The 72,089-nt window shown below is 38.0% G+C and overlaps 1 long non-coding RNA gene across 1 annotated transcript; it reads left to right on the forward strand.

Annotated features, from left to right (window-relative positions):
- The first annotated feature begins 10,877 nt into the window (after positions 1-10,877).
- On the forward strand, positions 10,878-53,127 carry LOC107651156 (uncharacterized). Its single transcript, XR_008916068.1, has 5 exons — positions 10,878-11,024; positions 11,119-11,177; positions 11,261-11,450; positions 36,440-36,615; positions 52,403-53,127. It is a non-coding gene; the product is annotated as an uncharacterized LOC107651156 (long non-coding RNA).
- Positions 53,128-72,089: the final 18,962 nt, after the last annotated feature.

Genomic DNA, 72,089 nt, shown 5'->3' on the forward strand with positions numbered 1-72,089 from the left:
AAGAGACGAGGAAAGAAAGAGATGTTATAGCTCGACTATATTTTGCCAGAGCAGTTTTCTGGCTGGGGGCTCAGAACTATAGAAAGAGAATTATTGATTTTTTTATACTTTCACAAAGAAGAGAGAGAACTTATTCTTGGAATTCTCTCTAGGCTAAGGGTTCATAATATGACATCTATGAACCCCCAAGAGATCTATGAATATATTTTAGGGAATCTGTGAACTTGGAAGGGGAAAATAATCTAATTTTCATTAACCTCTAATTGAAATTTATTTTTTTTCTTTAAATTATTTTTGAACATCTAAAGAAGACTCCATGAGCTTTTTCAAGCTCCTAAAAAGGCCCATGACACTGAAAAGGTAAAGAATCCTTGATCTAGGCAATGGCTGCTTTTGCACTTTGGCTAGAGGGGAAGACCTAGGATCAACTGGTTTTGGTTAGCCTTGGGAGGCAGGACTATTAACACTTTCCTTCCCTTGTTTCCCATGCCTGGATTACCTCCTGGTGGTGGAGTAAGGGAGTACCTGGGGAGAAAGTCATGACTGACAGGAGGAATGGAAGAAGTGATTGGAAGGTGGAGTCATGTAAAAGGATGTGATTACCCTGCTTAGTATCATGGCATGATGAGATTCATAAACAATGGCCTCTAACACATGGTCTTTGTTTTGTTTGTATTTGTTTCCACAGTGGTTAAATACCTGTTACCCACTTACCTACCAGAGGAGTGCAGTAAGCAAATAAACCGGAATCAGGAAAACATGAATTCAAATCCTGCCACAGATATTTCTTTGACTGTGTGACATTGGGCGAGTCATCTAACTTCACTGAGCCTTTGTTTCTTCATTTATAAAGTAAGAATCATGATGGAATATACCATATGAGGTTGACATGAGGATCATATGAAATAATGAGAGTAAAACATCTTGGAAACCTCAAATACTACACAAATGTGAGCTATTATGATAAGTGCAGAGAGTCCCAGATCTCATTAATATTTTGAGCTAAAATTCACAGATGGCTGCCTCCAGAAAGTCAAGTTCTAGACATGAGATACATCTCCATCTTAAACATCCGTAGATCTTTCCAATTAAATGCCAGATTAGAATCTAAACTAAGCCACCATGTCACCTGGGCTTCCCCCTCCCTGTTTCCCCCCAGAAATTTTTCTAGTTGATTTTCTTAGCTTCATTCTTTCTCTTTATTCCTCTTCACTCCAACAGAAAAATCTCTTTCTTTGGAATAGCTCCAGATGAATGTAATTTTCAGTTCGTGTTGGGTACATCATTGATGCTTAATGCTTGCTGACTATTAATCTTCTCTTTCCACAAGGTTATCTACTTCTTGAAAATAGTTTACCCTTTGTCAGGAGCCCTAATAGTTCCTAAACCAGGGGTTAGTCATATAGTAGGTGCACAATAGATGTTTGAGTGATTGGTCAGAAATTTTGCTGACCTCATTTAATGGAAATCGCAGTTGTACCCAAAGACTTTGAGTTGGGGGCTGCTTAAAAGTGCTTTGAGTTCTTTAGAGAAAATACATATAGAAAAATTAGAAAGGGGTTGCTATCATAATTGCCTATGTAGCCAAGAAGAGATTATAATTGTAGGTATTTATAGAAGGATTCTGGTATGGCATAGTAGATAGAGTGCTGGACTCGTCAAGAGAATTAAGATTCAAATTCCAGCCCCATCACTGGCTGTGTGACCCTAGACAAGTAGATTAACTTTCCTGAGCCTCTCAGCTTCATCTGTAAAGTGGGGATAATGACAGTGCTTAACTCTCAGGGTTACTGTCAGGATCAAAGAAGATGATGGATGTAAAAGCCTTTTCAAGGCTTAAAGTATTGTATGTTTCAGTTGTTATGATTTTCCTGAAATTCAGTGGGCGTCCTCAAATCTGTTTATTTACTGATCAGAAGTTAATTAAAAACAAAACAAAATCAGAAACCATGGCAAGCTCAGCTTGTGGGGAATTTAAAATTTCAGAACTGGGCAACAAGATGTAAGGATGTTCTCATCCTCTGTTTTTCTGCTTTCTGTGACCACTTGCCCTGGGGAAATGACATTAACTTGAAGATGGCATATTTCAAGGGGTTTCTGCAAATCAGTAATTTTTCTTTTTCTTTTTCAGTTGTTAATTTTCTAATAGAGCAACCGGTAACATAAAATCAGCTTAGTTCATGTTACAGTTGCCTAGATCAGGCATATCTTATTGTTATTTAAAATGCTTGCAAGGATATGTTTTAAAATGCTTAAAGTCTGGTTGGTTGCTGTGGTAACCAAGCCAAGCTCCAGAAGATAACCCTCCCTGGCTGCAGATTTACAGAAGAGGGAGAAGGTAATTAGTCCCAGGCTCCACTTTTTAAAGTTGTTCATAAGCAACTAGACCAACTGCAGAAGGTGATGACTGTTTTCATTTAAAGGAGCCTCAGAAGTCATTGTCATTTTCTACATTTTCTATAGGCTGCTTCTGCTGATAATGAGTGGCATTGTAGTTTTTAATAGTAATTATCAATTAATCAACAAATCCTAATGAAGCACTCATTGGTGCAAGGGATGCATTCCAGTGGAAGAGACAACATGCATAACATGAAGCACACAGAAGGAATAGATTCACTTAGCTTTCTGCTTCACGGTGTCATTTAGAGCTAGAAGGGATCTAGGAGGCTATTTAGTTCTTTCCCCTCATTTTCTGGATGGGAAACTGAGGTCTAAAGAAGGAAATGATTGGATCTAGGTTACAATGGTGGTAAGTAGACAAACCTGGATTAGAAGCTGGGTTTTCTCACTCTAAAACCAATAGGCTTTCCATTGGACTGCCAAGCTGGGTCACTTAGATCAGTCTTGTATTCACTTGGCTCCCAAAGTCAAGAATAATTTTATCATTCAATTAAAAATTCTCCAGAGGAGTCCAACCAGGAATTTAACCAACACGAGACCATGTCATACAGGGGACAGATAAAAGTTCAGAAGGAGCATGATAGATATCTCCAAGGCTGTCAGGTATAAGAGAAGGTGGTTACCATGGGAGAGAACAGTTTTCTTTGGCCTCAGTGGGCAGAACTAGAGGAGTGAATGGAGATTTCATAGTGGCAAATTTTGACTTGATATCAGGACAAAATTTCCTTTATTATTATAGCTGTTTTAGAGTAGAATAGGGTACCTGGAGAGGTAGCAAGTTTCTACTCTTTAGAGCCCTGGATAGCCCCTATCCATGTATGCTATAGTTGTTGCTCAGTTATTTTCAGTCATGTCTGACGTTTCGGGATCCCATTTAGAGTTTTCTTGGCAAAGTTACTGAAGTGGTTTTCCATTTTCTTCTCCAGCTCATTTTCCAGATGAGGAAACTGAGACAAATGGGATTAAATGACTTGCCTTGGCTGACACAGCTATTAAATATCTGAGGTCAGATTTGAACTCAGGAAGGCTTATCTTTCTGATTCCAACACTATCCATGGCACTGCTATGTTATGTAGTAGAAATTGGATAATAGGATCATAGTTAGAACTTGAAAGAATCTCAAAAGTGATTTAGCCCAACACCTCCATTTTATAAGTAAGGAAACTGAGACCCAAGGTGATTAAAGTCATGTAAGGTCACACAGTTTTTAAGTTTGCAAGATGAGATTTGAATCACTTCTTCCTCCTTACCCCTTTCTAATATCTGGTAGCTATGGGGGATGCTCACATTTTCAGTGAATACATTGGATGGGATCTCAAGGCCATGATAACTATTTTCTTTTGCTTTCTTTCCCTTTCTGAGGTTAGTAGACCAAATAGGTTTCATGAGAGATGAACTTTTTGAATTTGATGCCTCTCTTGGGAGTTTATAAATTTTGGGGTTCCTTAGTTAGTGATGTTTCAGAAGCAAGAGTTTTCTACAATACATTTGTAAGACTAGAAGATGATCATTGCAAGAATTTGCATCCAAGCCATTTCCAAGCTAGAAGTCATGGACTTCAGGAAAATACTCAGAAAATGCAGAGCAAAGGCAAAGCTGAAAATATTTGTTCACCATTATCACAAAGTGTTTCATGTTTTCATGTTTTAAGTATCAACCTTTCCCTGGAGAGTATGATAGGAGTTATGTGTTGTTGTGTCATATAAGTCTTTGTCAATGTATGCTCATGAGTCTTTTGTGTTTTAAGCATTTCCTTTGTGTGGAGGAAATAAATAGCTGTCCTATATTGATTTACCTTCTAGAAGGGACTCTGTTGATCCCATTTGGGGAGACCCTAGACATAAACCATATTTAATTTTTAAGTGATTTTCCCTGGGACTCCAGGGTGAGTTGTAAACAGCCAGTGACAACAAGAAAAGCCTGATCTCTCTTGTTAGAGGCGAAGTTCTCTCTGGAACTGAATTTTGTCTTCACGAGTCTGGAGTTGCTGGTGCCCCTTAGTGAGAGAGGTCTAGCAGTTTCCATTACATGGATTAAAAAACAACAACAAGGTAGTGCAATAAACCTTTGCATTAATCTACAAGGTTGATTTAGCTAGTCTGGATGCTGCAGCTGGAATACATTTGAGACTATCTGATAAGTCGTCTTTATTAAAAAAAATGTATTGTTATATTTGAGGAACTATGAATGGCTACTAATGGCCTGTAGCTGTTTATAGACATTGGAAATTCAATGAACTCCTTATGGTTCATTTACACCAAGGGCCTTGAATGGGAACATGCCATTTAAAAAACATTAGTTTAAGCAAATATGATGGGAACAACCAGGAAGCTTCAGAATGGTTACTTGTATATGCATTGGAAGGACAAAACATTAGAATTTCAATAGGCATGGTGGTATTCTCCTGCAATTGGGGAAATCAAATCTGGTGGATTGTCTGATTTGGGGAATTCTGAACTGCAATAGGGCTAAAATTTGGCATCAAGAGCTCTCAAGAGTTGTGGGGCAGGCCACCAGGCTGCCTAAAGAGTAGTGCACTGGTCCAGTTCAGAAATGGAGCAGTCACATTTTCCATACTAATCAGAAGTGGGCTCATACCCATGAGTGGCTGTTGTACATCCTGCCTGGGAGTCAAGATGGGGGAAAGTTGTGCCTCAGAAAAAAAAGGAAATCATATTGCAGTGTATTGAGAGTGATATAGAAGAGGACCTTCTAAGGATCCTAAAGAGATAGAATTTCATTATATTTCCTTGGAAAGTTCCTCATTCATAGTTCTCAAGAACCTTGGTTCTGGGTACAATTGTGAGCTTTAGCGATGACTTGAAGTGCACAGGTCAAACATTAGTACTTCAAAGAACTATGATTTAATTGGTGTGCACGTTGTCTACTGGCATTAAATTCAAACCTTCCATGGCTTGTTATATGGTCTTTAATGTTCAATGTGGGCAAAAATAATAACTCTCCTATGGCCAACCTGGTGATGAACCTTTCTGAACTTAGTGAAGTTAGACAATGGAAATACAGTCCATTGTTGAACCTGAAGCAGTTCTGAGTTGACCTTAGGTAATCACTGCACATCCCTTACTGATCTTCTGCCTTGGAACTCATACTTGTATCAATTCTAAAACAGAAGGGTTTGGAAAAATGGAAATAAAAAAATTAATTCCAATGTCACTTCTCCTCCTCCCATTACCAGACCCTGCTCTATAAGTGCCAATGGTTCCCCAATATCTCTAAGATCACCTAAAAAACTTTATTTGACATTTCACAATTTGGCTATAGCCTACTTTTCCAACCTGATTAGACATCATTCCTTTTATGACCTCAATGGTCTGGTCAAATTAGCCTTGTTCTTTAGATACAACTCTTCATCTCTTATCCCTGTGTCTTCACATGGGCTACTATTCCCCCAAACTGGAATATGCTTATTCCTCATCTCTACTCCTTAGAATACCTGAATTTGTTCAAAGTTCAGTTGAAATCTGGAATCTTTTATGTGAAGCCTTTCCTGATTCTTCCTGCTGCCATGACCTCCTGGCCCAAATGTCCTATATTCATATTACATTGATGTATATTTATTGATTACCTAATTATATATTTATTATGTGTTTTTGTCTATGTGTAATATAAATTATATGTTTAACTTGTAATTATCAATTCTATTTATTATTTAATATTAGATTAATTTATATATGCTTTATATATACACATATTTCTATAATATTAGACATGGGAAGACAATTGGACATGGATTGACAAAAACCTTCTCCTTTTCAGAAGTCATGGTCTTTGACAACAATGGCATATTGCACTGATCTGGATCCATCTGGCTGATGCATCAAATAGGAAGAGTGACAAAGAGTTAGCAAAGTCAGGTGTGCCAAATCTAAGGGCATTATTTTCAAGGGAGCTGACAATGACAGTAGAGAAGTTTTGTGTTATTCTGAACCATGTATCCTGGCCATTGCATGTTACTGAGACCATTCCAAAGCTTGTCAAATCTAATGATTGCTGTCTACTCTCAGTTATTCATATGGGCACAAATGAAGCTGGAAGAAGAAATCTGGAAAGCATTGCTAAGGATTATGACATTTTGGACAAGAAACTGAACACCTTAGAAGCATTGGTGATGTTTCCATCACTGCTTTGCCATTGAAGGTAAGAACTCTGAAAAAGAAAGAGAGATTGGAGAAGTGAATGGTTAAGAATATGGTCTCTGAAAAGGAGGTTTGATAATATGGGGGAAATGTGGTTGGGCATAGACTCATCTGGAAATATCTTATGCCATAATAAGAATAAACTAGCTGTGTGTTGCTGGACAAGTCATTTAACCCCAATTACCTAGCACTGCTGCTCTTCTGTTTTGGAACTGATATTTGTGTCAATGCTATGACAGAAGATAAAAGGTTAAAAAGAAGAAAAGAAAAAAGAAATATGATATGGCAGCCAAAAATACCAATGCAATTTTTGTCTACATCAAAGAAATATTTTTCCACAACTAAGTGCAGAACCTGGCACATAGTAGGTGCTTAATAGATATCTATTTACTACTAGCTTACTATGGAGATGATATTGTGTTCTTTTCAGACCCCATATAAAATATTATGTTCTTTTATTGGGGTCATATTGGTTGGAGAACACAAAAAGAGAGGGTGAAAAAATGATGAAGGACTTGTCATTAGAAGATCAACTGAAGCTCTGAGAGATGCTTGGGCACTAGAATAAAAGACTTCAGGAGGACAAGAGAGCTTTCTTGTCGCTGCCAAAAAGTAGAAGAGGGATGATGATAGTAATTAATATCTATGATAATAGCGCTTTCAATGCTTAACAATCTCCTATTAATTCATTTTTTTCATTCATTTTGAAAAAATACTTAACATAATATTGTTAAATTCACAACAACCAAGTGATGTCATAATGGTTAATATTTATACAGTCGTTTACAGTTTTTGTGACAAGCTTGTGACATAAGTACTAGTTTTACTTTATGGATGAGAAAACTGAAGGTAGGAGAGGTTACATGAATTGGTTAGAGTAACATAACATAGATAACAAGTGGTTAAAGAAGGATTTGAACTCAGGTATTCCTGCCTCCAAGATTAGGACTTTTATTCACTGTGCAGCTTTGGGTACTCTGATATTTTGTGGATATGGTATCTCACTGATGTGAGGACTCCCTCAATGAGGCATATTGAAACTCATCCAGGCCTTCTTATTTAGGGTGACTAGTATACATGTTTTATCATAAAGGTCCTATAGGAGATCTATTTATTGGTAGGTGGGGAGGTAACTTGTATTTTCTGTTTAATTTCAGACCCAAATTCATTGTTTCTTTGCAGTGTTGTCTAGGGTATATAGACTTATATATATATATATATATATATATATATATATATATATATATTCACTCTGTGGGTTGTTCATCTACCTATATATCATAGTCATCATAGTCTGTACAGTAGACATTCTTCATCCCGTTCTCTTCTCAGATGGATAGCATTTTATGTTATAAGTCCTTTGGAATTGTGATGGATCACTGTATTGAAGAAAGTCAACAAGTCTTTCACAATTGATTTTCTCTACAATATTGCCATGTAGATTGTTCTGTGTGGATGGTTCTGCTCACTTCACTTTGTATCAGTTCATATAAGTCCTTCAGGCTTTCTGAAACTCTCTCCATTTTTTTATAGACCAATAATATTCTTCACATTTGTATAATGCAACTTGTTCAGTTATTTTCTAATTGATGGGTATCCCTTCAGTTTCTAGTTCTTTGCCACCACAAAAAGAGCTGCTATAAATAGTTTTGCATATGTGGATCCTTTTCCTTTTTCTTTAATCTTCTTAGAATAATGTTTCTAAATAAATAAAATAAAGTCATCAGCAAGTAGTTATTAGTGGTAGGCACTGGGGATACTAAGAAATGCAAAAACAATCCTTGCCTTTAAGGAAATCATAATCTGATGGTGGTGTGAGGAAGAGAAAACTCAAAAATGATTGGTACAAACAATAGATATGATCAAATGAATAGGATTACAATCAGAAATTGACTTGCCCAAGGTCACACAGCTAAGAAGTGAGGCTCATGAATCCATTTGAGGCTTTTCTGGCAAAGATACTGGAATGGTTTGCCATTTCCTTCTCCAGCTCATTTTACAGATGAGGACACTGAGACAAACAGGTGTGATTTGTCAAGGGTCACACAGGTAATAAATAACTGAGGCTACATTTGAACTCAGGTCTTCCTGACTTTAGGCCTGGTTCTCCATTCTTTACATCACCTAATTGCCCTATGGATGGTCTAAATCCTGTCCAATTATAGCCTTTTGAGTCTGAAGATCTCCTGGCTGGACTGCCAGTTCTCTTGTGGCTGAAAATGTGGGACTTGTGTGGAATAAAGAAAGACTATAGGGCCCTGTAAAGTCAGGTCTTGCCTTCACAGATCCCATCATCATGATGGGAAGCTTCTTGGTTTGGGGAGATGAAGGGATGAATTGGTGGCATAGTAGATAGAATCCTGGACTTGGAGTCAGGGAGACCTTGACTTGATTCCTGTCGTAGATACTTACTGGTATATGACTCTGGCAAATCATATTACCTTCCAATTACTCAGTTTCTTCATCTATAAAATGAGTGTCTCTTCTATCTCAAAATTTGATTCTATGAAGAGTAGGGACTGAACCTGTGATTTCATTGCTGTCTCAAAGTCTGAGATGCAAGCGTGCTTCTACCAGTACAGGTTGGTGTCTTTGCAAGTTTATAGCCTTGAAAAGTTTCTAACAGCACTTAATGGGTAAGTAACTTGCCCGTGGTCACCCAACTATTATGTGTCAGAGGCAAATCTTGACCCCGGGTCTTCCTGGCTCCAATGCCAGCTCTCTGCCCATTAAACCTATATAGATACAGGGCAAAACTGTCATGCAGCCAAGCTATGTGAGTCTTGGAGCCCAATGACCTCAGGGTAGAAGAAGGATCAAAATACTCAATCACTCGAACTCCCAATGGGATGGCAAGAGGTGAGCTCTGATGTTGAGCTGTTGAGCCTGACAAAGAGCTCTTGTTTTGTCACTTTCTGATTTCTTGAGTGTTTTTCTACCTGTGTGCTGCCAACCTTCACCTTCAACTTCCTCTGAATTTTCTTCCATTTGAAATCTCTCATTTAGAATATAAGGTTCTTGTGGACAGGGACTACTTCACTCTTGTTGTTCTGCCCCAGTTTTCCATACTAATGGCTCCCTCTAATTCATGGTGGACAGCACTTTAAGCTTTGCTTTGCGTTTGAGACTCGCATCTCCCTGTCTAGCTCAGACTGAATGTGCCAGTGGTCATGGACAAGCCAATCCCACAGCTAATGGGCATGGCAACTTTGCCCTGCTGTTTCCTACCTAATGCAGTTAGTTGACCTCTCTTTGGACATCTCGGTAGCATTCTTTCCCTGGGCTCTCATGCTAATTATGCCAGTGGACATAGCCAACTTTTGTCCTGCTACAGCTCAAAACTCCTGAGTCCCAGCAATCCACCAGTCTCAGTCTCCCCAGTAGCAGGGATTATAATAGGCACATGGTACAAGCTGGACAAACTTGCTTCAAGTTTAACAAAACCCTTTACATATCTCATTTGGCCTTCCCAACAATCCTGTGAGGGGAAGCTTTTTGGTTTGGGGAGCTGAAGGGATGGATTGGTGGCATAGTAGATAGAACTCAGGACTTGGAGTTAATCCCATTTTATATTTGTGTAAACTGAGGCTGAGAAACAGTAAAAAGTGACATGCCCAGAGTCACAAAGCTAGCAGTCTATGAGCTAAAGTCTATGAGGTGGAGAGCTCTGTTTAAAAATTGGCTTTCACTTGTTGATATATTCCTTGCATGGCTTCAATAAAAATGTAAACCAGGGACTTTTTGTTGATTCTAAGGCTATTTAGTGGGTATTACACAGTGACTTGCTAGTACTGAAAAATCCAAGTGTCTGGTAAATGTCCAGAGCTTTGGTACAGATCCTAAATGAAGCCAGTAAAAGGAGAAAGAGCTGCAGTTTCTCTAGAGGAAACACGAGACTTTCCAGGACTTTGTACAAATCTACTTCCTTGACTCCTGTCTAGGTAGGTATATGAAATTCACACTTCATTTCCACACCTATACAGAAATGTGCATCTCTGATTTCTTTCCCCTCTGCCTTTGTCATGGAAAATATTCTCTCCCTCTGCAAAACACATGCAAGTCTATATGCACACACACAGTCTTATGCAGTCATATAGATTATATATATAATTTTTACAGCTGTTCTCTGGTTGCTAATATATTTCGGCAGAATATGTGTAAATAGACATGAGCAAACTGTCTAAGAGTTATTCAGCTAGTCAGTGAACCATGTAATCTGTTGGTTCAGAGACAACAGTTAATAGAGTGAGATATTTGCTCTCCGATCAGCACGGTCTGTGTAGCATCTAGGCTCCAAAAGTCAATTTGTGTCCTGTCGGGGCATGCCGCATCACACTATATTATCACATTGAGGATGGGAAATTTGGATAATGAATATATGATTTTGAGGAGAAAAAAAAAGACTATTTAGTGAAGCTGATATCCATGAAATGGAGCTCTTCAACTAGGGTTTGACTTCATCCTTGGGTAATTTGGTACTTTTTATGCACTTCATTACTGTTTTCTTCTCTTTTAGCAATGTAAGTTTGAAATAACCTTGCTAATTAACTTCTATTTTTAGCCTGATGGCATGATACAGCGCAGATAGATACAGAACGTTCCGCCACTTCCAAAACACGAGTAAGTTACTTTTCTTCTCTCTGAAGGGAAGGCAAAGAGTTGAAATGAAAGTGCACGATATTTATTCTTTTTACACTATGCAGATAGAAAGTACCAAGTTTATACCTACAGAGAAGGATCGATTCTGCTTGGGACGGGATGCGTTTGGTCGAAGATCAGATGGTAACATAGTAGAAGCCTGTGACTGCTGAATGGGACAGGCATGACTCTTCCCCAAATGAGCTCTCCTTCTCCTCTTCAGTCTTCCATGCTTGCAAAGGACAACTGGAGGTGGTGAGTCAACTTGGTATTTTGGGAGGGGAAAGGTATCTATTAAATAAGGCCACTGTTAGCTTTGGGAATAATAGAACTGTCCCTGGTCCCTCTCCACTCTCTTTCCTGATTGCTGATCATTCAGTTAAGAGGAAGCATAAGAATGGAGCATTCTCTAAGAGCTAGGGATCCTGAAGTTTGGCTAGAGAACTTGAGGGGCAAAGGTCTGGTAGCCTATTTGTCAAATGGAAATAAATAGGACTAGGGAGGGTCATGAAAAGCAGACAGTCTTCATTTCAGCAGATCTGAAGGATAAGGGAAGTGTTTCAGAGACTTTCAGGATTTATGCTATGTTTGTGCTCGTGCTGAAGGTAAGCACATATGCATGGAGTGGAAGGTAGGTTTCTTTATTTTGGAGATGTTAAAAAATAGCTAGAAGAGCTCTTTTCTGATCTTCTGTCAATCAAAGAGAAAAAAAAAACTTTCCACTTACCCCTCCCACAAAGGAAGATGAAGGACAAAATTCCAAATGTACAAAGGACACTAGCCACATGAGGATTCTGAATTTAGATAAGGAGGAGAATAGGTTAGAGAAGTGAATATCTTAGAAAGGGTTGGCGAGGGTCTTTTGAGAAGGAAATAATTTCTTATTGTCCATTTTGGATAAGGGGTGGGATGAGGAGGTCCATCATTAGCATTTTTAAGTGCTTAGTAGGCACTGTGCTAAGTTTTGAAGGTATACAAAGAAAGTCAAAAACAATCTCAGTCCTTAAAAAAACTTTCATTCTGAAGAAGGAAATAACCTGTAAATAAATAACTAAAGATGCATGCAGACTCGATGGAAGTAATTTGAAAAGGGAAGGCATTAGTGAGTAGGGGGATTGCAAAAGTCCCCCTTGAAGATGGACAAGGCTTAAAAGGAAGTCAAGAGATAGAGATTAGGGGCAGTATGTTCTAGTCCCCAGGAATCAGCCAGTGCCAAGGCATAAAGATGTGGTTTCAAGGAAGTGAAAAGAGATCAGTACTAGTGTCAAAGAAGCAGAGTGTTGAATCTGGACCCAGGAAGACCTGAGTTCAAATTCACCCTCAGACACTTATTGTGTAATACCAGGCATGTTCTTTACCCTCCAGACTTCAGTTTCCTCATCTGTAAAATGGGAGGGGGGGAATAGCATCTGCTTCATAGGGTTGTTCAGAGGATGAAAGGATATGACATATGTAAGCAATTTGCAAGCCTTGCAGGGTTAGCAATTATTTTTGTGACAGAGGGAGTAGAGTGTAAGAAATCTGAAAAGGCAGGGCCCAGGACATGAGGAACCTTGAATTCTACATCTAAGACTGTATATTTGATCCTTAAGGTGAGAGGCAACCACTGGAGATCATTCAGCCATGGGTTGACCTGGTCAAACCTAAACCTGGAAGCTGAGTGGAGAATGGATTGAGTTAGGACAAGGCAAGATTGGGAGATAGGCTAGAAGTCTATTGCAGTAATCCAGGCAAGAGATGACAAGGGTCTGAATTAGGATTGTGCCTTTAGGAGTGGGAGTCATAGATCCCACCAAGTTATTGACCTCAGGAAGAAGAGATTTGACATGATGGGAAGGATATCCTTTTATGAAAGAGACTTGATCTTAATAATAATATATAATAATAGCACAATAAATAATAACATATAATAATATATAATAACAATAATGACTAACATTTATAGAACACATTCAGATTTATAAAGTACTCAACACAGATCAAAGTGTTTTACAAGCATTTTACAAATATTATTTCATTTTATCTTCACAACATTCCTGGGAGATAAGGACTATTATTATCATCATTTTACAGATGAGGAAATTAAGGAAAACAGAGTTTAAGAGACTTGTCCAGCTATTAAGTACCTGAGGCTGGATTTGAGCTCAAGTCTTCCTGTCTCCAGATCCAGCATTCTAAGTATAAGATGACATGAATAATTAGAAAGTTTCCCCTCTTCCTGGGCTCACATTCAGAATGTGATGGAGAGCCTCCTTAGCCTTGTCAAACCTAAGGACTACTTCTTAGGTGAATCCTGTGGGAACAAATTTTGCTTCCATAAGGAGCCTTGAAACAATCTCTGGAGTTAATGAAGATCTGAGCCAGAAGAGTAGCTGTAGACGTGTTCAGTATTTCAGAGAAAATTACAGGAAAGGGAGGAAGAGATGATACTCATGGGACCAAATATTTATATACCAATAGCTGGCTTATACATAATAAGTAAAGTGGTCTAGAGCTCCTAATTTAAGGTGGTAAATATGATCTTGCTGTTACCACTGAGATGGGATGCAATATATGGCTAGAAGATGATAACTGGAAGGCATATATCTTACTCTAGAGTAACAGAACAGATAGAAAAGGAAAAGTACGGTGTCATGTATCAAACAAGTATCCACCTATATGAAAATTTACCAATGTGATGGGGAAAGCACCAGGGTAACAACTAAAGGAGGAAGAAGAGGAAGTGAAATCCTGGGAGGAGTATACCACAGGTGTCCAGGAGGAACTGCATCATGAATTCTTGGTTTAACTCACAAAGTTGACATGGAGGAAGGATATGGTTATAATCATCTGGGTACTTTAGTTCTTCAAATGTCTTCTGGAATTATATCTTCTGAAAGCAATTACTATTGTTCAGTCATTTTTCAATTGTTTCTGATTCTTTGTGACCCTGTTTGGAGTTTGTTTCTTTTGATTAAAAAAAAAACTACTGGAGTGGTTTGCCATTCCCTTCTCCAGCTCATTTTACAGATGAGGATACAGAGACAAACAGGGTTAAGTGACTTGCCCAGGGTCACACTGCTAGCATTGGAGGCCAGATTTGAACACAGGAAGATGAATCTTCCTGACTTCACACCCAGCACCCTATGCACTGCCTCACCTAGCTGTCCTGAAAGCAGAGCAATTGGTAAATTCTTCACTTGTCTTGATAATACTTTCATTTTCAGAAGATGGGGGAATTGTCAATGGTAACTGCTATTTTCTCTCTGATCATAACAAAGAAACTGGTTGAGAAAGTGAAAATAATGAGGAGCTTGTGACATTGTGACAATGACATCTACTATCTCCTGATAATGAAGGGCCCATCTTATCACAAGTCTGAACCAGAAAAGGAGGGGGATGTCAGGCATAGTCTGGTATATAAGCTAGCTTGTAGAAGAGGGGTTGGCAAAACTATGGCCTGAGAGCCAAACCCCGACTTCAACCTGTTTCTGTACAACGAGTGAGCTAATAATGATTTTCTATTCTTTAGGCCAGATTTGGCCCTAAGGTGGTAGTTTGCTGGACCCCTGCTTTAGAAAATCAGTTTTCAGAGTTTAAGGAAAGGGCAGATATGATCAATTGGCCCAATATTCCACAGGGGCAACTTGTTATATTAGATTTGGAGTCAGAAGATTTCAGTTCTACTACTGACCTACCTTTTGTAACCTTGGCCAAATCTCTACCTTTTTTGGTCTGTTTGTTTATCTATAAGATGAGGCAATTGCATTTTTCTCCAAGTGTCTCTGAACTTCTTTTCTAGTTTTAAATCTAATTATATCCTCCTATGGAAAAGGAGGGTGGATTTAGAGGGATGGACACCTCACAATGACACAACTCTGGCAACATGTCTTGATTGAATCCAAGTCTCAAAAGGATACAGTATTGCTATCCAGGGTGCTGATTTCCCAAATCAGATGTGAAAAGGATGTGTACAAGTGATGGAAATGAAGGCAGATAGCAAAGTAATGATATAAAAATGTGCTACAGTCCTGGAAGCATGTGCTGCTTGAGTCTTTTCTTCCCAGGCTAAATATTCCCATTTACTTCAACTTCATAGACCATTATCTTGAGGCTCTGCGTCAATTATCTTGCTTGTCTTCTTCTGGATAGAGACATTAGCCTTTTAATTTTTTCCTAAAATGTGGCACTCATACAGGAATTTACATTATTACAGGTGTGGTCTGATGAGGGAAGAATTCAATGGGGCATTCATTCATGAAAAAAATGATACCATAATACAGTAATTTCTCCTTTTAATAGTGTTATTAGCACATTTTGAATAAATACTTGTACTTGTTGATTGACACATGAAAAGAATGCCTTGGACAGGGTCCATTTTAAACTCAATTCAGCAAATATTTGTAATGAAAGTGTCTCCTACTCTTCCACTCTAATTAATACAACAAGACCTTCTGTGCCCAGATACCTTTATTAGTTAAGATTATGTTACTCAATCCAAGGGGCATTCTCACCTGATAAAGGTATCAGGCATAGAGCATCTTGTTATTTACGCCAATTGGGGTGGAGAGATGTGGGACACCTTTATTGAACATTATATATTACTAGAGCAGGGCATTCTCTTAGGTACCTGGGATGTAAAGATAAAATCAAGCCCCCAAGGGACTACATTCTTTTTTTTTAAGCCCTTACCTTCCATCTTGGTATTGGTTCCAAGGCAAGAGTGGTAAGGGCTAGGCAATGGGGGTCAAGTGACTTGCTCAGAGTAACACAGCTGGGAAGTGTCTGAGGCCAAATTTGAGCCTAGGACCTCCCATCTAGTTACCCTCCAAGGGATTACATTCTAATGAAGAGGATATGACATGTAGACAAATAAGGATAAGCAGTAGAGAAAGAGAGAAATGCTTTTAGGTTAGCAGTTCTTAACCTAGGATCTATGAACTTTTCTTTTCAAATTTTGATAATTATATTTCAATATCATGATTTCTTTTGTAATCCCAAGAATTCTGACTGTGCAATGTTAAACATTGTCACCCAACTGCCAAAGGAGTCCACTGCACAAGAAATGTTAAGAGCTCCAATCTTAGGATATTTAAGGAGAGACAACTGATAGTTATGGGAGCAAGGGAGACTTTATAGTGAGTTGGCACTTAATCTGAATTATGCCTGAAACAACTTCCTTGTTTTCAACTCCTGACTTCCCTGGCTTACTTAAGTCCCAGAAAAAAATCCCATCTTCTACAAGAAAACATTCCTATTTCCTTTCAATTCTAGAACCTTTTTTTTGGTTAATTATTTCCTACTTATCACATATATAGCTTTTTTGTACAAATTTGTTTATGTAATGTCATCCCCATTAGATCTTAAGATCACTGGGGGCAGGGGCTGTCTTATATCTCATTTTGAATCACCTATGCTTAGATAATATTTGTGAAGTGCTTTGCAAACCTGAAAGGACTGTATGAATACTAGCTATGTATTTTTAGATGTATATGTCATTTTTTATCATTTGAATATAATAAAGGCAGAAATTTGTTTTGCCTCTGTATTCCTAGTGCCTAGCACAAAGAGGCAGCTAATGCAGTTAGTAGTACTGAATTTGGAGTTAGGAAGACTTCTGTTCGAATCTTTTTCAAAAATGTACTAGCTATATGACTTTGGTCAAGTCTCCTAACCTCAGTGTCTTCATGTATAAATTGGGGATGACAATAGTACCCACCTCACAAGGATATTGTGAATGTGAACGACAATATATGCAAAATCTTTTGCAAACATTAAAGTGCCATAGTTATTATTAGATGCTGAATGAGTGTTTGTTGATTTTTTCTGTCCCATCATTATTCATTTCCTACACCAGATATTATATCCTGGAAGAACTTCCACCATCTTGATTAGTGTATCGATGAGAGTACTATTTCAGGAAAGCCAACTCAAAGAACTGCATATATTACTCCATTTTGTCTTATTCTTTTCCCTCTAGTTCTGGAAACCATAAACCCTAATCAATGCATCCCTTTAATTTTCTAGACCAAAGTGAACCTCCATGGCTACTACTCAACTTTCAGTGTTGTTTCCCTCATTATAATATAAACTCCTTGTGGGCAGGGACTATTTTTGTGTCTATATCTTTATGACTAGTATTTAGAGCAATGGTTTGCCCCAAGAGGCCAGTTTCTTTCCATCAAACATATTTAATAAGTGCTTGCATAGGCATCAAGCAAAATAGTAATCAATTATGGAGCATTACTGAGTACTTCCCATATTCCCTGCACTACACTGTATGCTTGTGGGGGAAAGGACAGCTATAACAAGATTTCTAAACCATTGTAAGCTCCTTCAGGACAGGAACTATCTTCCTGGGGAGATAAAGTTATCACCCATGTAACAGTCACCCGTAATGCAAGGCAGAGTCTAATTAAGCAGTGAACTGCACAGTGTTACAAATGGAAAGTGTTGTGAAGAGCACAGGGGACTGGCATGTTGATGGAGGCAGGAATCTTCAGGGACAACTTTGGGAAGGAAATAATCTTTGAGATGAAAGGATGATAATCTAGGGAAGGGAACAACTTGAGTAAAGGCAAGCATGGAAATCTCAAGAAACACATCTGAGTTAAATGATACTGTTAAGTGGATTTCTTACCCCTAGCCTTGGTTTTGATCAAAGCTAATTTGGATGCTTTATGATTAAGAGCCAGGAAATGACTGTCTCTAGAAGGACAATGAAGAGTTGTGGTAGGGATTGTGACATATGGCAAACAAGGAGAAATGGGGGAAATAAAGAGTGAATCCAAGAAAAGCTAAGCTGGTCATATATTGACTGCAAGGGTTCTTCATAATATGAAGAGAGAAAGCCCTCTTTTACCATCTTTACCAAGTGATAGGTGTGATGTGGAACTTCAGAGTGATTTTAATTTGCATTTTTAATCATTAGTGATTTGGATAATTTCCCCATGTTGTGGCTAATAATTTGAATTCTTTCAATTGAGAATCATAATAGCTAGCTTTGTAGAAAGTTACATATATTATCTCATTTGATCCTCACATCAGCCCTGTGAGATAGAAACTATTATCATCCTATTTATATAGATTAGGAAACTGAGACTAAAGTAAGTTGTGATTTACTCAGGTTTAGATAACAAGAAAGTGTCTGAGATAGGATTTGAACTCAAAACTTTCTCGCTCCAAGTCCAACACCCTAGCCACAGTTTCATTTTCCTCACTATTTGTTCATATTCTTTCACCATTCATTCATTTATTTATCCATTTATTCATTCATTCATTCATTCATTTATTTGTGTTTATTTATTTATTTATTTTAAATCCTTACCTTCTGTCTTGGAGTCAATACTGTATATTGGCTCCAAGGCAGAAGAGTGGTAAGGGCTAGGCAATGGGGGTTAAGTGACTTGCCCAGGGTCACACAGCTGAGAAGTGGCTGAGGCCAGATTTGAACCTAGGACCTCCCTTCTCTAGGCCTGGCTCTTAATCCACTGAGCTACCCAGCTGCCCCCTCAACATTTATTTTTAATTGAGGAATGGATCCTTTTCTTATAATTATATGAATTCACCTTTCTTGTGCTTGTTTACCCATTGAAATGTTTGTGTTTGGCTAAAGATAATGATTAAAAAAGAAAATTATGAAAACATAATTCCATATATGCTATAGGGAAGGAAAATGGGAGGGAAAACTGTATAGGATGGGAAGCCCTAAGTGGGACCAAATGTATATTTTTAGAAATAATATTCATACAAGTGAGATCACAGATTCATTAACGTGTCTAATTGATTTTAAACATTAACAATCGAAGATGTACAAGACATCACAGATTCATTAATTGATTTTTCCTGTTGTGAGATTGGACTTCAAGTCAGAAAAGACCTGCATTCAAATATAGGAAATATCATGTAACCTCATACCTGCAGGACTTACCTTATGGGCCTGTGCTAAGTATCAAATAAGAGTTTCTTTTTAAACTCCTTTGTGAACTTTAAAGCATTCTAAAAATGTCAGATATATTATCTCTTTCTCTTTTTCCTCCCTCCCTCCCTCCTTTCCTCCCTCCTTTCCTTCCTTCCTTCCTTCCTTCCTTCCTTCCTTCCTTCCTTCCTTCCTTCCTTCCTTCCTTCCTTCCTTCCTTCCTTCCTTCCTTCCTTCCTTCCTTCCTTCCTTCCTTCCTTCCTCCTTTCCATTCCTCTCTGATCCTCTGTGATCCCATTTGAGATTTTCTTGTCATAGATACTTGAGTGGCTTCCCATTTCCTTCTCCAACTCATTTTACAGAGAAGGAACTGAGGCAAACAGGGTTAATACAGAGTCATACAGTTTAGATGTGTCTGAGGCCAGATTTGGATGTAGGTTCTCCTGACTGCAGAGACAGTGCTTTATCCATTGTGCCATTTAAGCCACACTTAATTAAAAACCCCCCAACCATATGCAACCTTGTCCAACTTCTATCACGGTAGGCATGACTCTCCCCTTTAACTACCTCTAACCTCCATTTGTTTTTTAATACAAGTGTAATATTTATTGTAATACTGAGGTTTTATATTAGTCCTTTCATAATTCCAGAAAAACCAAGAAGACTTGAAGCTTTTGATACTGTCATAATTTTATAAGTAAAGCTATGTGAAAACAGAATGGAGTATCCCTAAAAAGTAAGATCTGATTTGAATTTTTAAAACATAACCATTGTTTTTCTTGTGGAAATATGCCAATTATTAAAGAAAAATTCCTTCAGAACTGATTGAATAGCTAAAATACAAAAAATAGTAATTGATGGTTCAATCTAAATTTGGAAGTTCTCAGGTAGAATACCCCAGGGATTTGCACATGACTCTGCTGCTTGATATTTTTTAATGAATTCCTTGGATAAAAAGATGGATATCACATTATCAAATATGCAGGTGACATAATGTTGGGAGATATAGCTAACATTCTGGATGACATAGCCAGGTAAATATTCCACTTACCTCCTCCCAACCTCTACTCAATTCTAGTTTAGAATTTAGGTTTGAATTTAATTACAAAACTCTGGATGCTTAATGATTAAAGAAGGAAATAAACAATTGACAAATCTACAAACTTCTTAAATCCAGTGTGATTCTTTCAAGGTCAAATGACTGAAAGATCAGCATGTCATCTTATGTCTTTCAACCCTTAATTTCTTTTTTTTTGGCTTAAAAACATTTTATTTAATTGATTAATGTAGAATATTTTCCCATAGTTATATGATTCATGTTCTTTTGGATCATTGCATTGCTGCTAGTAGAGAAGCCCATTACATTCTATTGTGCCACAGTGAATCCGTTTCTGTGTATAAGGTTCTCCTGGTTCTGCTCCTTTTACTCTGCTTCAGTTCCTGGAGGTCTTTCCAGTTCACATGGAATCCCTCCAGTTCATCATTCCTTTTAGCACAATAGTATTCCATTACCATTAGATACCACAATTTGCTTAGCCACTCCCCATTCTAAGGGCATCCCCTCCTTTTCCAATGTTTTTTTTGCCACCACAAAGAGCACAGCTATAAATATTTTTGCACAAATATTTTTCCTTATTATCTCTTTGGGGTATAAACCCAGCAGTGGTAAAGATGGATCAAAGGGCAGACAGTCTCCTAAAGCCCTTTGGGCACAGTTCCAAATTGCCATCCAGAATCAACCCTTACATTTCTCCTCAATGTGCAAAGGCAATAAGAACATCTAGTATTTTCAACTCTATGCCCCATACTTTGCTTTGAGAGTTCTCACTGAAATTAGATGATTATTTATTTGCTTAGCTTTCCCATTTTAAATGGATTAATTCTCCCAAGTCCAAGTGCTCACAGTATGAAGAAACGAGAAATATGCTAGTAAATGTTTAACAATCAGTTCTCTGATGGAAGGAAAGGGAGGGAAATGTACACAAAGTATGATCTGCACTATTAATATTTTTTTTAATTTAAATTAATTTATTTAGTCAATTTAGAACATTATTCCTTGCTTATAATAATCATATTATTTCCCTCCCTCCCCTCCCCCCACAATTCCCATAGCGGACACACAATTTCATTGGGTATTACATGTGTCCTTGATCAAAACCTATTTCCATGTTGCTGGTGTTTGCACCAGGATGTTCATTTAGAGTCCCCCAACCATATTCCCATCGACCCATGTCATTAAGCAGTTGTTTTTCTTCTGTGTTTCTACTCCTACGATTTTTCCTCTGAATGTGGATAGTGCTCTTTTTCTTAGATCCCTCTGGGATGTTCAGGAACACTGTATTGCCACTAATGGAGAAGTTCATTACATTCGATTGTACCACAGTGTATCGGTCTCTGTATACAATGTTCTCTTTCCATGTTTTAAAACAATTGACCTGCTCATCATTTCTTATGGCATAGTAGTATTACACCACAATTATATGTCACAATTTGTGTAGCATGGCTCAGCTAGAGATTTTTCCCAATTTTCCCAAAGGGGACTCTCCCAATGTATTGGAGACATTTCTTGCTTTCACCATTTGGAGGACCTTATTTCAGCACGCTAACTGGCTAATTCATCATTCCTTATTCTTGACATGCAACCAGCTCATTTTCTCACCCTGTTCTACCATTCCTTAATGATGTCCTTGACATCTGTTCTTCTCCCTAGTTCCTTGGTGGTTCAAATGCACCTCATACCTGCCATGTTCCTCTTCATTGCTGCCTAGGTTATGTTCATCTTTACTTCTTCCCAGACAGTGTTGTTGCCATTTTCTACCACATATTTACCCTAGAAAAATGCTAATATATAAAATATTGGCCTTTGCTTTCATGGGAAGCTTAGGTTCCATAAAACAGTCTTGCAATTTCCTGAATGAAATACAGGATTCCATCTATTTCTCCACTGTTAGGTTTGCTGTTTTATCACTACATGACCAGAGGCTGATGTTTATTTTTTCTTTCATCCCCTCTCTGACTCTAAAACCAACATATTCCCGAGTTTGATTCTTTTACCTCCTTCATCCAATATGGAGACTCAAAATCCAGCTAGAAGTATTTCAACTAAACCTACCCCAATCTGAAGACTCAAAGTCGAGCAAGAATTATTTCGACAAAACCACCCAATCTGAAGACTCAAAACCCAGCTAGAATTATTTAGACAAAACCTTCCCCCAATCTGAAGACTCAAAAACTCAGCTTCAATTATTTCAACAAAACCTTCCCCAGCCCTTTAGCCTGGGACTCAAATCATGGCCGAAGTATCTTTTACTAAAGGGGAAACTTTCCCGGCTAGTTGTGAGAATAGCTTAGGATGAAATGAGAATCATCTAAACCCAACTACTGTCCTGGAATTGGGACAGTTGTGGGATGCTGGAGGGGTTTTTTTCCCCATCTTGACCCTGTATTTTTGAAAAATCTTGACCCCATGGAGGAGTCCTAATGAATCGGTGGATTGCTTTCTGCCCCGCTAGAGAAAGACAAAGCAGTGTAAGTAGTATGGACCCCAGAGAAATGGAGACCTGTCCAGTGTGTGGTAGCCTTGATAAGTCTCCGCCTCTCCCATATACATTTTTTAAGGATGATGTGGTTTCAAACGTATACTATTCAATCCCAAATCAAAGCTGACTCATGAAGAAAAATACTGTTTGATTCTATTTAGTTCACAATTTCCACCCCCCGAGTTAAGGGCGTCTGCCTGTGCAGTCAGGGGGGAATATGGATAATGCGGTCTGAATACATTCTTATAAGTATTAGAAGAAGCATGGAAACAGAGAGCCCCCGGTGACCTCCCTGGCCCTCCGTTGATCACTAGTGTTTGTTGTAGGAAGCAGGCAAACTTAAGCATCGAAGTGTTATTGAACAGAAACCCCTTCAGAAATGTCTCTGGGCTTTTGTTCTCGGGCTGCTGAGCGGTAGGGGGCCCCCTCCTCAGAAAGCAGACTTAGACAAGTATTAGGAACTGGCTGAGATGAGATGAGAAGCTTCAGAGGGCCTTCATCATTAGCTGCTAGTGGTGGAGATTAGTGATCCTATGCTGGGATTATCGAGGGAAAGAGGGCCAGTGTTGGCTAATTGTTCATTAATGCTTGTAAAATAAGCCGACTGCAGGAAAACTGGCCATTGTCTGCCAGCTCAGAGGGAGCCCAAATTGGATCTGCTCATCCATGGCAGTGGGGATGGCAGGGAGAACACAGGTCCAAGGGGGGGCAGTTCCTAGACAAGGCAAATGGCTTGCCCAGTAGCCCTTGCTCTGTTGAAAGCATTTCAGTGATGGCGGGATGTGGATAAGCAAAGGTTTGCATTGTCAAGGCACCAGTTTTCTACCTGGAGGGGCCCCGCCATGCCGAAGATGAAGGGAAGTCTCTTCCTTCTTTCGCTCACCATTTCAGGGTTTGTTCTTATAGCAGAACAAAGTTGGATAATGATGATGATGATGATGATGATGATGATGATGATGATGATGATGATGATGGGGATGAATCTTAGATCTGGAACTGGAAGGGAGGGACCACAAAGGCCATTTGGTCATTCTCTCCCCAACCCCATTATTTCTAGAGGAAGAAATTGAACTAGAGGGAAGTGAACTGAATTATCTAAGTTATACAGCTGGGGATACTGCTGCTGCTGACCACTGTCATTGTCATCATCATAATCATCATTATCATCATGACTTTGTATAAGAAGAAGAAAAAGAACTCACATTTCTAGGTCTATAATTTATGTATTACATATTACATATTTATAGAATATATAGGCTATAAATATATATATATATATATATATTCTAGGGATTACAAAGTAGTCTACAAGCATTAGATTAATTGATTCTTATAATAAACCTTTGGGGAAGGTACTACTATTAACCCTATTTTATAGATCAGGAAACAAAGTCTGAAGGAAGTTATATTACTTACCTAGTATCAGTCAGCTAATTAATATTTCATTAGGGATTTGAACTCAGATCTTCTTGGTTCCAGTTCCACTTTGTCATCTAGCTGTCTATTCATGTAAGTGCCTTTGGACCTCACTTTCCTCATCAATAAAATAAGAGAGTTGGATTGGTTAGTCTCTGGTGGTCCTTTTACCTTTAGATATATCTCATTGTCACTAGCATCAGCAGCAGCAGCAGCAGCATTATTCCAATTTTAATATGCATTGCTAAAGAGGCAGCATAGTTTACTGACCTGGGACCTTGGGGTCATGAACATCTGGGTTTTGGTCCTATCATTGTAACATGCTCATTTAGGCAAATCTCTGAACTTCTTAGTACTTCATTCTAACATGATGAGTTACAGAGCAGTTGCCAACCGGCAACTCTTGTGAAGAGTTTCTCCCTACCAAGAAAGCCACAGATTAGATTAAAAAAACCCAAAATAAAAAATTGTACAAGGTATTGTTAGAGGAACCAAGGATAGATACAAAGACAAAAAATAAAATGGCCCTTGACCCCAAGGAGTTTACATTCTCTCAGTGGGGTAGAGGATCAGTCAAAATGCATAAATTAATAAAAATAAGATAATGTGAAGAAATTTCAAAATGGAGATTTCACTGATATTCATTCACTAAAATGTATGTATACACATATAATACACATGTTACTCTGTATATATGTATAGAGAGAAAGAAAAAGAGAGACAAAACCAGATAGAGAGAGAGAGAGAGAGAGAGAGAGAGAGAGAGAGAGAGAGAGAGAGAGGGAGAGAGACAGTGAGCGAGAGAGAGAGAGAGAAAGAAGGAGAGAGGGAGACAGAGGGAGGGAGAGAGGGAGAGGGAGAGACAGAGACAGGAGACAGAGACTGAGAGAAAAAGAGGAAGGGAGAGAATCAGAGGGAAGGAGACAGAGACAGAGGGAGAGCAAGAAAGAGAGGGGAGAGAGAGAGAGAGAAAGAGAGAGAGAGAGAGAGAGAGAGAGAGAGAGAGAGAGAGAGAGAGAGAGAGAGAGAGAGAGAGAGAGAGAGAGAGAGAGAGAGAGAGAGAGAGAATTTCCATTGTGTAAGACCCAGCATAATTAGGATGGTCTTACAATAACAAGGCACCTCCTACCTGAAGATCTCAGATCATTTCCCCCATCTTTTCCTCTTCCTCTTCTCACTCTCCCTTTCCCAGCAGAAAAAAATTTTAAAAGAAGGGAAAAAAAATTTCACAGAGTTTTTTCAAGTCACAGAAAAGTAGACAGGGCCAAGATAAATGATTCACCCCAAAGTCACAAGGTGTCAGAGTCAGAAGGGCCCACACAGCTGTCTTTTTTTGTGGTGCTTTTTGAGAGAGCCCATCTCATTTATATATGATTCTAGTTATTCAGAAGTTCTTCCTGGCATTAAGATTAAGAATAAATTTGCTTTCCTAGGAAAGCACCCACCTAAGTGTGATAATGATGATAATAATGATAATAATAATAATATAATAGCTAACACTTGTATAGCACTTACTATGTGCCAGGCAGTGTGCTAAGCTCTCTCTCTCTCCCTCCCTCTCTCTCTCTCTGTCTCTCTCTCTGTCTCTCTGTCTGTCTGTCTGTCTGTCTGTCTCTCTCTCTCTCTCTCTCTGTCTCTCTCTCTCTCTCTCTCTCTCTCTCTCTCTCTCTCTGTGTGTGTGTGTCTAACTTTTTTCTCCCTCCCATTTGATTCTCACATCATCCCTGCAAGAGAGATGCTATTCTTGTCCCCATTTTTCAGATAAGGAAACTGAAGCAGAGATTATATGACTTGTCCAGGTCACACAGCATAATGTCTGAGGTTGGATTCAAATGCAGATCTTCCTGATTACAGACTGAGCACTACCCCACCATAACACCTTAATCAGGAACAACTGAAGGACACATTGACCTGATATATTTGGATGTGGACCACTAGGTGAGCTTGAAGTGGGAGTTCTTATCGTGGGCTAAGAAGATAAGATTCAAAATAAAGGCCACCACTTGAACTGGAAAGGGACCCATGGGAATCTTTCAAGGATTTATTTTTTAAGAATTTGAATGTGACTGAAAAGAGTGATGGCCATTCTCACTCAGCTTGACCCCCTCACAGACACTATTAACACATATGATTAACTTTCCATTTCCACCTTCATCCTTTTCCCATTCACACTCCCTAAAATGTCCTCCACATCCTCTCCACCTATTTGACTCCAAATCCATTGATGGAGGCCCAAACCAAATCCCATTCCTAAGAAATCTTCCTTCTTTACTGGGGCTCAAACAGATCTCTCCCTTTTCTCTGATTACCAGTTATAGGGACATTCAATTTGATCTTGTTTTGTGTTGTCCATCATTAACTGGCCAATGATTTATTCCAGGTATATACATTGTGCCTTCTGTTTGCAGGGACCATGTTTAATGGTTGCTCTCTTAGCATTCCTCTTGGAGCAGAATGCACCATCAATAGTATAGTACCTCATGGAATAAAATTAAATCAAATGAGACTTCCCTCATACACATCTTGACTTCCCATCTTGATCCATTGCTTTTGCCTTTCATTTCTCTTGACTTAGTCTTAGAGGTACTGTCCTCACGCAGAAGGGATCTGCTCGTTTTTATTCCACTACCTTAGTTTGGTAGCATTGCCTTTCAATCATAGGATTAAAAGTGGAAGACCTTAGAGATTGGCTAGACCAACTCTCTCATTTGACAGATGAGGGAACAGGCTCAGAGAAATTGTGACTTGTCTAAGGTCATATAAGTTTCAAACTTAGGAGATGTCTCTTCCTTATTTGCTTTCTCCTCTAACTGGCAAACCTCTGGACCCAGACTAGTATTTCATACTCAATTTACTACCGTTTCAACTTCTGAATGGATTTTTATACCTCTTTCTCAGCATCCTGATTAGATACTCTCCCCTACCTTCCTAGATCTCTTTAAATAAATGGTTTCTCCTGGTTAGAATGTAAGCTCCTTGAGGTGAAGGACTATACTTTTTTGGCATGTGTAACTCAGGAGTCAACCATAAGCATTTTTATGAAACTCTCCTTAAGGGTAGAGAGAATGATTATTTGCTGTTCCGCACATATGTGAGGGGCAGAATTATTGAGAGCTTTTGGAGAGAAGAGTTGCTCTTTTGGATTCCATGCAGTTCTAGGATCTCTTTGGGGAGGAACCCTGAAGGGGGAGAGATTTTGGAGAGAAGCCAACATGCAGAGGAGTTGTGAGCATTTCCCTATTTCCAGTTCAGTGAATTAGAAATTCCAGGGAATTTATGTCTGGGTAAGATTGGTCTCTCTCTCTCTCTCTCTCTCTCTCTCTCTCTCTCTCTCTCTCTCTCTCTCTCTCTCTCTCTCTCTCTCTCTCTCTCTCTCTCTCTCTCTCTGTCTCTCTCTCTCTCCCTCTCCCTCTCTCTCTCTCTCTCTCTCTCTCTCTCTCTCTCTCTCTCTCTCTCTCTCTCTCTGTCTGTCTGTCTCTCTCTCTCTCTCTCCCCCCCATTTCTGACTCCAAATGCAATATTCTTGTTCCTGTTGTCAAGAACCTTTGACTTTTATTTCTTCACATTACTCAACTTTTCTATTTTGCACACTTCTATTTCAACATATTCTTCACTTGCCTTGTTCTCAGTCTCTCCATATTTGCTCACTATATGTCAGCAGCTTAAGTGTCCTGCCATTGTCTCTCTTGTGTACACATCTTACCAAACATAGTTGTACTGCAGGCAACACTGCTTCAAAGGTGGTGTCTGTGGTTTTCCAGGACTTTAGATCTAATGAACTTTTCTTTCCACTTAAGAAAATGAAATATGATTTGGAAATAGCATTGTGTATATCATTCAAAGTAAGGTTTGATCTTTGTTTAGGATTTAAGTCTGTCAGGACATTCTCTGAAGACCAAAGTCCAAAAATATTAGCATTGGAAGGAATCCTAGATGCCATGTAATCTAAGCTATAAAAGCTTGAATCTCTGACTAAAACATATTTTGCAAATGATCATTTTGTTGAAGCAATAGATACACAACAGGGCATAAAGTCAGGAAGATCTGAGTTCAGATCTTGCCCCAGATACTTGCTAGCTATGTGATGCTGAGTGAGTTAGTTAACTACTGTCTTCCTTAGTTTATTAATTTTTAATAAAATGGGGATGCAAATAGCACATACCTTCCAGAATGACAAAGATAAAATGAAATCATATGTTAAAAGTGCTTTGAAAACCTTAAAGTGCTATATTAAAGCTGGCTATGCTTGGAGTCTTCCAAAGAAAGTAACTCTTTTCCTTTTGAGATAGCCTGTTCTAATTTTTAAAGTTTCCTAAATATTAGAAAATTCTACCTCATGGTTCAAACTAAATAAGTAAAAATTAAAGGATTACTTGTGAGATGCCAGGAAGATATTGTTTAGGTAAGGCATGATGCTGTTTTCATAGGACTGGCAGTCTAGCACAGGGATAAGAGGCTAATATTTATCTGTCTGTCATCTATCTATCTATCTATCTATCTATCTATCTATCTATCTATCTATCTGTCTGTCTGTCTGTCTCTGTCTGTCCATCCGTCCATCAGTCTGTCTATCTATCTATCTATCTATCTATCTATCTATCTATCTATCTATCTATCTATCTCTATCATCTATCAATTTATTCCTGTTTATATCTCTCTATTTATCTTTATATCTATCTATGTATATTTCTATTCATCCAACTTTCCATTTATCAATATAGATATATGTATGTATATATATATGTGAGTAGTGTATATGTATATGTGTGTAAGTACATGTATAGGTGTAGACATAGATTTATATTATATAGTTCTTCATAATAAAGTTATTAGAAAGTTACCAAGCAAAGTACTTTGTGAGCTTCAAGGCTGAAGGTTGATTGTGGGTTTTTAAAACCATCTAAGGCACTGAAAGAGGACTTCCTAGAGAAAGAGACATCAGTTTTGGAACTTGAGATGACTGGTCGGGAATCAAAAAGCATAGATGAGTAAAGAGCATTCTGAACAAAGAATAAAAAAGAATAAGTATAGAATAGTTGCTGTAAAGAGTAAGATCAGGTTGCTATAAGAGTAGAAACGAGGAGGTGTGAGAAGCAACAGGGATCAGCTGAGTTCATGCACCATGAGTTTGTAGTGGGTAAAGTCATCTCTATTTCTGGATTTTCCCTAGAATACATTCATATGTTTACTTTCCCTGGAGATGCTGCGTATAGCTCAGAGAATCAGCCAAGAGATGGAATGAATAAATTGGATGTTGTTAGTTACTCAAGGATGAGAATTGATGAGTCAAGTTTGGCAGAAGGTCAGGGAAGTGACCTAATCTTCACTATGGAGACAAGTGTGAGTACAGACAGAAGTAAAACCAGAGTGGAGTGATTGGATGGGAAATTAGGGATGTCATCCAAGGACTAAAGGGTGAAGAGCAGTTTTAGTTCAAGCGAGACAATAGGAGAGATATAAGGATAGGAGGCTGTGGTCAGAGGCTGAGTGTAAAGTTCCAGGTGGTATTGTTGTGTGAGATGGTGAGACCTAAGGGATATGGTGTCAAAGGGAAGTGGAAGGCTTCACCAGAGTTTGGACGACTAGCAATTGAGAGGTCAGGTTGTTGGAGGGGTTGTTAACATGAATACCAAAGCCCAAGATGGGGTGCAGAGAAGGGCACCCAAATCATTCAAAAACTTGAAAAGTGACCTAGAGCTCAAGATGGATGTTAGCAATAAGAATGGAAACAGTGTGGTACAAATAGACTGTAGGATAGAACAGTACGTAGATTTAGGTTTATATGGGGTTTTAAAGATCACCCAGTCCAAACTTCCATTTTATAGATGAGAAAATTGAGGCACAGAAAAGTGACAAGCTTTAGCCATGTAGCTTACTCACTCCTATCTCCATAGCTGTGCACTGATTGAAAACTCAAATGAACTCTTCCTACATGTGTTCTTAGATTCCAGGCTTCCTTCAAGATTCAGTAAAAATTCCACCTCCTTTTGGTTGTATTTTCTGGTCTCCAAAGTCTTTTAGGTTATCCTGCATCTATTTTGTATATATATCTTGTGTTTGTGATTACACACAAATATAACACACACACACACATATATATATACACATATAGATGTAGATATATACACACATATAAATGTATATAAAATATATTTATATGTGATACATTATACACACATATTATGCATTATGTATATTATATCATAAGTTATATATGCTTATGAGGTTTATGGGATGATTAGCACCTCTGGTGTTAGGACTTACTAAGTACTTTTCAGGGCTGTTCATTCACCCCTCCACACACATATACACACATACACACACAAACACACATAGATACATATATACAAGCTTATTAAAGTCAAGGACTGTTTTTCTTCTGTCTTTTTATCCCCAGCAATTATGCAATACCTGACATACTGTGGGCACTCATAAATGCTTGCTGATTGATTAATTTATTGATTGATCAGAGTCACACAAGAAGAAATTGACAGAGCTGGGATTCTAACCAGAATTCTCCAGTTTCAGATTCATGGTTTTATCAATTGTACCATAAAAAGGAATAGTGCAAGAGGAATGGTCTAGGTATTGGAGTAGAGAGAAAGAAGAAGGATAATCACTCCTCTTAGCATAGTGAATTGGAGGGAGTGGGAGAAACAGTGGCTGGCCAGAAGAGAGGCCTTTAAGGGTTTTAATATCTTCAAAGGAAATCAATAATTCTATTTTAAAAACAGCTATAAGGAATGTTGATGGAGAATAGCATCAGCTGATGGTCTTATGGTCCATTAAAAATTTTCAAGTGATTTCAATTTCACAATAACTCTGTGATGTACATACTAAAAAGTATTATTATCCTCACTTTATGTGGATAGTGTTCTTTCTCGTAGATCCCTACTAGTTGTTTAGGATCACTGCATTGACACTAATGGAGAAGTCCATTACATTCAATTACACCACATTGTATCAGTCTCTGTGTATAATGTTCTCCTGGTTCTGCTCCTTTCACTCTGCATCAATTCCTGGAGGTCATTCCAGTTCATATTTATCCTCACTTTACAGATGATAAAACTCAGGCTTAAAGGGATTAAGTCAGAGAACTAATTGCTATCAGAGACAAGATTTGAACACAGGTCTTCCAGATTCCAAGTCTTGTACTATCTCTAGAGACAGGAGGAGAGATTACTAGACCTGATTAGGAAGATATCAGTTTAAATCCTTCCTTAAATTCTTACTAGTTGTGTTACCTTGGGCAAGTGTCTTCATTTCTGTAAGATGAGAAGATTAAACTTGACCTCTACAGTCTGGTTCAGTTCTAAAAACCTATCCTTTAACTCACTGTTAAAAGACCATATCAAATTTATATAAAACTAAGTCAAATTTGTAAGAATACAAGTCATTTTCCAATTGACAAATAGTCAAAGACTATGAATCTATTTTCAGATGAAGAAATTACAGTCATCAATAATCATATAAAATGTTCTAAATCACTCTTGATTAGAGAAATGTGAATTAAAACAACACTGAGGTACCATCTCATACTTATGATATTGGCAAATATTACAGTAAAGGAAAAATGGTAAATGTTGGAGGAGATGTGGCAAATTTGGGACATTAATGCATTGCTGGTGGAGTTGAGAACTGGTCCAACCATTCTGGAGAGCAATCTGTAACTATTTTCAAAGGACTAAAAACAATGCAGTAATACCAGTACTAGGTCTGTATCCCAAAGAAATAATAAAAATGGAGAAAGGACCTACTTGTACAAAAATATTTATAGCTTCTCTTTTTTGTAGTGGCAAAGAATCGAAAACTGAGGGGATGTCCATCCATTGGGGAATGACTGAACAAATTGTGGTACATGTTGGTGATAGAATAGTATTTTGCTCTAAGAAATGATAAGCAAGATGACTTCAGAAAACTCTGGAAAAATCTGCAGGAACTGATGCAGAGTAAAATAAGCAGAACTGGGAGAACATTGTACACTCTAACAACAAAATTGTATGATGATTATCTGTAAAACTTGGCTACTCTCAGCAATGGAATGATCTGGGACAATCCTTAAAGACAGGTATGATGGGTAAAGTAATCAACCTCCAGAGAAAGAACTCTTGGAGTCTTCTTTCACATCAAGGTACTTATGATTTTATTTTGTGGTTTTGATTATGTAGGAGTGTGCTCTTACAACAATGACCAACATGGAAGTGGGTTTTGCATGACAATAAAAATAAAAATTTTAAAAAGATCATAGATTTAGATCTGGAAGGGATCTCAGAGGCTGCCAACCCCCAACTTTCTTATTTTATGGATGAGAAAACTGATTCTGGTTAAGTGACTCCTACAGGGTTACTTAGCTAGTGAGTATCTGAAGGAGAATCTGAACTTTTTTCTTTATGACTCCAAACCCAGTCTTCTATTTACTGAATAGCCTAATGTGCTTCATACTTGAAATTACTTTGTATGAATTATATGTATGAGAGGTCGATGGGCTAGGGATAGTGATTGGGATTGGATTATTGATAATTTCATTGATATGAGGAGAAGAATCTGATGAAATTGCCAAGCAGAGAGGCAGCATAGTCACATATGAAGTATAGGCTCGGGAAGGGAGCCTCTGACCAGGTAGGTCACACCTTCTTCTGGATATCTCCAGATTTCAGAGTGAGGGCTTCATAGATCAAAGAGGAATGGACCAAGTGGAGGGGCACCCTGGGTTAAAGTGGAACCCAAGAATAAGTGATTAGAACAGATATGAATTTTGGAATGGGCATGCCACTTGTTTCTGGCTGCAAGAGGGGGATTAAATAGAATAACAAGTAGATTGTAGTACAGATTTGGGGGAGTTAGTGATTCAGTGGATAGAGCCTGAGGTCTGAAGTCAGGAAGACCTAAGTTAAAATCTGCTTTCAGACTCTTACTAGCTGTATAACCTTGAGCGAGCAAGCCACTTAGCTTCTATTTCCTTTTTTGTGAAATGGAGATAATAATAATCCCTACCTCCCAGGACTGTTGTGAGAATCAAATGAAATAATAATTGTAAATAACCTGGCACCTATGAAGCACTATATAAACATTTGCTATTTATTATTATCATTAATTATTATTATTATTAACTTATGCTTGCAGGATTTTTAAAGACCAAATCCCTAGAGTTCAGAGTAGAATCTAGAACCTTTCTGTTTTGAAATATGGGCATTTCCAAAGTGTACTTCCCCAAAGACTAGAACTCCTTGTTTGGGAAGACAAGTCTTGACTATCAGTGCTCTAGTCTTTTATGTGAGGGGAGGTAGAAAGGAGGCTGCATAGACGACTTCCTCCTCATAATGTTTACCAACAGAAACTCATTAGAAATCCATTAATTTAATGCCCTGATGAAACTTCACTCCATTTGCCAGCCTTTTAATCTTCCATGAGCTATTTTGACTTTTAAAATTCTGCAATTTCTGGATGAGTACCTCTGATGGCTGTATGAAGGCTTTCATAGTCTGAATCTACCTATGAACAATTTGCCTACTGCCTTCCCAAGAGGCTCATGGATGATTGAATAAATGAAGTGAGCCCTCTCTTGCTGCACTCTCTTGCATCCCAGGTATGGATTGAGGACAGATGGACCAAACTTAATATTCAGTGTTCCCAATGGCTTATACCCAGATAATCCCATTTTATTATAGTTCCTTAAATCAGAGGGTCCATACATTTAGAGTTGGAAAGCTGATTAGAGGCCACTGAGGCCAACACTCTTATTTTATAGAGGAAAACCTGAATCTCAGAGGTTTCATTTTTTGCTTAGGTGTTCAGCCATTTAGTGTCTGAAAAAGGATCTGAACCCATGTCTTTCTGACTTCAAGTTGAAAACTCTACCACTCTGCTTTTTGCCTCTTGGGTCAATTTTTCCTAATTTTCCTAATTGTTTATTAGGGTCTAGTACTGAATCAATTGTCATCAATCCAAAGCTATTAGTACCAGTCCCTTAGCTCGACTTCAAACTTCATAAACATCCCACCTGATGCTTTACAATATTTCATCTATTTATTTCTTATCTGTGCATTTACATGCTGCAGGGTTAACTATATGGTTTTTTTTTATTATAACTTACTTCTTCAAGCTCATTCCTTTCTACTTGGTTTGAAAATGGGAACTGCTCAAGTAATTTAGGTCAAGATCAGAGGTTTCTATTTTTTTTCTGTGTCTTCAGCCTCTTTGGCCATCTGGTGAATCTTATAGACCCATTATCTGTATCATAATATTTAAGTGCATACAAGAAAATTCTCTTCCACTTCTAGGAGCTAAGATGTATAAAAGGATGGCAGAAAAAACATGTTTCACTGAGGAAATAGGGAGAATCAGCCTCAGGCAGTAGAATCTAGTTCAATTTAGCACAGGTAGCAACTGGGCAAAAACAGCTGCAAGGCTTCTCACAGAAAATCAGCTAGGTTGCCCCTGCCAAGTGCATACTATAGGACTACATTGCAGCCAAGGCATCCTCTTGAAGTACATGCTTTAGGACCTAAGGGCACAATATGGGATCCAGGGGCAGCTGGGCTGCCTCCAACCAACAGAGTAGACCCCAATACAAGCTCAGGACAGTACTCCCTCCTCTGCAGGAAAATAGAACCAAACTTTAACATATAGATAAGGTCATGAAATAGGATGGAACAATAAGCAAAAGAAAAAGAAAAAAGCCTGACCATACTTTAATGACAAGGAAGATAAAAATATAAATTTAGAAGATGATAATAATGTCAAAATGACTGCATTTAAATCTTCAAAATAAAATACTAAATGGTCTCAGGTCAAAAAAAAAAAAACCTCCCAAAAAACTCCTGGAGAAGTTCAAAAACCATAAAAGAGGGGTAGAAGGAAAATTTTGAAAAAAAAAGTCAACAAACAGCCTAGTAAAAGATATATGAAAAGTCACTAAAGAAAGTAACTCACTGAAAACTGGAATTGGCTAGCTGGAAAAGGTGACATAAAAATCCAATGAAGAAAAGAGCTTCCTAAAAACTAGAATTGGCCAAATGGAAAAAGAGGTACAAAAATCCAATGAAGAAAAGAAAATATTTAGGTTTATAAAGGGAACCAATTATATTGAAATACTGTTATTAACCAAATAATTTAGAAAATCAATAAACCCTTAATCTAGTGGCTGAATTGCCTGCTGTGCGAAGAGAACCCAGGCAAAAGACAAAACCAATGCAGTAAAATATTCAATGAAGATTGACATTAAATAGGAAAACAATAAGGAGCACACAGCCTTAAGTGATTATAGTGTGGTCTTCTCTTTTCCCTTCAAGAATGATTTAGGAAAAGAACTCCAACATGTATGAGGAGGCATCTGAGTCTTTAGTATAGTTAGCCTTGCTACCACCATTCTCAATTTCCCCTCACCTATGTCAGTCATTGATTCTTTCATTCTACAACTTTACTTTGTTCTCAGCTTGTCTGATCCCTTGCTCTACTTAGTCCTTTGGAAATGGTCATTTTTATCTTGCTTTAACTTATCTTCCTCTCTTTGTGGTCACATCCTTGCATTGGTGGATGCCATGTTTCCTCCTCCTCTCAAGTTACAAAGTGCCATTGGAGAAAATCATTAAGTTATGTTAATTAGCTCTACAACAAATTTTCACTATTGTCAACTGTGCCCTCAGGGTTACACAAAAATCCATTTTCTTATCTCTGATTGACTCACTCCTTACTTTTCAAAAAAACTACTTTAAGTTTCCCCATCCATCAATAAGTACCTTTTAAGCACCCAACATGTGCCAGGCATTGATCTAAGCTGTATGTAAAAAGTGAGAAAAGGAGATATAATCATTAGAAAGATACTCACTTTGGAGTCAGATGACCTGACTTCAAATATTGCCTCTGATATTCATTGTTTGTGTAGTCTCAGGTAAATCACTTAAGCTCTTTGACCTTGGGAATTTCTCATCTGTAAAATGAGGGAGTTGGGCAGATGGCCTCAGAGGTTATTTCCAGTTCTAGATCCTAGGAGCCTATAAAGCCAAAATAAGTCACCTTGAGGAAAACAAGAAGATTTGTTTGCCAGAGTTACGCATCTACATAAGGAGCCTTGCTTATGAATTTGAGAAGTGTATGCAGGACTCTTCTTTGGAACAAAGTTTATTGGTCTTGACCTATCTATCTTTGCCAGTAATGTTGGTGTTGCATAAGAGTCCAACAGATTAAAAGTGACACTGTGTATTGTTAGAATCAGTGTTAGCAAGTTATAGGGATGATCTTAACTCCCTACACCTTGCATCTGAAACAGTTTTTTTAAAAAGCTTTTCTTCACCTCTTTATAGCAGTGACGAGCAAAATCTAGCTTGTGACCATCTAAATATATCAAATTCCCTATTGCATTGTCTAATAGTTTTATTTTTACATTTTCATAGCACTGGTGAACAGAACCAGTGTCTTCTTACTACCCCCTTTATACAGTCCTGCATATTCAACTCCTAAACCTGAAAACAGAATCAACAAAGTGAGGACAATTTGTGTATGGATATTGCTATTTCCCAGCCTGCCTGCCTGTCTGACTCCTTTTCCCACTGGATACTCAGTTATAAAGGTAAGTACATCTAGTTTACAAAGTTTGACAATTAAAAAAAGAGAGCCTATAAATCCTAAAGAGAAGAATGTTTACATCCTACCAACAGATATGCTTGTGTGAATGTTTCATTTAAAAAGACTGGTTAAATTCTGTTCTGTCTCTTTTTTTTACCATTTATTCTAATATGACTTGTGATCAATTATTCAATCCAAAAGGACAGAACAAGAGTCAAAGAGGATAAGAAGGCATGGATGAATTGTGATCTGCATTGCTGGAAGGAGTAACCCACCTGGGTGGGATCACAGATCCATTGAAGTATCAAAGTGTTCTAAGCCTTTTCCTTTGCCCCATTTTAGGAATTAGTATTTTTTAAAAAGTACAATTGAGATTTCTTTTTTTGTAAAGGAAGCTCTGTTTTCTCAAAAGAGAAAGAGCATGTTAACGGAATAATTTAGAACCTTAATTCTCTCAAATCTCTTTTAGCAACTTTAGGAAATACTGTGCTTTAAGGAGGGGATTATGTTGGCATTTTTCTTTTCCTCAATCCTTTATAACAGTGTTGAACAAAATTTAGTTTAAAAAAAATCCAGAGGTTGCATTTTTATGAGAATTGCCTGTTGTTCAGAGGAGGTCCTTTGAAATACCTCTGTGTCCTTTATCTCAGTACTGAGTGGGGAATTTTACTCTGTGGGATGTAATCATCTAATTCTGAAGTTATCACTTCCTGGTTTTGGCACATGAATGTGTCTCATAATCACTTTGACAACATGAGCACCACTCCTAATCCAGCATCTTGACTTCTTCAGCACCTTTCCCTATCCCCATGAATATAAAATATCTCATATTTATGAGGGAACCTAGCAACCATGTAGGCTATCCATATAGTTATATATAAAAGAAATATAAATAAAAAGATATAATAATTATAACATATATAATATAATTAAAATATAAAATATATATAAATAAAAATACTCCTCTTAGTATTCTATGCAGCACTGACTGTAGTCTCTTGCACATAACAGGGCTATAATAATTATTAAACTCATTCATGATTTAAATAATTAGTAATTAACTTAAATCTGAAGACCTAAAAACCCCAATGATCTGATTTGGTATGGAGAGTTCATGAAAAGCTACATGACAATCTCAGAGGAGAGTCTAGAAGAAGACTTCATTTTAAGATGAAGAGAAAGCAAATACTTGTTCCCAGCATGGTATCACAGAAGGAGTATAGAACTTGTAGTGAGACAACATTGCTCCTGCCTATCTCCCATTGATTCAATTTACATTTTAGCCAGGCTGGTTTAACTGCTTTAATCAGAAGATAGATTTCTCCAGCTCCATGAATTTGTATAGAGTATCTCCCATGCTTAGGAGCTATTCTCTTCTCACCACTATTTCCCACAATACTTTGCTTCTTTTAAAGTTTGGCCTTGGATTTTCCCCTATTGGGAGCTTTCTTGTTTTCTTAGTTATCAGAACTCTCTCTCTTTTCAAATTATTTGGCATTTGTTTATCTCCCCCTATGAGAGCAAGAACTTATGAAATCTTTTTATGTTCTCTGCCTAGCACAGTACCCTGAACATACTAGGTGTTTAATAAATGCTTACTGAATTAAACAGAAAGGTAAGGTGTTTCTAGATTACAAAGGGCTCCAAATGTCAGGCAAAATTATATTGGAAATGTACTTAGTATCAGGAAGGAAACTTTTGAGAAAGGAATGACTAGATTGGATCTACATTTGGTCCTTGTGTTCAAATATCACTTTGAATGAAAATATAAAGTTGGTATTTTTATCATTAGGCACCATGGCATAATAAATAGAGCGTTACTCTTAGAGCCAGAAAGATGGGAGTTCAAGTCCCACCTCTGGCAACCTAGTGTCTATGAGACTGTGGATAAGGCACAACCTCAGTACTCTAGTTAATTCCCTAAGACTATAACTTACGAAAAAGAAGGCAACATTGGTAGATGCTCTCTTATTTGGAAATTATCTCTATCAATGAACTCATAGGTCAAGTTCCTATCATTAGTAATATGAAAAGCAAAGATCTGCTAATCATCCCTAGCTTCTTCTCATTCTATAAAACCTCACATCAAAAAAAATCAGTAACAAATAGTCTATGAAATTCATAGAGTAGCAAGAGATACTTCCAATGACAATGGATTTCCTCTCTTAGTTCTCAGGATCATTTGGGAAATGGGAGGGGTGTGTTCATAAGAGACATTTGCAAGAGAAATAGATTCTGCCTCTCTCTCTTTTGCTTCTCTTTCCTTTCATAACTAAAGTTCTGTCCTATATCTCCAGTAAAACCTACAGACCCTTTCACATATAATATTTGGGAAATAAGCACACTTAAAGGCCTGAGTAAGTCATATGTGATCTTTTTAAGCAATAGAAGAAGCGAGAACATCAAGATTCTCATTTGTCCTTTTCTTCCTTTTCTAAACTTAAGTCAATATATGTGCTAAGGTCCTTATATCACCAATTTCTAGTACATAGTAGGTGCTTAATTGATGGTATAAAGGATCCCTTTTCACTCTTATTATGTGGAATGAGTGCCCCTTTAGGATAGCCCTTGAAATCCATATCTCAAGATGTTAGTGTCAATTAATAGTCATTGAATGGTAATGAGTGGTCTGTCATGTTTATGACTTAAGGTCTTGGAAGTTAGGTCTTACCATATTCCAACTGTTTGCAGGTCTAGTCATGCCAAGATGGAATAGAACCAAAGGGTAGCAGGACCCCCCTGTGGGTTACTTTTAAGTAGCTTTCAATGAATTCCTGCCATCTATCAGGAAGCAGAACTGATGGGAGAGATTTTTGTTTTGGTGGCAGATATGTTTTAACTATCAGGCAGCACTACTTCCATGTCTGCCCACCACCAGGGTGCTGAGCTTTGGTGATATCTCCCTTAGAAGGGAGATCTGGAGAGCAGTATCAAAGCAAAACATCCTTGAAAGCACTCCATAGAGCCAGACTTGGGTCTGAGAGAAGAGAAAGAGAACAGTGAAGCTTTTCTAAGGCAAAGAGGGAACTTCTAAAGGAAGGATCAGGAATAGAAAAGACCCACTCTACCTCATTATACTGAAGCTGGAAAACTGAGAAGAGAAATGTTCCTCTGGAATAACAGCTCATTAGCAAGAGAAGAACTCTGACATTAGTTAAAATGTTGATAGACGTGACAGGTGGTGCGAAGACAAGGTGGTGGTGTTGGCTGGGAGTGGAGCCCCCCAGTCTTGTGCCTTGCCTTACATAATCGGGTTTATGCAGTGTGTATTCAACTGCTAAGACCAGTTTCTCGGCTGACTTAGATGTCCTTGGATAGCACATAGCACCATCAAGCAGACCAGAGGTTGGTGGGGATTTTTCCAATAGGATATTTCCTTCCATTTAGATGGAATGAATAGCTGAGAATATCTTATTGGGTCTTAGGAATATTTAATTGAGGTTCCTTGTACACAACATTCCTTTTCCCAACTGCCTTTAAATAAGCTACCCTCCATACTTGGAATGCTCTGCCTCCCTTCCTCTCTCCCTCCTTCCCAGGTTCAGCTCAACTGCTAAGCAAAATCTTTCCTGACTTCCCTTCCTTCTAGCTTTTAATTTTCTCTTCTCCCTGAAATGATTGTGAATTCATTTTATACACATAATACTTACTTGTTTGAATACGTTTATTCGCTTGAATAAGATACTCCATCTACCGACTCCTGTCCTCCATACTTGGAATGCTCCCTCCTCATCTTCACCTCTTGGCTTCCTTAAGTCCCAGCTAAAATCTCACCTTCTACAGGAAGCCTTTCTTGGACCCCTTTAATTCAGATTATCTCCAATTTGCCCAGTCTATACTCTGTTTGTACAGAGTTGTTTGGATGTGGTCTTCCATTAGACTGTGAACATCTTGAGGTCAGGGATTATCTTTTTCTTTGTATTCCCAGAAATGAACACAGTTCCTGGTGTTTACTAACATGCTTATTGACTGACTGAAGTCTCTGCATATATGTATGTTCCCAATGGAATATAAACCCTTCTAGGGCAAAGACTTTCATTTTTGGTTTCGTGTCCTGACACAGGGCTTAGCACACAAAAGGGCTTAATAAGCCTGCATTGGATTGAATCTAATTGAATTTCAACTGAGCACTTTGGGATTTCTGAAATTTAATGATTCCCAGTGCTTCCATGAGACCATTGTTTATTGACTTGTTTGGTCTGGATATCTAAATGGTTCCACTTTCTGCTCCCCTTTAGCTGGTTTTTATGTAGCCCTCTCAGTTTAGGAGGCCTAAGAGTGGAAGTGCCTTGTTTTACCTATAGAAGAAAGCTGCCATAGCTTTTTATTGTGGTCTACTTGTTTCTCAGTCATATCTAACTCTTCATGACTGCATTTACAGTTTTCTTGGCCAAGAGTGGTTTGTTATTTTGTTCTCCTGCCCTTTTAACTGATGAATAAACTGAGGCCAACAGTGTTAAGTGACTTGCTCGGGTTTACACAGCTAGTAAGTGTCTGAGGTCAGATTTGAACTCATAAAGATGAGTCTTCCTTTAGGCCCATGACTATGCACTATGGTGCCATCTAGCTGCCCTGCCATGACTTAGTTAAAGCTCCTATCTATTTGTTGGCTGTGCTAATGGATAAATGAAGAGATGTATATCAGTACAACCTGATAATTATGATTCAGCTTGGAACTAGTGAAGATGATGCTGATCAGGACATCATTCCAGAAAATAGTTTGAATTCAGGCAAAATACACACTTTGCTGAATTCTATGCCCTTTGGCTTCCCAAATTTTGGTTCACTCCTTTGGCTTCAGATTCTCCCTGACAATTGACCTCTTCCTCATCTCAACTCTTTGGATATTGGAGGTCCAGAACTTGTCTGGAAATTTCTGTGTTTGACCTTCAGAATATATATATATATATTTTGTTCCCATCCTTAGCCTCACCTCAAGCTGCTATTTTCTCTAGTTACAGGCATATTTTGTTTCAGGTTGGGTGGTGCTTAACTCAGTCCTTGCTCCTTAGTCTTAGGATTACATAGTTAAGAACAGAAACACTGATGATAAACCTAGAATTAGAGGTAGCTAGGTGGCACCATGGATAGAACATTGGATCTAGAATCTAGAAGATAAATCTAGCCTGTGTTACTCACCAACTAGGTGACATTGGGCAAGCTGCTTCATCTCTGTCTCAGTTTTCTCATCTGTAAAATGAAGATAATAAGAGCACCTACTTCCTAATGTTGTAAGAGTCAAATTTATTAATATTAGAAGAGCATTGTGCAGTCCTTAAAGTGCTATGTAAATGCTTTCAGGGGGCAGCTAGGTGGCTCTGTGGATTGAGACCTCTGGAAGTCTTGGGTTCATATATGGCTTCAGACGTGTGTGTGTGTGTGTGTGTGTGTGTGTGTGTGTGTGTGTGTGTGTGTGTGTGTGTGTGACTCTGGGCAAGTTACTCAACTCCATTGCCTAATCCTTATCACTCTTCTGCCTCAGAACCACTATACAGTATTGACTTAAGATAGTCTTTCTAAGAAAATGCTACCATTATTATCACCATCCCTAAAGATGAGTAGCATGGAACATCAGAAAGAGCTCTGGATTTGGAGATAGGAGACCTGTTAGAATCCTGGCTCCATTATTTACTATCTGTGTGAACTTGGTCAAGTCACAGCCTCTCTGGCCTTAGTTTCTTTATTTATAAAATGAAGGTGTTGCAGAAGGTAATTTCTAAATTTCTTTCAGGTTTTTGGCCCTAGTTAGTTGATCATATATTCAGGAAAGTATTTCCTTTATAAGCATCCATTCAAGTCCTACTCTGATGCCTCATAATGGTTCTTGATTTCTGCCTTGTTGTTATCATATTCTGTCCTCTAGGGCCAAGTAGAAACAATAACAATCCTCTTTAACATAGCTGAGGAGTGGTCATTCAGCCTTTGTTTAAAGTGGAGGGACTGGAAGAAGAGGACAACCCAAGACCTCCTGGAGTCTCCTATGCCATTTTGGGTCAGCTCTAATTGTTGGGAAGGTTTTTCTCAGATTGAACTAAAATCTGCCTCTATATCTTCTACTTACTGTTTCCTTTTGAGTAATTTGGAGACTGAGCAGAAATCCAATCCCTCTACCACATGATACCCCAAGGTGTATTTTTGTACCAGTTCTTATATGGCAGGTCCCCTTACCATGATGGTTGTCTTCCACTGTATGCACTGTCCTATATCAACATCTTTCCTAAAATGTGTCACACAGAACTGAACACAATTCTCCATATTCTTTACACCTTTTGTACCACCTCCAACTTAACTTGCAAGTATAAACACCAATCTTGGGAAAACAGTTACAGCACTCTAGCAGGGAAATAAGACAAATACATAAATAACTAGAATACAAATTAGAATATGGGAGGCCCAAAGAAAATTCCAGGAAAAGTGAAGAATCAAGGAAGAGTCTTATATGGCTGGGAGAGTGTTTTCAGTTGACTCCTACAAACCAACATGGAGGGCAGCTCTTAGCAGGCATGATTTTATTGTATTCTAGGTTGTCATTTTCTGTTTCATCCTGTCACCTGCCCGCAGGAAATTATAGGACAAGAGAGGGTAAGATCATCTCCTATACCACCTGCTCTTTAGCAGTCACTTTTGCAGATTCCCAGTCGATAGCTTCTTTGTGCCCCTTTGCATCAGCACTTCATTATTTCATGTTCTGGGCAATTGGGCAGCCTTGGCTTCATCCTTTATTAAGAACCAGCCTGTGATGGTTGAGCCCTCAGCATGCCTGGAAGTGCCATAAGAGCAGTGAAGGGAGCTAAGGTGGCAGGTCCACTCCAGCAAATTAGCAGCATCAGCAGGATCTGCCATGTCAGCTTCACTGAGAGGCGACCCTTTAAGTAGTGTGCTAAGGTATGATGCTTAAGTAGTGTTTCTTTTTAAGATGATGAATTATGCCCTATATTTCTACCCTAGTAGGTGTATATCTGTAGAGATTGAGTCCTTCTAAGCTTGTACTCTTCATTTTCCGAAAATGTAATAGTCAAAGTTATTTGTCACATTACCTGTTGATAATTGCTAAAAGCCTTTTCACCGTGCTCTCACTTGATTTTCTTTCACTTTCCCCTTCCTTTGTATATTTGTATATATATCATATGTTTGCAGTTGGAAGGAATGTTAGAGGTTCAATCCCTTCATTTTACTTGAAAAAATGGGATCATAGAAGTGAAATGACTTGCCTAAGGATACACAAGTACCTGTCAGAGTTGGGAAAGCAACCAAATGTCTTTGCCTCTAGTTTCAACAGTCCTTCCTCTCCTACCACCTAGAATGGAGGCAATGTAGTACAATGGAAATAGAAATTGATATGAAGTTAGAAGACCTGAATTAATATCCAACCTTTGCCAATTACAGGCTGTGTGATCTTAGCAAAGTTATTTAACCTCTCTGATTCTTGTTTCTTCATTTGAAAAATGAAGCGGTTATACTAGATGACCTCTAATGTCTCTACCATCATTAAATGAATTGTCCTATGATCATAGCTACTACTTTATTTGGAGATCTATACTAGTGCCACACTAAAATTATTTTATTATTCTCCTATGAACTTTTCCTTTAATAAATGTTCAATCAGCAGTCTTTCTATATTCCAAGTAATGTGGCAGTTATCAGGGATACAAAAACAAAAGTAGAAGGGATACAAAAACAAAAGCCTGTCCTCAGGGAACTCATATTTTCTTGGGAGAAACATTGCATGCATGTGTGTATGTATCTATATAGATTTATATGTAGCACATTCTCCATAACTACCATCTCAACACCTACTTGCATCAACAAGTTAGGTCACAAAGCATGTCTACCACATTCTCTAAGACTCTAGGTTTAGTCCTTAGGGGTTTTAGTTCATCTTTTTAATGTTGTTGTTCATGGGCCCCCATAAAAATGCTTCCTGCTATGATTATCAGTGATATCAATTTGTTAGTCAGACTTAATTAGCTTTAAGAAATGAGTATTTACTAAAGCACTATAATAAGAATAATTGTTACAGAATATCTTCCTTTTCTGTACCCCCATCTTTGAGCCACTCTCCTACTAATCTAGAGATTCAAGGTGGGGGGTAGGTGGGTTAAGGCTTAGAGAACACATATGGCAAAAGGGGTACCTTGCAGCTTCTAAAAGTCCTTTTGCTGAAGTCAAAATGTTCCCTTTCAGTACGATGCAGTTCTACTTTTCTCATTTCACCCAATCTGTCCTTGACTCTTGATCCAAACACAATTTCTGGCTACATATTTCCAGGGGAGGAGATGAGGCTATTGAATAAAAATTCAAATCCCCTGAGGCCTTTGTATTATACACACACCACATATATACATATTTGTATATGTGTGTGTATACATACATTGCATTTATATACGCTTATAAGTTTGTGCCCTGGGAGAAGGAATGAAGATCTTCTTAATGTGTAGCTATTGCTGAGGGTATTGAGGTGGAAATTAGATAATCATTGCCCTGAGAGTATAATTCTTGTCTCAAAAGGAAAGAAGTTGGAAGCTTGAATATCAAAGTGGGAGGGCAGAGTTGAGAAGTTTGGGGGATTAAGGGTAGATATGGTTATGTTAAAGATAAATGATTACTATGATTACTTTATGGGGAGGGGATGGTGACATTTGATCCACCTTCCCTTCCTCTGATCAAAAATTTCTCAAGGCCAGCCTCTGACCCCCAGGGGTCCCTTGTCCCCACTTTAGACTTCTTTCCTAGAGTATTGTTCTGTTTCCTTTGCAAAAATAAAGGAAACTGTGATGTCTGCTAAGGTAGAAGATTCATTTTAGTAAGTTCTTATTGAGGACACATATATTGGTGAGAGAAGTTTTGGGGACGAGTAAAAGTCATTATCATGTTTTGCCATTTTGTTTAACTACCCTTTTCAACTCTTTACCTCCTTTCACCTCTATCTCTATCCCCTAGAACCATTGCTATGTCCAACTATTGTAAAATTTCAATGGAGTCACCTAAGTCCTCTAATTTTCAATATTCTCTCTCTCTTAAATTATATCTAGTTTTATATTTTCCCTTCCCCCAGGTGGAATTTAAACTTCCTGAGATCAGAGATTGTTTTTCAATTTTCTTTATCCCCTCCACATAGAACAAAGTCTCATACTCAGTAGGGGCTTAATAAATGCTAGCTAAATGAATAGTGAACCTGGTCATATACAAGTTATTGAATCAAAAGATTCCTGCAGCATGCCCTTTAGGTCACAGATTGGCAAGTGACAACATTGTTAACTTTAATGTTTATTGGTTTGTGACATTCATTAGCTCTAAATTCTGGTGACACTGGCTTCCTCACTGTTCCTTGCATACAACACTCCATCGCCCAGTATCAGACATTTTCACTGACTGTCATCTATTCCTGGATTGTCCTCCTACCTTCCTACCTCCTAGATTACTTGGCTGCCTTCAAGTCTGAGCTAAAGTCCTTCCTTCTGCAAGAAGCCTTCCTCAATCCTCCTTACTTGTAATGGTTTCCCACTTTGGATAATCTCCAGTTTAGCCTATCAATAACTTTTCTGTATCTAGTTGTTTGCATATTTTCTCTTCCATTAGACTATGAGTTCTTTGAGAGTAGGGACTGCCCAGTACTTAGCACAGTGACTGGTACATAGTAGGTAGTTCATCAATGTTGATTGACTAGTTAACTAGTTGATTGATTCCCTGACTAAGGTGATTCAGACATGTCTTTTCAGGTCATTTCATTGGAGCAAAAGTGTTGTTAACTGAGTGGTAGAGGAGAAGGAATGAACAGGAAAGGGATTTAAGAGCCTCTTGGCCTCACCAATACCCACATCATTTATCAGACTATGTAGACTTTAGCAGTAATTCAGGCAGAGTTCACAGAGTAAATCGTTTCCATTCCCACCACTGGGTAGTACCTGGTGAGGAGCTGTCACCTTGTTCTAAGCAAGAATATAATGTAGTGATAATAAATGATGTATGTTCACAGAAGATGCCTAAAAAGAAGAAAGGGAATCTGTGAGTAAGAAAGAACTTGATGGCAACATTAGCTCAACTAAAACTCAACAACCATTTACTAAGGGCCTGTGATGTTTAGAATACGAGCTAGGTAGCTATGGACTAGAAAGCTAGAAACAGGACAGTTCTGCCTCCAAGGAGTTTACATTGTACTAGAAGATATACTACTGATCATTTGAGGAGGGGAAAACATTAATAGGAATATTCATTCTCCAAAGAAGTTATATTTGAGCTGAGCTATGTTAGAAAAGATTTCAGAGAGAAGGAAATGAAGAAGGGGGTGATTCTAGGTATGGGAGATGCCTTGTGAAAATACATGGAGGAAAGCGATAGAAGATCAAGTTTGAGGAACAGTTAGCAGACTAATTTAGGTGGAACAAAGAGTGGGATGGGGAAAAATCAATATTGGAGGAGATACTCTCATGAGCACGTATGATCAAAGAATAGGTATAACAAATTTTAAAAATAATTGTAGCTTAAATTTTCCTTGATTTAGTCATTTGACTTGGTATTCTGCTGGACCATGAATAAGGTAGTCTGAATTAAGATACTGAAAACAACCCCATACAGAGAGAATCTTAGAATCGGAAGGACCTCAGAGGCCCTCTGGTCCAACTCTCCCTCAGCAAGAATTTCTTCTACATATTAACATAAAGAAGACTCCTCCAAGGCATGGGATTTATTTATATTTGTCTTTGTGGGTTGAGCCCTATAGCATAGTGTTTTGAATGTAATACAACTTAATAAAGATTTGAATTGAGTTGAATGATACCAATATGAGGTCATCAAGCCTTTAATGGAAAACATCTAGGAAGAGGAATCTACTTACAACTTCCCAATTCTGTCTTCTTAAATAACTTTGGAAGAATTCTTATTGATGGATATGTTAGGACAAGAAAGTAACTAGAGGTAGAGCAATAGCAGAAAGAGTGCTGGTTTTGTTCTTGGGCAACATGAGTTCAAATCCTGTCTCTGAGACCTTGTGACGTTGGGCAAATAGCTGAACTTTCCTGGGCTTCAATCCTCTCATCTGTAAAAGGTTTCGGGGGAAGCTAGGTAGCATAGTAGATAAAGCTCCAGACCAGGAGTCAGAAAGACCTGGATTCAAATTTGGAGAGGGTTTAAAAAAATGAAGATATTGGGCTGGATGGCCTATGAGGTCTCTTTCAGCATTAAATCTGTGGTTCTTGGATACTATAATTCTATGCCCTCTAAAATTTGCAACCCTGTGATTAGCAGCCTGATTTTTGAATAATCAGGTTCTCATACCCTCCTCTAGCAAGAAAATAATCCTCGAAAAGAGAAAGCACGTTGTACTGTGGCTGTGTTGAAGGCAGGTTTCATGCAACTCCCTTCTTTTTTGTTTTCCCAACTCCACATTTTCAGTCCTATGTTTAAAGGAATTTCATCCTCCAAAGTGCACGCTTCTAAAGAGATTCAGCAAGCATGCAGTGACTTGAATCCCTGCCAACACTTTTCCTCCCCGTTATGGGAGCTTACCTGATGAGTCTCATGCCCTCTGCGAAAGCTGTCATTGGTCCCAGACTCACAGTGTAAGGGAAGCTTTTCCATCAGAAAACCTTTCAATTTTCTCCTTCTAACATTTGACTCCCAAACAGGAATCGAAGGTGCCCTCAGCCTCCATGCTCTGCATTCTCCTCAGCTATTTTTTTTTCCTCCTTCATTTAAAACCAACAAAACACACATTCGAAAAAAAGTTCCTCCTTGAAAAAAATAAAAAAATAAAAAGTACCTGAGTTGAGTTGCCAGTTTTTTTTAAAGCAACACAAGTAAAATAATCAATTGTAAGTTGCTGAACCTTTAAAGGATATTAATTCAATGGGATAAACTGCAGTTAAATGACTTTTATCAAGCAAACTGGGTTAGGCGGTTTAAAGGAAGAAAAAAATTTGAAAAAACATATACTGAGTAGCAGTTTATATGTCAAGAAAAACTGAGAGAATTTTTGACACTCTGATGTCGAGCAGATAACACTTAAATCATTTTTCTCCAAACTTCAGTCATAAAACTTCAAAGAGTTATAGCCATAATACAAATTTTTAGACTAAGAAGTGCTGTTTGAAGTTATTTTATAGGATTTTGCTGTAAGGGCTCCAATTGATTTGTGGTAAGATAAAAGAAGAAAACTTTATTTTTGAAGCTTTGTCGGAAAAAGCTTACCTTCCATTGGTCATTCTGCCAATATGCCTGGAGGGCGTGATGGTGTAGACATGGATATTATAGGCCTATATGAAGTGAGCTGGGTTTATACCTCCTGCTGTTTGTGTTATGGTTAAAACCTGTCACAAAATAGGCAGTGATTTATTAAATGTTTAATGAAGTAAGACAAAAACCCCAAGAACTACAAACAGAAACGTAGAACAGCATATTAAAGTATGATCATATGCATTACATTTCTATTTTTCTTCCCTGTCTTCAGAGGGAGGGAGGAAGAGAGAGGGATGAGAGGAAGAGAGAAGGAATGAAGGGAGAGTGAAGAAGGAGAGAGAGGAAGAGGGAAAGAGAGAGAGAGAGAGAGAGAGAGAGAGAGAGAGAGAGAGAGAGAGAGAGAGAGATACAGAGACAGAGAGACAGAAAGAGAGGAGAGAGACAGAGAATGTAAAAGAAAAACACAATTAGAAACCCAGAAAGCATTTGAGGAGCATCAGCCCAAATTAGTAATAAGGTTATGTCTTAATAAGTCTTTAAAAAAGCTTCTTCCTAAGGGAGATATGATGGGAAGATAAGGAAAATATCTTTCCTCTATTTTTAGCAGTTTCCATAAATTTCTCTAACAGGTATAGCTGCTGAGTAGCTTTCCACTTGATTTTCAATGAAAAGTACTTGAAAGAATTGCTTCCCTTTGAGGCAAGCTAGATTTGGTACTTGGAAATTATATAATAGTAATAATAATAATAATAATAATGACAGCTAGCAATAGTAATAGTTATAAATGTAATATTTATATTTAATAATAATCTCCCTATTCAGTAAACTCCAGTGCCTCCCTATCAGCTTTGAGAGTAAATATAAAATCCTCTTTTTGTCATTAAGAGCCCTTCATTCCTCACCTCTCCAACCCTATTCTAGGTGTTTTTTTTTAATATTTCCCTGACCATATACTCTTTGATTCAGTGGCAATGACTTGAACAAAAAAATTCCATCTCCTACCTCTGGCCATTTTTCACTGGCTATCTCCCCTGCCTGGAATGCTCTCCATCTTTATTTCTGCCTCCTGGATTCACTGGCATCCATCAAATCCTAACAAGAATTTCACCTTCTTTATAATCCCTCTTAATTCGACTGTCTTTCCTCTGTTGATTGTTTTTTATTGATCCTGTGTATATCTTATTTGTACATAGATGTTGGTACGGGTTCTCTCCCCCAGTAGTGAATTCATTGAAGTCAAGGACTATCTTTTACCTTTCTTTGCAAGTGCAGTGCTTAACAAAGGGACTGGGACATGATAGGTGCTTAATAAATGTTTACTAATCTACTGATCCAAAGTCACATAGACAATATGCACCAAGAGAAAGATTTAAATCCATGTCCTCCAATATCAAAACTTCCATTGGCATGGCTGGATGGAGTTGGATTTTGGGGGGGAGGGATATAGAGGAGGGGAAAGAGGTTTGAGAGTTGAATCAACCAAAATCCAGTTCCTTTGGAACGCTTCCACTTTCAAGGGATGCGTGTGTATGTATATATGTATATATGTGTGTGTGTATGTATATATAATGCATATAATATATTATGCATATAATATATGCATTATATTTAATTGTGTAAGAAGACATAAACACACATATATAATATATGTAAAATATATTATATACATTATACATAAAATATAGACATTATACATATAATATGTGTGTTTATGTGTCTCAGTACAATGAAAGGTTACAGTAACATCTATAAATCTTCAAAATGTATTCCACATGAATTTGCTAACTGCAGTGTTGCCTGCTATTTTTAAAGACTTCTCAAGTCATTTTAGTTTACATTTGATATTCCAGTCCAAGACATTTTTCACCATATTAAAAATAATAATAACATAGAAGTGATTAGCTTCCAAGGAAAGGGAGTCTTTATTTTTATAATGATTATTTCCCCCCTTCCTTGGCTGATGCGGAAGATCGTCTTTGCCCTGCCAACGCCTTATCATGTTGCCAGGGGAGGCATTTGTTATACAACAAATGGGGGCACATGCCTCCATCTCAATGGGATTCTTGCCCGGAACCACAGAGAACAACTTAGCCTTAAATTTCTTTCTCTGACAACACTGGGGAAATTGATTTTGTATGTTTCAGGATTCACTTCCATGCTCAGAGACAACCAAAAATCAAGAAACATTTTTTTCATCCTCTCAACTTTGCTGCTTGGTCCCCTAGGGTGTGACTTTGAGCAAGTTATAGAAGCTTTCTTGAGCCTCAGTTTCCTTCCTTGTCAATAATCAGGGTGAAATAGATGACTTCTGAGGGCCCTTCCTACTCAAAATCTATGATCCTATGATTCTTGGATTTGCAGAATTAAGAGCCGAATGGAGTTTTAAAGATCATCTAGCCTTCAAAAATGTAAATTGACAGAATATTAACAACAGAAACAAAACTGAATATGTGTGTAATTATAATGATGAAGTGGGTCCACAAAGGAGAGATGACAAAGTGCACTCCACTGCCTTCTTCCCAGGTGGGGAACTGGGGGTGGAGAACATGGTCTATGCTGTCAGAATTGGTTGATGTTTTGGCTATGCTGCTGACATGTACTTGTTCCCTTTTTATTAGTAGAGCTGGCTTGCTGGATAGGGAAAGGGACAGCCCTATTCAGAAAAGATGGTGATGTAAAAACAAAAGAGATCAATAAAAACTGAACTTTAAAAAATATTTAGGAAAAAAAACTATCTAGTCTATTGCCTACATTCTACAGATGTGGGAGCAAAAGTACAGAGAAATGATTTGCTCAGGCCCCCCCAGATAGTAAAAAAGCTGAGAAGGGATTCAAACACAGAACGCCAAACTCCAAATCCTAGCCTCTTTCTACCATAGCAGTGTGTTATCCTCAAATTATGTGACCATGGGCTTTTTTAGTGGAGAGGAGGGGAGCAGAGGGGCAAGTAGAGGGAGGGAGGAGGAGGGAAATAAGGAGGAGAACAAGTCTGAGCATCACGAGGTACTTTTCTCATACATTAGGAGATAGACTTTTGAGACAGGCATATCTTTCCTACTTTCTGAAGTCACTGTAATAACCACCCAACTTGATGGACAGTAAAATTCAACTTTCATTTGCTTAGCAGTCATAGAGGATAATGCAGTGTGAATATTTCCTCTGAATGACTTGTAATTGTTTTGCTATCCACTGTATTATCATCTTCCTGAAAAGGAGAATCTATAACAAGACAGCCTGTCAAGGCTGTTAAATGAGAAAAATGAAGCTTAATTAAAAGCCCCATCTTTGAGATAAGGGAAGTGTGTGTGTGTGTGTGTGTGTGTGTGTGTGTGTGTGTGTGTGAGTGTGTGTGTACTCGTCATTCCTCATTATGGAAGATTCTGAAATAAATATTTCAAGCGTACCAGCCTCCTTCTTTTCCAGCACTATAAATGGCACATGGAGGGTAGGTCACATCACCCCTAGGTTATGTTATCTCTGTCAATAGGAGACACAGCAGAAAAATGGTTGATTGGCTATTTCATCAACTCTGAATGATGCGATTAAAGTCGGAAACAGTCCTTGCTAGAATCAGAATGCAAATGTATTCATGGCTGTTCTTCTTGCTTTGTCCACAGGACATCTAGTGGTAAGCTGGCAGTAGCACCAGCTCCCTGAGGTGCTGGTGACTTGGAAAGACATTTCTCTCTCTTTAGGGAAAGCTGAGCTTTTCTTCGTGGCCTATGGATGCTGCTTGGAAAAACGACTAAGGGCCACCAGCTCCCTATCTGCAAATATTCTGAGGGGGGAAAAGCAATGAAAGGAGTCTCGCCTGACAGATTTCAGGAATACAAGGTGAAATGCAAACGACAAGCAGAATTTGAGATCAGTTCTAATGACTACTGTAGACCATCAATCAGTTAATAAACATTTTTAATGCTGCTATGTGCCAGGCACTGTGCTTATCTTTGAAATGAACTCAAATAATCTTCTCCAATTCCTGTGGAAAATATATATTTCCACCATGATAGAAAGAATGGTGACTTTAGGGTCATAAGGCATGAGTTCGAAGGTTGCCTCTAAAAATGATTTCCTGTGTGACTCTGTCACTTACCTCCCTGGATCTCTGTTTTCACCCTATATAAAATGAAAGGGGCTGGACTAGATGATCTCTGACATCAGTTCCAACTCTGGACCCATGATCCTACAATTTTCCATCATAAGCACATACTCAGAATTTGCTAAAACGTCTCCTTTCAGGATTCTTTTTTTCTTAGACTTCTGTAAAGACCCTTCTTTTTCATATCTTAGAGTCATTCTTATATTTCTAAATCAATAAAGACAAATTGTTTTCCCACTAAAATCAGACAATTCTACTTTTTTTCTGGACTGTCTGTAAGAACCTGCCTTATTTAAAATCCAGTTTGTACTTTCACATGTAAAAACAATGTTTTGCTCACTTCAGCTGTTCTTTAGCAGGGCGGGCAAGCATCAAAAATCTAAAATGTAAAAAGTGGATCTTTCCAAAGAGCATCCCAAATTCAAGGGGAGTTGTTTATGTACGATGGATGATGGTAAATTTTTTTTAACACAAATCGATTTCAGCAATCTATCAGATTGTATTCCTTTAATGGTTTTTTGAAACCAATATCCTAAATAATTATAGAGGCAAAATCCTATGATGTGGCTATTAGCAGGTTAATTAGGTAATAATGAATGAGATGCCATGGGTTAGCATGGAGTTAGCACAATAGGATTTGTTTCAGCATGAAATGAAGTTGAGTGTTAAAAATTTAATCTTTATGTGCTAATATACATGGGCATACCTTGTTAATTATTGCCAAAAGATGCTTTCTACTTCTGTAGATTAATAAATGGGAATTTCAGAAACAGATTGTTTTGCTGCAATCCACATAGATTATGTTGATGCATCTCACCTAAGGCCTGCCTGTGAGGATGATATAGCATTCCAGGACAGAGGATTAACACAACATACAATGGTTTCTAGCAAATTGGTTACTGAACATTGCAGTCCTTGGAGTGCAAATTTGAAATAAGATGATTGGAGGCTGTTTTTAGTTTGGCAGTTCAATGTTGTTTTATTTCTAAAGCTAAAGAATCTGAAGGTGCAAAAACTTGTTCTTAAAATACATTCTGAGGAAGAATGTTGATCGCAATTAATATAGCACATCCTTCTAGGGAAAAAAGGGCAAATTTAGACTGTGGTTAAATACTCATTTGTTTTTTAAAGAAAAGAAAAGCCTAGTATTGGAAAAAACCAAAACAAAACACTGATTTTATAGTTGGAAGACTATGGTTCAATCAAGGTTCTGGCATTTCCCTGTATGACCTTATATATGTCACTTAATTTTGATTATGTCACTTAATCTGTTTCCTTATCTAAAATGAGAGGATTGGATTTGAGGACCACTAAGTTCCCCTTAGGCGCTAAAGCCATGAACTCAACATCCTCAATTAAATAAATGCTTTTAGTTTGCAGAGATCAGCCCTGTGCTTATTTTATCATCATTATTTGAAAACCATATATATTTCTCTGTATGGAAGGTTCATCATGGACAAAACTGTGGAATTGTCACTGGGGTTTGCTGTGTTTTATATTCATTTGCTTATGTAAAGCAGAAGTTGTAGGGGGGAATAGTCTCAATTTGTTGACAAGTATTTATTAAGCTCCTACTATATTTGGATATTTTCTTTGTAGAGAAAACAAGACTAAAGAGAAGACATTTTGTTTTGCTTCTTTCCTTTCCTCTCAAGACCAGTAAACAAGGGCACTTTTAAAGGAGAATGAAATCTGTCTCTTTTCTGCTACCATGAATTATGTGTTGTAGATCCTGAGAAAAAGAGGGACTCTCTTAGACAGGGATAGTTTGCTTGATATTCTCCAAAAGGGGAAGGGGGGGGTTCTTGATGATGGAGGGAGTATAGGTTCTCTCTCTCTCTCTTTCCCTCCCCATCTTCCTCTCTCTCCCTCTTCCTCTCTGTCCCCTCTTCCCCCCTTTCTCTCTCTCTCTCTCTCTCTCTCTCTCTCTCTCTCTCTCTCTCTCTCTCTCTCTCTCTCTCTCTCTCTCTCTCTCTCTTTCTCTCCCTCCCTCCCTCCCTCTTCCTCTCTCTATCTGTGTGTGTGTGTGTGTGTGTGTGTGTGAGAGAGAGAGAGAGAGAGAGAGAGAGAGAGAGAGAGAGAGAGAGAGAGAGACCCAGAGAGGGAGATTCTGTGTGCATATCTATGTATATGTCTTTGCTACCTGTTTCCAAGAACTGGATAATTAATTGTCTGGTACATTATAAAGTCGTTTCTTATTCAGGTCTAGGGAGGTATCGATGGCTTATGAGGCTCCTTCACACTCTGACATCCTATGATTCTGTCACTATATCATCCTTCCCCCTAAACCTGTCCTTATTTCAGACTTTCTTATTTGGTTGGTATAGCTATTATCCTCACAGTTACCTAGCCTCAGATTACTAAAGACCATCATACATTTTACATGGTGCCCTGTATTGTTTACTATCGGCTTTGGAAAATAATAATAATTTTCTATCTTTTGTATTTTTCTTTGGGAAGAGAGAAAGCTGGAAAACACAGAAACCTCCTAATAACTCCTTGTTGATGGTTGATAATAAAATCAGATCAACAAATGTTTATTGGCAACTCATCATATGAAAAGCATTGTGGAAGTTAAAAGAAATATTATGATATGCTGCACAGGGTCTTGAAAAAATGCATTATTGATTGAATGAATGAATCATACAAGAAATGAAATAAAATACTAAGATTTATAAGTATAGAAAAAGAAGTGGGGTAGTTATGTAGCAAGTATGAAATACAAAATATGGAAAGTCTATGAATTGTACCAAAAGTACTAGAAGAAGGACTCTGGAACATTGGATGGTCTTATGGAGGATTTATGGGAAAAAAAGTATAGAAGAGAGACTCACATGGTGAGAAAGCACAGAGTCATCATGATGTGCATCAGTGGAGGTAGAACCCTCATTGATATAGTCAAAGATCTATACCAGAGTATGGTGAATGGATAAACAAAGTAGTAAATCTCAACCTATCCAATTCTACTATATGTCACTCCCCTTAATTTACTCTACTCATCACCCAATCTAACCTATATGCTATCCCATAAATATGGCAGCCCATCTCTTGCCTCTAAACTGTTGAACTTTTTGTCCCACATACTAAACGGATCCCACTCCACCTCTCTTTCTCCCAGAATCTTTAGATTATTTTAAATCTTGGCTCAAGGGCTGCTTGCTTTCTTAGTAAGGCATTTCCATTCTCACTTGTTAATGCCTCCTTGCCACCCTCAAATGACTTTGATATATAACAAATATATACTATAAATATATTAATATATTGTTTAGAAAAAAATTTGCATGCACAGTGTTCTAAGACTATGAGTGGTAGGGAAAGTTCTGTTCTATATTGGTAGAGAAAACCTCTGGACCCATCATGGTAAAATCAAAGTTATGGTCCTGGGTCTAAACCTATATCAATAGCTATATGCTTAAATGAGTGGTCTGTGTCTAAGTCTATATTTATAACCAATTCTACAGCTATTCCTATACCTAAACCTATGTCTGTACCTACACTTATATTTATAGCTACACCTATATCTAGATCTTTACACACATGTATATATTTACATTGCTATAGACATCATTTATACATATATGTATATATACCGTATGTTTGACATACCTTTAAATACAAGCCATTTTCCTGCTAGGATATCTGTTCTTTGAGGACTAAGATGGTTACACTTCTATCTCTGTATTTCCAGTTCAAAACAATAAGAGAAACTGTTCACTGAATACTTGTGTGATCTTAATCTCTCTGAGCTGTAGAGTCCTCAACTATATATAGAGAGGGATGGAACAAGATGCCTTTCAACCCTGTAGTCCTATATCATGAGGTGGTAAATGATAAGTTGCCAAATGAATTATATATGTGGACAGCTCTCTTCCATAAAGGTTTCTCACTGGGTTATGGAGATAATAACTTTGATACTTGACGGCTTATCCTCCGGAACACGAGCTTCGGCAGGTTCTTCTAAGCTGGAGTTTCAGATAGTTGAGGTCAGAATATCTGTTGTTTGAAAACTAAGCTCACTAATGTCAGAAAGCCTCATTTCCAGCTCCATTTCCAGGTTGGCCACAAAGTGGTGGATTTTTTTTCAATTGTGTCAACTCTTAAAGACTATCTGCTAAAGTGGGGATGGGTTGCAATCTGTATTGATGGATGGAGAATCTGTAGCTGTGAAATCATGGCTTCAGGATCTATTGAATTTACATGTCATAGATAACAACTGACGAAGCAATCTGGTAAAGTTAGTGTAAGAGCACTAGATCTAGAATCAAGGACCTGGGTCCAATCCCAGCTTTTTTGCATGATAGTGCAAGTTATTTAAGCTCATGAGACCTTAGTTTCCTCATATATAAAAGGATGAGTTAAACTAAATGGCCTCTACAATACTTTTCAACTCTAGATTTTATGAGAATATGTTTTTTAAAAAAGAGGTCAAGGCACCTAGGTAGTTCACTGGATATAGGATGTCCTGGGGTCAAATCTGTCCCCAGACACTTTCTACCTGTGTGACCCTGGGCAAGTCACCTAACACCCATTGTCTAGCCCTTACCTGTCTTCTGTCTTGGAGCCAATACTTAATAGTGATTCTAAGGCAGAAGGCAAAGTTTTTAACAAATTCTACTTTGTAAATAGGCAGGTATCATGGATAAAAGTACCAATTATAATTTTTCCTTTTTTGAAGTAAACTGGATTTTTGTTCTGTTAAATGCCTTAGCCCAAATTAAAAAAAAAAGAGTTAATACCTCACAAAGAGATCACAGAGTCTAAACTGTTTTGTTCACAAATTTAAAACTTCATTTTGTACAACCACTCATATTTTCCACCTTGTAATTGTATTAATTAGGATAGGGAAGATAGAACATCACTCTTACATTTGATCAAGTTCAAGAAAGTCTTCCTGAATTCATCTCTGCAAGTGTTTTGGATATAACAGTGGCGGATCCCAGTTGTGTTGTTGCCAACAATAGACCATTATAATAATGCTGGCATATCTGTTCCATTTTACATCTTTTTTTATATTCTTGGTTTCACTTTCAAATGCTCTTACAGTCATGTCAGAACTAAAAAAATTCAGAACTAAAAAATTGTAAGGGGATCCAGAAACCATACGCTCTACCTGAACAGGATTTAATTGGACATACAAAAGTTTCTGGGTTTGTTTTCTAATGTGTTTTGTAAGATGATACTGTTTATAACACCCCCATAACCATCCTCCGCTTTAATGAATATGTGTATGTATTATAAAAACATCATATCCTATTATGAACTGACCACATCTCTACTTAGGGGAAAAATGAATGTTTAATGACTGGTCAAGGAGATTTGGGGGCTTTTTTGACATCCTTATTATAATGACTATTTTTCATTTGTTAAACTTTTCTAGGAAATAGTAAGTCAGAGCCAATACTTTTACCTTTGTCCATTTCCAATTTTTTTGAAGTTAAGAGCTTGCTAAAATAGGTCAAGTTGGAGTAGTTTTGATTTCCCACAAAGTTTGTCATTTTCTCATGTTCATTCTTTCTTCTAGTGTGATGTTTACTTCATTTAAAAAAAATTTGACAAGCTGATGATAAGAATGCACACAGAGACTTTATTTTGATGATTCTTCTCTTCTAAAATGACTTCTGTATTTGTAATATCATTTCTTATTTAGGTCTAGGATTAAACCAACAAATTTTAAAATATTAAGCAATGTGTCTATTATATTTTGAGAACACAAAATTGAGAAACAATGCAATCCTTACCTTCAAAGGGTTTCTTCTCTCTTAGATGGAATAAAATATGCAACCAAATAATATCAGGAAAAATGTGTTAAGAGCAGAGAGTTCGACAAGCTACTATGATAAATATGAAGAAGGAAGGATCATTTTCATCTTTGGTAATCAGAATATTTTCTTGGGGAAAATGTCATATGAGTCCAATTTCATTTTTTAATGATGTTCTTTGGCTCTCAGCATGTTCATAACCTACTAGGATTCTACTTGGGGAAAAAAAAGATGTCCAAGCATGAGACTTCTCAGTAATTTCCAAGTGTAGGGCTCTTCCACTCCTTTATTCTGAACCATAAACGTCATCATTGTCTCATGTGGCTACGTTTATATCCATGCTATTGAGTATATACTATATCACTTTAGTTCCAGGAAAAAATGTCAAGTTTTATTCTCCTCAACTTCATCCCCTTATAACAAAAGCTAACATTTCTATAAATGCTAGAAGGTTTGAACCTCACAATGTCCTGTGCGGTAGATGCTATTATTACCCCTATTTCACAGATGGAGAAACTGAGGTTTAGCGACATTAAGTGATTTGTAGAATCATTTGAGTATGCTTTTGAGAATGCATTTGCACTCAGCTCTCTTCCTGAATGGTAAATTCAGCACTCTATCCACTATGCCACTTAGGGGCAGAGACTATTTTCATCTGCATCTCCAGCATCTAGCAGTGTTTACCTTGACCCTAGTAGGTCCTTAATCAATGTTTATTGGATTTAAATACTAAATTTCAAAATCTGGAATCTTAATGTCTCACTTTGGAGTTAGAAGCTTTATTCAAGGTAATTATAATAAAGGACTAATAGGTAAGAAGATATAAAGAAATGGGAGGGGCTAATTATAAAAATAACATTATTTACTGTCTGAAATATTATTGATTATTCCAGAACATATGCAATATGATAATAATAGCTCTTCCCTCTCAGGATTATTGGAAGGATCAACTGAAATAATATTTAGAAAGTGCTTTGCAAGTCTTAAAGAGCTGTACAAACATTAAGTATAATAATGATGTTAACTATTATTATTATTATTATTCTGATTATTATCTGGGACTCCTGATCAGGGAGAAGGACCCAGGCTTGTGAAAGGAAGGAAATACATTGTTGGCATTTCATCAAACAAGGAAAGAAAGTAAAGGAGATTAAGTAAAGATGGGATCTATCGGTTGCCCACAATTTTTCCAGAGCTGGGTAGACTACAGTATCTATGCTAGCCCAGTGGTGATGGAACACAGCTCTCCCACTCTCAGAAGCTCTGGATAATTGGTTTCTAAAAGTCACATTTGGGCTAGTTTGAGAGGCCAAGAAGACTTAAGGGCTATCAGTGGACAGTCAATTAATTAATAAGTTTTTGTTAAGTGCCTACTCTGTGCAGGCACTATGATAAGTGCTGGAGAGACAAAAGGGGGGGGGTAAAAGACAATCCCTGCCTTCAAGAAGTTGGCAGTATTTGGGGGAAGGTAACAAACAAATAAACACAAGGCTAGCCTTCTTGCTTAGACTAAACATAGACTAAATGGGAAATCATTAAAGCAGGAAGGCATTTGAATCAAGAGAGATTGGGAAATGTTTCCTGTAAAAGATGAGATTTTAGTTAGGACTTAAAGGAAGCCTGGGAAGCTAGTAGGTGGAATTGAGAAGGGAGAGCATTCCAAACATGGGAACAGTTGGAGAAAATGTCCAACCCTGAGAAATGAAGGGTCTTACTCATGGAACAGCCAGGACAAAAAGAGGATAAATGTCCTGAGGGGTCCCCCCAACTCCTGACCTCCTCATCACCACTCTAAAAATTAAAAACTCCATTTGACTTCAGGAATGGTCTGATTCATAGCAAAATTTCAAGGCCCTTCCGGCCCAAAATAACATCTCTTCACCTTCTGGATGGCACCTCAGATTCCTTTAACAGGATACAAAGACTGTCATTTCACAATTAATAATAATAGCTCACGTCTCTATAGCACTTTAGGGTGTATAAAGCACTTTCTTCACAATCACCTTGTAAACTAGGTATCACAAGTATTTTTATCCCTGTTTTACAGGTGAGTATAACCTGTGGCTCAGAAACAAAATGCAAGCTCACTTATGTCCTTATAAGACCAAATCACTGGGAGTCTCTAAACATTAACTGAATAGTGGCATATTTGTTCACACATCTACTAAGGCTAGATACCAGGAACATCTATCCAATTCATGGTCCTATCCAGCCAACCTCAGTTAACTCAGACAAAATAGACATTCATCCTGGGTTAAAATCCCTCTCTGAACCCTGTTTGCCTCAGTTTCCTCATTTGTAAAATGAGCTGGAGAAGGAAATGGCAAACCACTACAGTATCTTTGCCAAGAAAATTCCAAATGGGCTCACAAAGAGTTGGATATGACTGAAAAGACAACAATGACAGGGACAGGCTGGACAGGACTTTTCTGATATGTTAGCCAATTTCATAGGTGTGAGGTAGTACTTCAGAATTGTTTCAATTTGCACCTCTCTAACTATTAGTGATTTAAAGCCTTTTTGTATATTATTGATATTGAAAAAACAAAAAAATTAGAAAGGAAAGGAATTTAGGCCAGAAAGAACTATTGCTTAGAACTATTATTTAGAGAAAAAAGCTAATTAGATAAAGATAAATGATTGGAAACAGAAACATCCAGTGAAGCATGGGCAGGCCTTAAAAAAACTGGATCATTGGAAAAGTACCTTGAAACTAAACCTGTAAAGTGATAATATGATATAGTTCTGGCTAACTGATTATCAGAAATATATTAAAACAAGAAAGAATGGAGAACAAAAAAAAAAGAGAGAGAGAGAGAGGGAAGGTTTGAGGGAGTTAATGAAATGATTAAAAAAATCTTCAAAAACTAGAAATCTATTTCCCCAGCTAGAGGTTGATTTGCATAGGAAAAGCTTATCATGAATATAGATTGGAAAGGTTGAAGGAGAGAGAGAGAGAGAGAGAGAGAGAGAGAGAGAGAGAGAGAGAGAGAGAGAGAGAGAGAGAGAAGAGAGGGACAGAGAGATAGAGAGAGACAGAGAGACAGAGAGAGAGACAGAGAACGAGAGAGAGATAGAGAATGAAAGAGAGACAGAGACAGAGAGACAGAGAGAGAGGGAGAGAGAATGAGAGAGAGAGACAGAGAGACAGAGAGAGGGAGAGAGAGAGAAGAAAGAGACAGATACAGAGAGAGACAGAGAGGGAGAGAGAGATGGAGAGAGAAAGTGAGAGAGAGACAGAGAGAGGGAAGGAGGGAGAGAGAAAGCAGCTGAGAGAGGGGGAGGGAGAGAGAGAGGGAGAGAGAGAGATATGGAGGGAGGGAGAGAGGGAGAGAGAGAGATATGGAGGGAGGGAGAGACGGAGAGAGGAAGGGAGAGAGGGGGGGGAGAGAGAGAGGGAGAAAGAGGGAGGGAGAGAGAGGGAGGGGGGAGAGAGAAGTGTAAGGTGGTCCCAGGACTTCTGCCAAAATGGTGTAAAGGAAAAACATTTATGCCAATTAGTGTCCCAGGAGAAGTGATAGGACCCATACAGAGACAACCTTAAAAAAAAGATGTAGTTTTATAGTGTTCAGAGTGATCTAGCATTGCCAGGTTGTTAGACAAGATGACCTTGCAGATAAATGTGGTTGGTTTCATGGTGTCAGTTTCTTAGTAGCCATATGCTCTGTCGGAGGACCAAGTCCTTCCTTGGGAGACCCAAGGGGCTTGAGCAATAAGTGGGGTCTTTGGATTTCTTGAATTACCATCTTATTTCCATCTTAAACTGTTTGGACCTAAATCTTGAGAATCATGAGAAGGCTAATCAATAATAATTGGCTGTTTATTATGTGAGAGGGAGAAATCTTTGCCAAATACTCTGAGAGTGGCTTACTAACCCTTGAAATCAGGAAAACTCCAAACTACAGGACTTAGTTACTCACCATGTTATTTTCTCTCATTATTTAAGCAAAGTACCTCTAGTCAAACTGCGGAAGAGGACTGTTTCCCCAGAGATAGTAAGAGGGGAAAACACAATTCAATTCCATTTAATTCAACAAGGATTTATTAAGTGCTTAGTACATGGGAAAAGCTAGACAAAACTCTGCAAGCTTTAAGTTCAGAAAGTTAACAAGATTCAACTAGATTAACTGAATTTTATATTATAAATCTAGGAATGCTTATATGACTCCTGAGAGGCCCAGCCTGATGTTCCTGCTATAATTCTGACTTGTCTGCATCTCTAGGACCTTGTCTTTTTTCTAACTAAAAACAAATACCAAAATATATTTTTACACAAAAATATATAAAATTTATAAAACGTTTTTAAACAAAAATAAAAACCAAGAGAGAGCAGGTGACCCACCCTCTACTCTAGGGTCAGAGATCACCACCCTCTTTTTAAAAACTCTCACCTTTCATCTTAGAATAAATACTGTGTGTTGGTTCCAAGGTAGAAGAGTGATAAGGGCTAGGCAATGGGGGTTAAGTGACTTTCCCAGGGTCACACAGCTAGGAAGTGTCTGAAGCCAATTTTGAACCCAGGACTTTCCATCTCTGGATCTGGCTCTCAATTCAGTGAACTACTCAGTTGTCCCTAAAACCATTTTTAATAGCACTCTTCTTGTTGACCCACTTCATAGATTCAACTCGGATGTCCAAGGGCTCTATTCAAATTAGACTACATGAGGATTGACTGAAAGAATGTGAATTTACAAAGGAGTTAAAAATGGCTCAGAGGGGGCATGAAAGCAATCTTCAGATGTAATAGATTTTTTCTGTTTAGTCCCAGAGGGTGGAAAGGCAGAGAAACATAGCATAGAGGAATCAAACTCAAAGGGGAAGGTAAAAATAACATCTGCTGAGGAACTCAGGTTAATATATAATTGAGAAATGTTTTACAAAATAAATTAAAATGCAATACAGCATAGATAATGTTAATCTGTGATTTTCTAAATAAATATGTAGTCCTACAGGGATCTGTTTCCATTTGAATTTAACACCACTGGTGTTGAGGATAGAATAATAAACTTGGAGTCCCACATCAGTCATTTACTAGCTGAGTGATCCTGGGAAAGGCACCTAACCTCTTTGTGCTTCAGTTTCCTTATCTGTAAAAGTAAAGGGTTGGGGGGAGCTAGATGGCTCAGTTGATAGAACACCAGCCTGGGTAGCAGAGGTCCTGGGTTCAAATATGGTCTCAGATACTTCCTAGCTGTATGCTCCTGGGCAAGTCACTTAACCCCCATTGCCTAACCCCTATCCCTTTTCTGCCCTGAACCAATACTTAGTATTGAGTCCAAGATGGAAGGTAATGGTTTAAAAAATAGTAAAATGTTATATTTGATGGACTTTCCAATTCTAACCTACGTTCCTGTGAACCTACAGAAATGTGTTAAAGTTATAACAAAGGTAAATTTAAATGGTGCCACAAAGTCAACAAGCATTTATTAAGTGCCCTCTATGTGCCGGGCATTTGAATTGAGAAATGTTGAGAAATTGCAAGGTTTGACTACGATTTGATGGTCTATTATTGGCAGTTTATCCAGTATGAATTGTGGTCGTTTTTTAAAAAACAAAATATATCGATATCTTCAGTTTTTACATCACCTACATTTCCTGCAGCAATTACTTCCCAACATCTTCTTTGGTTCATACTGTGTTTTTATAAAATGTCCTTATCGACCATCATGGGTTGGCTAATTTACAATTATCATTGTTCAGCTCCATTGATTTTTCCCCTTTTTGGTTAAAAGTCACAAAGGCACATGTGAAGACACAGAAGTCTCTCTGTACTACCTTCAGTCTCCTTTGAATGTCTCCACCCCAGGGCTTCTATCTTCTCGTAAGAGAGCAAAACCTTGGAACAGGGTTGGGGAACTTTGCACCACTGGACTTAATTCCATCCAGTCCGAAGGAAGTACCCTATGGGGATCTGAGTCTCTTGCTGAAACTCCAGAGGCTGCTTCCAAATCCCTTCCTTCCCTCCTCCCCTCTTCCCCCCTCTCCTTCACCTATGAAGTGGTCTTGACTCTTCCATTTAGAGCAGTACTCTCCTTTTGAAATATATATATATATATATATATATATATATATATACAAGCAGCTATTATTATTATCATTATTGAAATTTGGAAACCTCTTAGCATGTTGTAGTCAACATCAAATAAAATTAGAATTTAAAAAATTGTCCATTCCAGAAAGGTAGCAAAATATTCAAGTTTAAGTTCTCTCAGGGAGTCGGTACCTCTTTGAGGGGGTTGTATCAAGGTCTGGTGAATTAGAAAGGAGTGAAAGATAGATGGCTTGAGCATTTTTCTCAAAATGGAGGTTCAAAAAACTCACCAATTGGAGGAGAGGACAGGGAGCAGAGATTCTTACTGAGAAAGAAGACTGTAGGAGTAGAAGGATCTTTCAGGGCAAGACAACCCTATAAGGTATGATGACAAAACTTACATACTTTAACTAAAAATTTGGAATAAATAAATACAATTTTTCTGAGAGATAAAGCTATTGTTTCTGTTAAATATTCTAGAACTCAAAAAAAAAGTCAAGACTCAAGTTAAGTTCTTGGGGGGACTGATAAAACTCCTGCAAAGAGTCAGAAGGGAAACTGAGAAAGGGGTAGAGTAATTTTTTAACAATACATATTATGATACTTCTCCAAGTATGATGGGAAGAATGCCAAACTAGTTAAGGCTACAGAAGAAATTAATTTCATAGAATATAATTAATTATTTTCAGAGAGATTTACCCAGAACTTCTGCTTTGATGATCCTAGCTTTACAAAAGTTATGATGAAATTCTTTTTGAATGTAAGTGGTCTCTGAGTTTTATATTCATTTGAAAGTCTCTTTAACCAACTTTTCTAGTGTAGCTTTTCCAACGCCTGTTCAGAACAGTTTTGTGTATGATTTAAATTGACTTAACTGAGATGTTTGTTCAATTGCCATCGCAGGGCAAGAAAGTCAACTTCACTCAATCATCAAGGCAGCCAGAAGGAGAGACATGAGGCAGCATGAGTGAGTGGAACCATTGCCACCATCTGCCATCTCCTGCCTTAGATCCTTATGGAGATAGCCCAGGCCTTTGTGCTCAAGAATTCTGGGAATAGATAACAATGATCCTACTCAGACTACCAGTTCCATTTGCTCCATAGCCTTCATCAAATGAAGCAACCCCTCCAAAAAATGGACCTGTCCTCTTCACAACCACCACCACCAACTGCTACATAAGTATATACTCCTGGTGGAGAAGGGGCTAGCCATTGCTACCAAATGCTGATCAACTGCCATCCACAGGAAAGAGAGCTAGACTATATCAATGAATGAGGCTGCCTTGAAGAAGAGACAAGAGAATGCTATGTCTCAGGTGAGTGGAACCACCACTTCCATCTTCAGCATGACTTCCTCCCAGACACTGATGAAGACAGTCCAGTACCATAAACCTAAGAGTCCTGGGAATAGCAATAATCTCCACAGACCATCATTTCTCCTTCTATGGCCCTCATGGCCATTATCCAGTGGAACAACCCTTTTGGACCTGCAACCTGGCTACTGCTTGTATAGTATAGTAGCATCCGTATCTTTTCCTCTTCAATAGCTCCAGGAGTTGAACATCTGGAAAAGAAAGCTTTTGGTACTGTTTAATGGTTCAATATGAGAAATAGGTATGTTTTTTAATCAATAATAAGATTTTTTAAGCCCTTACCTTTTTGTCTTAGACTAATACTAAGTATTAGTTCCAACGCAGAAGAGAAGTAAGGACCAGGCATTTGGGATTAAGTGACTTGGTCAGGGTCACACAGGTAGGAAGTATCTGAATCCAGATTTGACCTCCTGTCTCCAGGGCTGGCACTCTATCCATGGAGCCACTTAATCACCCTGACAATAGAATTAAAGAAGATGCATTACCATCTGCTTGATCATTGCACCCTAAGTACCATGGGATCTTTCCATTTGAATTGACTCAAATGGTATTTAGAAATGTTTAATAATTGTTCAATACATTAACTTCAATAAATATTTATTAAGCACTTACTATATGCCAGGCACATGCTAAGCAGGGAGGATATAAAAAGAAGCAAAAGAAGGGTCCTGCCTTCACAGAAATTACAATCTTAATAAATGATTAATTGATTGAATGAATAAAGGTCTTTTTTTAGAAAGTAGTACTTCAAGTAAGACTTGATTGGAGTTTAGAGTCATGGGAAATGGGAGTGAGGAGGGAAAGCATCCCAGCCCTGCAAGACATGTTGCTTGTTCACAGGCACAGAGGTGGGTGCTGTGTCTCCTTATTAGAAAGGGAGTTCCTAGAGAGCCTGCTTTTCTATTTGCACACTTGTATTTAGCATAGTGCTTTGCATTTAATACTTTTTTTATTTGTTCATTTGAGTATTTGCAAGAAAAGTCTTTGCTACTCAAACTTTGACAGCTTAAGGTCCACCAGTAGTTCCATCCTGAAGATGATGATGGGAGTTGAGTGGTAGATAAAAATCACCAAGAGATCTGAGAACTGATACCCAGGAAACCTCCAGGAGTCTTTTCCAACTCTGGCCCTCTGAGAATTATGGATGAACTGGAGAATCTACTGGGTTGAGAGCTCCATGTTGACCCAGCCCATGTCTCGTGATTTTTGCTTTCCTTCCTTCCATTCCACATGTTCAGACTTTAGAAAGGACTTATCAGCACATGAAAGTCATGCTTACCAGTTCTTTGCAACCCTCAAGGAGTCATTTCTGTTTGTGCTGCTTTGGACATAGGGATACATTTGAGGAAACCAAGGGCTTATCTAACCCTTTGCACTTTATACTTTAAGGAGGAAATGCTGAGAAAAGGTTTTGGGGGTTTGATAGCACAGGTATTCCCTTTCTTGCTCTATGGATGCTAGGGCATTTTTTCCTGGCTGTCCCCCATGCTTGGAACTCTCTCTCTCTCTTTTGCTTTGACTATTGATCTCTCCAGCTTCCTCTAAGTCCCAACTAAAGTCATGTCTTCTGCAGGAACTCTTTCCTATTGTAAACCTTAAAATTTCTTAGACTTATGAATATTGGAAATTTCCCCATTGGGAAATTTCATACTGGAAAAAATTTCCTACTGATAGTAAGAACTCTTTTGGAATGTGAACCCCCCCCCCTTGGCATGGGAGGATCCTTCTCCTCCCTACTGTGACAAGGAAATCACTTTTAAAAGACTGATATATATTAATTTAAGGTCGCCAAGGAATTCAGCTATGTAATTCCTTAATGAAAACTCAAGTCAGCCGTCAACCTTTTATGGAGTTTTAATTACAAACAGGAGGAAGAAAGGAATTAGAGATAGAGAGATAGAGGGAGAGAGAAAGGGGAGAGAAGGGAATAGGGCTTAAATACCCCTTCTGTTTAGGCTGGGCCAAAAGGCCCAAGCCCTTAGATAGCTGGGGCAATGAAAGGAGATCAGTCCCTATTACTCACGTGACCAAAAATGGAGAAACAGTCTCCGGGGCCCTGACCTTCAGCTTCCTTCAGCGCAAGCTTCTCAGAGCACACCACAACCACTCCGACAAACTCCTCCACCACCCCCTCCAGTCTTCAGACCCCCCTATCCTTAAGGAAACCATCCAAGTTCCCGCCCCTCAGTCCTCACATCTACCAATCACCTGTCCATCAATTTCCCTGTGCCAATGGAGGCTCTAGCTTAACCCAGGACCGCCCAGAGGTCTCTGGCTTTGCACATGTCTGTTGAAGGTCATATTTTCAAATAATTAAATCTTTGATCCTTTGCTACAGCCCTTTCTAAATCCTGTTAACCTGAGTAGGGTAGAGATTGGAATAATTAAATTTTGATCTAGGCTGCAGCCCTTACTCAATCCTGTTAGGACTGAATAGGGTGGAGATTGATTCCAAGTATCTCCATTGTATCAATTCTAAAATCAATCATGACTCAAAGAAATTCCTGTTCTATGCTTAAGCATAGGTCAAAGTCCTTTCCATTGTTCAGCAAAAGGTTTCTGTCCTAAAGTAATCTTAAGAAGGGATAAGGAGGAACCTCCCATGCCAATGGGGTCCACATTCCAATAGCCAAGACCCACTATCAATAGGAAATTTTTCAAGTATGAAATTTCCCAATGGTGAAATTTCCAACATTTATAAGTCTAAGAAATTTTGAGGTTTCCACTACTTAAGACTACTTTAGGACAGAAACCTTTTGCTAAACAATGGAAAAGGTTTTGACCTATGTTTAATTCCATTGCTTTCCCTCTTGTAGTTGTTGCCTGTTTATTCTGCATATAGCTTACTTGATATATTTTTATTTGCATGCTGTCTTCCCCTTTAGATTGGAAGCTTCTTGAGGGCAGGGACAGTCCTTTGCTTCTTTTTGTATCCTCAGAGGTTAACACAGTGCTTGGCAAATAGTAGGAATGTAATAAATGCTCATTGATTTATTAATTGATTTGCATTATTTGCATTATGCCCCCCCCCAACAAAGAATTTCAGATTGATAAGAAATTCTCTTATTTTTAGACTATGCCCAAACAATATCACTCTGAGGTCCCTGAAGATTCCAATGAAATTTCAGAATTTTTCCCACCATAAAAAGGAAACTTTAGTAAAATCCCATAATTTCTAAAAGACTACTTAGCCAAGGAAATTGGAATGCTTCTCCCCTACCGCAACAAAAGGATAAAGAAATTTTATTTACTTCATTTTTTTTCTTTTTAAAGTTCCATGGTGAATGGAAAGGATTCTGAAGACATCTGTTTACCAATTTCCTACTGGTAACAGGAGTCTGCTGCAGTAACGAAATCACCTTCTTACTCTTCTCTCTGAAGCCATTAAGCCTAGAAACATGTTGTTTTGGGCAATACAGAAATCAAAGGGGAGGCACAGCCAAGCTGATCTGTGTTAAAGAACAAAAATCCACAGGCTGCTTCAAATATCAACAAGGAACCCTGAAATTTTCTATCAATTTCTTCTCATGGCCTTGTGACATTTTCAACTTAAAACTATATTGCTTAACATCAAGGCACTTTGAGAGAGCTTCAGTTGGAAAAGGTAATTTTGGAGTGAGATTCAGCAGAAAAAGGTAATTTTTTTTTCCTGAGAGGTTCCCTGGAAAAAGGTAATTTTCAGAACCAATTGCTGCTTTCTTTGGCCAGCAATCTTTGTCTCTTTCCTAAGTAGCCCTAATGTCATTCATGGGCACTCTGTGTCAATATATCAGTCCTGGCTAAGTCGTTTGTGCAAAGGAAGTTTACAGGAACCGTAGCTTTAGGCGATGTTATTCCAGGGCTGTGAAGATCAAACAATGCATTTTCACTTGGAAGTTTCATCAATTTTGCATCAATGTTGATGCTCGAGCAGGAGGCCTGCACCCAGAATCATAATTTCAGCCTCAGAAAAATTTGGCTTTTGATGGAGAGGAGAATTGCCTGGGATACAACCGTCCGTCCATGCCATCCATCCCTCCGCCGTGCAGTTTCGTGTGCCTTGAGTGCTCCTCCACAAATTGACCGGCAGGCAAAGGAGGGCTTTAATAGTGGGACTACACTATCTCCATCCAGACTGTTTAGAGATACTAAAAGAAAAAGAACTAGTCTTCGATGTTATTATATGTCATTTGTTTAAGTGGAAGAACAAGGAGCCTGGAAAGCTGGGACCTTTCATCTGTTCATTTTCCTGAGAGCCTCGAGCTTTAGAAAGGAAATGACGCCATTTTGGTCCTAATGGATTGAAATAAAGCCTCTGAAATTATTGGCTTTTCCTTGTGTTCAGCCTTTGATTCTATCACCATACAGAGGATGGCTCATTCCCAAGATGCAAGATGGAAACTCTGAGGTTTGTAAAAAGAAACATTCAAAAAACCTTTTCTTTTAAAGAAAAGCAGAAAATCAAAACAAATGAGTAGTTCATTCTCCAGTCTCCACCCCCTTTAAATTCCACGCATTTGACACTAAGTAGAAGTTAAAAAAAGATTTCATTTCCTGGGCTTTATAACTTAGTTCTATCATTTCATCTAGGAGGTCAAACTCACTACTTCTCTAAATACATAGCCACTTGCCTAGGGTCTTTTCCACCCTTGATATGGATGCTAAGCACTGAGTAAAGCTACTTTTTCCATCCTGGGAAAATACTTCATTGAAATTCCCCAAGGTTGCTCTGTGGGTGGAAGGAATCTGAAATATTCTTTCTACTGTGAACAATTTTTTTGTGAAATAATATTAACAAAAGTAAGGGAGAAACATCCTTTCCTTCAAAAATTAGAGTATTACATTCTACATCAAGTAAAAAACAAAACAAACCATATTTGTCCTTTGTACCTGGCTCTGGCTATTATCAAGTTGACAAAGGATATGAACATACAGTTTTTGAAAAAGAAGAATTGCAAACTATTAAAAAATGTGAAAGATTTCTCCAGGTTGCTAATCATAAGAGAAATTCAAATTTTCATGTGCTTCATTCAAAAACCTGGTTAAGACAATAGAAGTAGTCCATTTTGGAGAAGCTCTGGGAAAGACATCTACTTTCATGTTCTATTGATAAAACTGAAAATCAGTCCAACCATTCTGGAAAAGTTTGGAAGATTGTGTGATGAGCCACAAACTTTCCATATCCTTTAACCATTGATCCTCTTACTGGACATGTATGTTAAAAAAAGGAAGATCCTAAATACACCCCAAACATTTATAAGAGTACATTTTATGGCAGCAAAAAACAATAGTAATGAATGGAAACAAAATAGATGTTCATTAGAGAATGACTGAATGGATCTCTGATCTATAAATATGATAGGATACTTTTGTGCCCCAAGAAGTGAAGAATATGAGAATTTAAGGGAAATGTAAGATGACTTGTTTGAGCTGATACAAAATGCAATAAGTAGACAAGCAAATACACAATGATTAAAATAATAAAAATGAAAGCAATGCCAAGAGGCAAAGGAACTGATTAATTATGTTGATCAATCTCAGTCTTGGAAAATATATGATAGAATATACTTTTGTCCTCTCTGTAGGTACCATTACACTGACTTACATGTTGTTTCTCAAACAAGACACTCTAGAGCATAATTCTCCAATCTCAGTGCCTTTGCACGACTGTTCTCCATGCTGGAATGCAGAGCCCCCTCACCTCTTTATTTCAGTTTCCCTGGATTTTTTAAAGATTCAGCATACATCCCACCTTCTACAGAAGACCTTTCTCATTTCTTCCCCTAAAATTATTCCAACTGTTTCCCCAATCCCTCTTAAGTCTAGTCCTAGATATAATTTGTACATATTTGTTTGCATGCTTGTCTGTACATTAGACTATAAATTCCACGACAGTAGGGATTATCTTCTGCTCCTTTTTGTGTTCTCAGAATATAGCCTAGTGCCTGGCACACACCGTAGGTGTTGAATAAATGTTTATTGATTGACTGTTGTCAATGTTGTTTATTGATCGAGCTCCTGTACATATCTTATCCTTATTTAGCAAATATTTAGATGTTGTTT

This window comes from Monodelphis domestica, chromosome 2, assembly GCF_027887165.1.
Source record: "Monodelphis domestica isolate mMonDom1 chromosome 2, mMonDom1.pri, whole genome shotgun sequence".
In the NCBI taxonomy this organism is placed as follows: domain Eukaryota; kingdom Metazoa; phylum Chordata; class Mammalia; order Didelphimorphia; family Didelphidae; genus Monodelphis; species Monodelphis domestica.